Raw genomic sequence first — 72,089 nt, 5'->3', positions numbered from 1 at the left:
GGCCCTAGCGCGTACACGCCGCGTAAGTGACGCTGGACGTGTGGGCCTGCATAAAAGGTACGTGTAGAACACCATTTCCTTGTACGTGCTTTTCGTGGAGAGCGAGTGGGTGAATTCTGTACTTCTTGTCCTTTCACACGCGATTTACTTCACGGCGTTTCAAGTTCGTACTCCCTGTTACCTCTGACAGATATTTCTCTTTTTTCTCTTTTTCTGGTTTTCCTGGGCCTGTTCCCTCAAACAGTGTTCCCTTCTACTGTTGTCCTGTCTCCTCAGACAGCGTACAAATCTTCTTTTGGCGGGGGTGTTGCCAACCAAACGCACTTCTTTTTCACGCTCTTTTTCCTGGCAGACGGTGAGTCACGCACGTATCTAACATCTGTGCTTGCCCCGTGTGTAGCCTACCCCTTCAGAGGTCATTCTAGGCTGCGTGTGACACGCATACGTTCATTCTTGTGTTACTGGGTGCCACAGCGTAGTGCAGGTTTTTTTTCCGCACACGTGGTCTAGGAGGGGTTGCGTGCATGTCATCTCCCTTTTTTGGGCTTCCTGTGCGTTGCGTGACCCGTCATCTTTCCCCAGGGGTCACATTCAGCCTTGCTAGAGCACTAGGGTACAATTACCATCTGGTACCCAACCCCTTTGACCCCCAATTGCCCAGGACAATAGTTTACAGCCACTCCCATACGCACATTAACATCAGTGCCATGGTTGGGAGGCGAGGAATGCGTAAGGGTGGCACAGGTGGACGAGCCACAAGTGGTGGCCGTGGTGGATCCGGTAGGGGACGTGGTCGTTACTTGCAGGGTGACCCTGTCCCCCCATGTGTGGAGGACCAGTCAAGGGCACCCATAATCCCCCCCTCCGCCCCTGGTTGAGGCTGATGTGGCTGACACCATCCATGCTCAGCCCTTGTTGGACCAGCCCATTGTGGCACCAGACCTGGCTGACTCCATGGCTGACTTCCAGGTCAGCAGGCCTATGACACGTGCGCCGGTGCACGTTGATATCATCAGGCCATGTGGATCAGGGGCAGCAAGGTCATCTGCTGCCCCAAGTAGGCAGGGTGGAGAGGCTGAAGGGGCAGCTGCGGCTCCATCCACCCCAGCTCTCACACACCCAGCCAGGACAGTGTCGGTCCTAGTCCATCCTGCTGACATTCCCCCTGACACCATTACACTTGAGCCAATGCCTGCCCCATCTCCCATGCTGAGTGTGCAATCCCACACTCCTGATACAGAGTCCACCAGGGCTCCTGCCCCTAGTGTCCAGAGCGGCGTAGGACACTCAGGATCACCACCACCTTCCAAGCGGAAGAGGAAGAGTGCTCGTCCGGCACAGGCTGATGCCCCAGACACGGCTACACAGTCCGGCCCGTCGAGGAAGCCCAGCTTCACGGATGCCGAACTGAATGCACTTGTCGAGTATGTGTCCGCACATGATAACGAGATGGTCATTGTTGCAGGATCCAAGACCACACCTGCACAACGCCAGGCACACTGGCAGACCGTAAGTGCCCTTGGAATCGTGAGGCGCACAGCCAATGATTGCTATAAGCGCTGGAATGACCTAAAGCGCAGGGCAAAGAATAAGCTGGCCTCAAGTCATGCCGCAACTCTAGTGACTGGAGGTGGGTCTCCAGTAGAAGACATGTAACTCACTCCACACGAGTCAGTCGCTGGGACCTACGTCACGGAGTAACAGATCCAAGGCGTGGGAGATCTGCCTGATTATGAGGCATTGTCCGGTGAGTGCACATGCATGTGTGTGTCATCCATGTGCATGGTGTGTGTGTGAGGGCTTCTGTTTGTGGGCCAGGTGAGGGTGTGTACGCCTGAGTTGTTTGGGTCACCCATGTGCTTCATGCAATACATTCTGCGCAGCAGCATTTGGCTATAGCAGTATCCCTTCTGCCAACAGTAGACATATAGCCCAACAGCACGCCAGTTGACCTTGAAGTGTCACCTTGCACCAACATTGTTGCTTATTTTTCACTGTTCATTCAGGCAGATTGTTTGCATTCCACCACTTTTACTAGGCATTTCTCAGTCCTCTAGTCACATGTCTGACATGGCTATGGTAAAGTGGAGTGACTTTGTTACCTGGATATCATTTGTTTAGACATGTCCCTGTGCAATCGGACCATTTTGGACTGGCAGCTCCAGGTGAAAAATCAGACCTGTTTGAATTAGAAAAGCTATTACATGAGGGAACCGGACTGAATGAATAAGTGCTGCCCTCCTCTCCATCTTCACTCAATAGCAATGGTACATGCCATCTGTGTGATGGCATGTGTATTTCACCTGGCAATCACAGGCCAATGTGTGATGCCACTGCTAGGCAGCATGCAGCAAATGTGTTCATCTTCCATCTTGGTGTCATCAATGTGTGCCATTTGCCTCCCCTTCATACGCAGTGAGGGTGCATGCATGGGAGGGTTTTTGTCATGTGGGACATGTGTCAATCAAGTACTGGTTCTGTTGCTTCTCAGCCCTCATTGTGTGCCATGGTGCTAATGCCTGTTTCCATTTGTTTGCTTTTATGTCTTTGCAGGGGAAGACGCACCTGATACTGCTGGGGTTGTGGAGATGGTGCAGACCCAGGAGGGGTCCGAGGGCCGACCGACCACCAGTGAGGGACGTGGTGTGGTGGTGGGTGAGAACCCACAACTGCTGCAGGTCGTGCTCTCAAGGGGTGTCTCTGGCTGCACCTCCCCCGAGCTGTACTCAGGTGTTGATTCGGATGATGAGACCTAAGTGCCGTCGCAGGTGAGTGTTCCTGGGAGGGATTCTGTTCTGTCCCACCCACCTGCACCAGGGCCAGAACCCTCAATGGGGATGTCAGTGTTGGCAGCTACGCCTTTGGTGGTTACGGATGCAGGGTCACACTCCGCGACATCTGATCCTGTTCCTGGGCCAGCAGATCAGAGGGGGAATGCAGTCCTGCAGCCTCAGGCAGTGCCGGCACAGCAAGGCGCAGTTCACCTTGCCCCAGACAGGTGTGGTGCCTGCCGGCGTGGTGGCCGTACGCCACCTGGCAATACCGCATGGGAGCAATCTATTTACGGTATGGCAGCCCAACAGGCAGCATCATCAGAGATGATGGCTCAGGCCATGGATAGGGTGGCCACTTCCATTGTCCCCCCGAAAGGCTAATGGAGCGACTACAGCAGGCAACCGACTCCATCTGCCAGTCACACAGGGAGGACATGTTGGCGTCCAACAGGGACAGGCGGGCGGCACTGGCGACTCTGCAGGAAGCCATCTCCATAGAGTCCCAGGGCCACAGGGAAGCCCTGAGGCTTGAACTCCTTCACCTCAGGACGACTCTTGTTGAGCTTGAGGCTTCAACAAACCGAAGGACAGAACAGCAGCTGGAGCGTCTCACCCGTACGCTCTCAGCTGAGATGCAGGCAACTAGGGCGGAGGTCCGGGCATCCTGTGAGTTGTTGCATGGGGACCTCCGCACACTCATCCTCCAGAACGAGACCTACCACACCCGCATGCTTGCAGCCATGGAGGAACAGACTAGGGCCTTGCGTGGGCTGCCTCCCATAGTGCAACCACCTCCGGATGCAGCTGCACAGGGTGATAATAGCGACAGCAGTGATACTCCCACAATAGGGTAGCCGTGTGGGCCATGAGCCCATGGAGGTATTTTTTTTTCGCAAGATCCACACAGGTGGGTTTTGGTGTGCACCCAGTCCTCGAACCTCCTGGGTGGCCTCCCCAACCCCCCCGGGCCCATTAATGGCCATTTTTTTTTTTATATATATATTTGGGACAATGTGTTGCCTTGTGTGGCTCCCGTGGGCATACTCTGCATTGTGGCTGGGCACATGCAGGCTTGTCATGTATTTGGTTCAGATGCTTGGGTTTATGTCACACACACCCCTCCTGCTTCCCGTTTCCATGGGCTTGCAAAGGGTGTGCCCAAGTGACATTGACGTACATGGTGACATTGGACTCCCACTACATGTGTGGGCAGTCTAGTCAATACTGTGTATACATTCCTAGTGCATATTGCTGTTGTGTTGTACACTGCATGTTGCATTGATGTGTAACTCATCATCCGTGTCTACCTCCTAATTTGCAGGTCCTTTCCTCATGTCTACACAAGGCCCTCTACATTGGAGATGGGGTCCATGTTCGCAGCAGTGCACCTACTACTCTACATGGCGGCAACACCATACAGTTGGAAGTGGTGGGAGTGCAGGCCTTTCCAGGTGGTGAGATTACTAATTCCTTACATTCGTAATTTCATGTTAATGGTAGTTTTGAGGGTCAGTAGATGATAAGTGTTTTTGCAAAATTCCTGCTCAAGTGTTTTGTTGGTCCTGCATTACTGTGAGCATTTCAGGTGTCGCGAGTTTCAATTAGGGACACTGTACATTGTGACACTTTTGTCATGTTGTGGGGATTACTTTGTTTACCTGCACATAGCATGACATGGCACGGTGTGTCGTGTGGTGGTGCTGGGGATGGGTTGGGTGACATGGCACTGTCCTCATGTTGCATTTTGCAAGTGGGTGTTCATTTTAGCTGCATGAATGTGTTTTTTCACGAAACTGCATTGGTGGTGTCTGTGTAGGTAGGGATGCACACATTGTAACACTTCCAGGTGAACAATCTCAGGCTGATATGGTTTTGACGGTTGATTCTCCAGACATTCAGGATCAGTGTCAGGTTGAGTCATCATTGATTGTCAGATGGTATGTGCCAGGGCAGTGTGCACTCCACAGGGGTGTGATTTCTATGTGAAGTAATTAGCCACTAGCTGTGTACGGGCTGCCTCCCCCCGTGCCCTTTCCACTCCCATGCGCAGCGGGCGTGCATGTGGTTGGGGATGTGGGGGCACCACCATGTCCACAGGCAGGCCCCGGCGTGTTGCAACGTTGTGCAGGACACATGCTGCCACTATGATCCTGCACACTTCTGGGGGAGCGTATAACAGCTGCCTGCCAGAACGGTCAAGGGAGCGAAAGCGTGACTTAAGCACTCCGAATGTGCGCTCCACTATGCCCCGGGTTGCAATGTGGGCTGTGTTATATTTTACCTCGGGTGGCGTGATGGGGTTCCGAATTGGCGTCATCATGTGGCGGCTGAGAGGGTAGGCACTGTCCCCTGTGGAGGTGGTGATTGGTATCATTGGTGGGGTTGTGACCTTGCTCAGTATCTGACATACATGCATGTGCAGTGGCATTCATACTCACCAAGCAGCCATGTATCGCCATGCCGCCCAGCTTCTAGGTCCCGGCTTAGGGTGGACATTCGGTAAATGAAGCTGTCGTGGGTGGACCCGGGATAGTTGGCATATACTGAGGTGATGATTCCCTTGGCATTACATACTACCTGCACGTTGATGGAATGCCAGTGCTTGCGGTTCCTATAGATGTGTTCAGATGCCCTGGGGGGACGTAGAGCCACATGGGTGCAGTCGATGGCACCTAGCACTTTGGGGAATCGTGCCACACCGTAAAAATTCAGGGCGGCAGCATGCCTTTCTGCATGTGTTCTGGGCAGGTATATGTGCCTGCGGACTGATGGGCGTGCAGTGATGATGTTCAAGACCTGGTGTAGGCAGCGTGACTGTGTGGCCTGTGACACCCCACCCACTATGGCACTTGTCCGCTGAAATGATCCAGTGGCTAAGAAGTGCAGTACATTGAGGACCTTCTCCAGGGGGCTGAGTGCTTGGGAGCACAGGGTGGGTGATGTGAGGTCATCCTCCCACTCACTCACCAGGTCCAGTATTATGTGTGGTGGAAACCTGTACCTCCCATACACCTGGTCATCAGGCATCCCGAAAAGGATGGTTCTGGGTGTGAATATTCTGGCCCTGACTATCCTCCTCCTCCTCCTCTGGTAGCCCACGGACACTGCTGCTAGGAACGGTATATTCATCCTGGCGTCTGATTTTTTTTTTTTTTTTGCGTGCAAATTTATGCGTCGCGGGTCGACGTATACCTGCTTCCTACTGGCGTACGTGTTTCTTTGCGCGTGTTGTAGGCGAGCATGTGAAACTTCCCGCGCACCCCGGAATACACGTGCGCTGATGTACTCGCGTGTGAAACTTCCCGCGCACCCCTGAAATCCAGTACCCAGGCCAATAGCGTGTGGAAATTCCCGCGCACCCCGGAATACACGTGCGCTGATGTACTCGCATGTGAAACTTCCCGCGCACCCCTGAAATCCAGTACCCAGGCCAATAGCGTATGGAAATTCCCGCGCACCCCGGAATACACGTGCGCTGATGTACTCACGTGTGTAAGTGCCCGCGCACCCCTGAAATACACGTACATAGGCCAATCGCGTGTACGCGCACATTTGTCCAATTAAACGCGATGACACTCTGACATGCAGTCTTTCCACGTATGCTCCGTCATCACGTGCTATGAGGGAAACAACCGTGCGGGTCACGTCACAGACGCGCTTACGCGCTGAGGGCCTTTAGTCCAATAGAATCGCGTATGCGTGCTGACGCGCTTACGCGCTAAGGGCCTTTCCTCGAATTTCACGCTGACGTGCAGGATTTTCACGTGCCAAATCACTCCGTATCAAGCTGGCCACGCGAAACCACACGGAAGACCACGCTCCTGCCCAGAAGGCTGAATTACTGCCCCCCAGTGCCCCGAGCAGCCTCCCACGTGCCATCTGCTGCTGCCTGCCTGCCTGCCTGCCTGCTGCCTCCGTGCCCTGCCATTTGGTGCCTGCACATCAGCCATCTGCAGGGGTCCAGTTGCTGTGTCCACCCCTGTTGGAACTGTAGACTCCCGACTGGGATAACATCGCTCCACAGCCCAGCCCCAGGACCCAGTTGCCCACCCACTCCTGCCTCTGGGGTTGCCATGTCGGGCACTTCCACATCTGGCACCAGTGGCAACCCCAGGCCAGAGGGGCAGAGGTGCACCAGCTTCACTGCCACCGAAGTTGGTGTCCTGGTGGAGCATGTCCTGGGGCAGTATGATGCCCTCTTTCGATCGTCCCGCGCCAGCAAGGAAGGACGGGAGAGGATCTGGGCCGACTGTGTGGTTGCCATCAATGCGGAGGGGGTGGCAACCCGCGACGTCCAGAAGATCAAGAAGCGCTGGGAGGACTTGAGGTCCAGGACACTCGTGAAGGCCCGGCGCCTCGTGGAGGGGGGCCGGGGCCGCATGAGTTCCATCCAGATGAGGGTCCTGGAACGCGTACGCCCAGCGCTCCACGCCCAGATCCTTGAGAGGGAGACCCGTCTGGAGTTGAGCTGTAAGTGGCCAAGCATTGCTGTGTGAGACAGGGCATGTTGCGGTGTGCTGGTTGTCTGATACTTGCCTGTATGTGTGGCATAGGCCATGTATGCATGTATGTGTGCAGGGACATCATGGTAATGCATGTGCGACCAGTGATGTGTGAACCACATGGTTGTTGCATGTGTTTAAATGCGACATGGGGAGCCCAATGCAGATTTTACACATGAGGGCATGCCAGTCTCTGTTCCTGGACATGGGTGGGGGTGAGGGATGGGTGCTGATGCCAGGTACATATATGGTAGCCATGTCTGTGTGCCTGACCTGCGTGTCTGTGACTTGTGAATGCCATGGATGCATGACACATGTGTCTGACAATGCACAGATTCACTGATGCAGCCTAGTTATCCTTGTATCCGCTGTGTTTGGGGTGTATGAGGCCAGATGGATGTGACTGAGGTGTACTGTGTGCATGTGATAGGCATGACCCATGATGCATGTGAGTTCCATATCATTGTATGTTTCAAGAGTCCATGTATTGGACATGTATGGAAATGTCCATGGCATGCACCATGCCTGTTACTGTGTGTGTTTTGCCTGGACTGACCCATGTGTTGTGGAGGGACATGATGGAAGTGTACTTTGACAGTGGTACTCATCTGCTATTGCTTCCTGTATAGGGGACCATTGAACAGTACCCTGATGCTTGTGTTCTATGTCTCCCTCTACACAGCGGCTAGTGAAGAAGAGGGCGGAGACGGCGCTGTGGAGCAAGGTGGCGGGGATGCCCCCACGGCTGCAGCGGAAGGGGTGGGTGAGCCCCCACAGGGGCCTGCTACGGCAGAAGACGGTGAGGAGCCATCCAGGTTGGTGGTTTCCACAGAGGAGGAGGAGGCCGCTACTGAGGCACACATGGGGCCTGGTGGGGGCATCCCTGCTGGTGCAAGTGGTGCAGTCCAGGGGCAGGGGCAGGAGGCAGCACAGGTCACCGTGGAGGGGCCTGTGCATGTCGCTGTCCCTGACCCTGTGAGTGCACCACCATGCACCAGCAGGGATGCCCCGTCCCAGGCCCGTCCGCAGGTAGAGGGGATGTCCATGTCACCTAACTCCCCTCCACCTGCGGACGAGGGGACCCGTGGCCGTATGGAGAAGGTCCTGATTGGGGTCGCGATGCGCGTGGGTGCAATTCGTGATGACGTGCGTGCTTCTCGGGAGGAGCACGCACGTCATCACGAAGAGCACCATGCAGACGTGGCCCAATTGGAATCTTCCATGTTCGGGGGTTTCCTGCATGTGTCGGCCAATCTGGCGGCCCTCTCCTCCTCTGTGGAGGCTATACGCCGGTCGTTCTCCTTGCCGTCTTCCGGCCCAGATGCCACCAGGGCCCCCTGTGGACCTGCCCTGACCAATGCAGCCAGCTCGGTGGGTATACCATCCCTGCCACAGTCGGGAGTCGGAGGTCCAGCAGGCGTGGACACCACAGCAACTGTACCCCAGCAGATGGAGGATGTGCCGGCATCATCAGGCAGGGCACGTGCACGACAGCGTCAGTGGATTCCATCAGCCTGGATGCCGTTGTGCTGGCAGAGGCAGTTGCGTCGGAGGCAGCAGCAGAGTCAATGTGGGAGGCATCATGGCTCGGGGCCATCAACATCAGAGGGGCAGGCATCGGCCGGAGGGCAGGAGGACCCAGGACAGGAAGTGTCTTCCGTGTGGCTGCGGTTGGGCCAGCAGATAGGTGCGGAGCGGCGGTGGGCGGAAGAGGCGCGGCTCACGATGGTCAGGGTGGAGAACTCCATGCGGAGGGCCCTGAGACGGGCCGAGTGCCTCGAGGCAATCCGCAGGAGGATGGAGGAGCAGATGGTGTCATCCCTGCGGACCCTCGGGGCCATGGAACAGGACCGCCTCCGGGACGTAGACGAGGATTTTGATGATGCCCTGGCCCGGAACTCCACGGAGTGAGCCGCTGGACTTGCCCGCCGCCTTTGTATATAGTTCTTTAGTTTTAGGTTTCCTTTGTTTCTTCTTATGATTTGGAGTCGACGGACACTGATCCACTTTTTGTATATAGTTGCATTTTAGTTAGGGTTTTTTGTAGGTTTCCTTTGTTCAGTTGGGCTCATGGACCCTTGGATGTTTTGTACATAGTTCTTCATTGGATTGTTTGATTATTATTTTTTTTTATTTATTCGCCATGGAGCTATGGTCTTTGCATTTATTTTTCTCTCTCTGATTGATTTTATTTTTAATGTGACTTTGGACAACATTTTTTTGGATTTGGATTTGTATTTTTTATTTTTTTGGACGGACATGCAGCTTATCTTTTTTTCATTGCCATTGTAGTTTGTTTCATTTAATTTGCATTCAATTTTTTTTAATACAAATTTTTGTTTTCATACTTCACTGTGTGGTATCATCTCATTGGTTTCATGCATGTCATGTTGGGTGTTTTCCCATTCAATTGCAACCATTGTGTGTGACGGACATGGGTTCATTTGCTTTATGAACAATGGGGGTGTAACATGTAATTTCCATTTCCATGTGGGTGAATGGGTTACTTGGTAGGGCCTTTGGGCTATGGAGGCTGACCATAACGCACATGATTGGGGATTGTGAGGACCTGGGTTGAGGGGGACATGGGTGGGGGCCTGGTGGAGGGTGCCCCACACTGCTGGGGGGGTAAGGGGTGGTGGGAGACATGAGTGGGGGCCTGATGGAGGCTGCCCCTGCACTGCTGGGGGGTGGGGGTGGTGGGAGACATGAGTGGGGGCCTGGTGGAGGCTGCCCCTGGTGGCTGGGGGGTGGGGGTGGTGGGAGACATGAGTGGGGGCCTGGTGGAGGGTGCCCCTGCACTGCTGGGGGGTGGGGGTGGTGGGAGACATGAGTGGGGGCCTGGTGGAGGCTGCCCCTGCACTGCTGGGGGGTGGGGGTGGTGGGAGACATGAGTGGGGGCCTGGTGGAGGCTGCCCCTGCACTGCTGGGGGGTGGGGGGGTGGGGGTGGTGGAAGACATGAGTTGGACATGAGTGGGGGCCTGGTGGGGGCTGCCCATGGTGGCTGGGGGGTGGGGATGGTGGTAGACATGGGTGGGAGCCTGGTGGAGGCTGCCCCACACTGCTGGGGGGGTGGGGGTGGGTGGGAGACATGAGTGGGGGCCTGGCGGAGGCTGCCCATGGTGGGTGGGGGGTGGGGGTGGTGGGAGACATGAGTGGGGGCCTGGTGGAGGCTGCCCCTGCACTGCTGGGGGGTGGGGGTGGTGGGAGACATGAGTGGGGGCCTGGTGGAGGGTGCCCCTGGATGCTGGGGGGTGGGGGTGGTGGGAGACATGAGTTGGACATGAGTGGGGGCCTTGTGGAGGGTGCCCCTGGATGCTGGGGGGGTGGGGGTGGTGGGAGACATGAGTGGGGGCCTGGTGGAGGGTGCCCCACACTGCTGGGGGGGTGGGGGTGGTGGGAGACATGAGTGGGGGCCTGGTGGAGGCTGCCCATGGTGGGTGGGGGGTGGGGGTGGTGGGAGACATGGGTGGGGGTCTGGTGGAGGCTGCCCCTGGATGCTGGGGGGTGGGGGTGGTGGGAGACATGAGTGGGGGCCTGGTGGAGGCTGCCCCACACTGCTGGGGGGGTGGGGGTGGTGGGAGACATGAGTGGGGGCCTGGTGGAGGGTGCCCCTGCACTGCTGGGGGATGGGGGTGCAGGGGGACATGAGTGGGGGCCTGGTGGAGGGTGCCCCTGCGCTGCTGGGGGGTGGGGGTGGTGGGAGACATGAGTGGGGGACTGGTGGAGGGTGCCCCTGCACTGCTGGGGGGTGGGGGTGGTGGGAGACATGAGTGGGGGCCTGGTGGAGGGTGCCCCTGGATGCTGGGGGGTGGGGGTGGTGGGAGACATGAGTTGGACATGAGTGGGGGCCTGGTGGAGGGTGCCCCTGGATGCTGGGGGGTGGGGGTGGTGGGAGACATGATTGGGTGCCTGGTGGAGGGTGCCCCTGGATGCTGGGGGGTGGGGGTGGTGGGAGACATGAGTGGGTGCCTGGCGGAGGCTGCCCATGGTGGGTGGGGGGTGGGGGTGGTGGGAGACATGGGTGGGGGCCTGGTGGAGGGTGCCCCTGCACTGCTGGGGGGTAGGGGTGGTGGGAGACATGAGTGGAGGCCTGGTGGAGGCTGCTCCTGCACTGCTGGGGGGTGGGGGTGGTGGGAGACATTAGTGGGGGCCTGGTGGAGGCTGCCCCTGCACTGTTGGGGGGTGGGGGTGGTGGAAGACATGAGTTGGACATGAGTGGGGGCCTGGTGGTGGCTGCCCATGGTGGCTGGGGGGTGGGGATGGTGGTAGACATGGGTGGGAGCCTGGTGGAGGCTGCCCCACACTGCTGGGGGGGGTGGGGGTGGGTGGGAGACATGAGTGGGGGCCTGGCAGAGGCTGCCCATGGTGGGTGGGGCATGGGGGTGGTGGGAGACATGAGTGGGGGCCTGGTGGAGGCTGCCCCTGCACTGCTGGGGGGTGGGGGTGGTGGGAGACATGAGTGGGGGCCTGGTGGAGGTTGCCCCTCGATGCTGGGTGGTGGGGGTGGTGGGAGACATGAGTTGGACATGAGTGGGGGCCTGGTGGAGGGTGCCCCTGGATGCTGGGGGGGTGGGGGTAGTGGGAGACATGAGTGGGGGCCTGGTGGAGGAGGGTGCTCCACACTGCTGGGGGGGTAGGGGTGGTGGGAGACATGAGTGGGGGCCTGGTGGAGGCTGCCCATGGTGGGTGGGGGGTGGGGTTGGTGGGAGACATGGGTGGGGGCCTGGTGGAGGCTGCCCCTGCACTGCTGGGGGCGAGGGGTGGTGGGAGACTTGAGTGGGGGCCTGGTGGAGGGTGCCCCTGGATGCTGGGGGGTGGGGGTGGTGGGAGACATGAGTGGGCGCCTGGTGGAGGCTGCCCCTGGTGGCTGGGGGGGTGGGGGTGGTGGGAGACATGAGTTGGACATGAGTGGGGGCCTGGTGGAGGGTGCCCCACACTGCTGGGGGGGTTGGGGTGGTGGGAGACATGAGTGGGGGCCTGGTGGAGGCTGCCCCTGGTGGCTGGGGGGTGGGGGTGGTGGGAGACATGAGTTGGACATGAGAGGGGGCCTGGTGGAGGCTCCCCCTGCACTGCTGGGGGGTGGGGGTGGTGGGAGACATGAGTGGGGGCCTGGTGGAGGGTGCCCCTGGATGCTGGGGTGTGGGGGTGGTGGGAGACATGAGTGGGGGCGTGGCGGAGGCTGCCCATGGTGGGTGGGGGGTGGGGTTGGTGGGAGACATGGGTGGGGGCCTGGTGGAGGCTGCCCCTGGATGCTGGGGGGTGGGGGTGGTGGGAGACATGAGTGGGGTCCTGGTGGAGGGTGCCCCTGGATGCTGGGGGTTGGGGGTGGTGGGAGACATGAGTTGGACATGAGTGGGGGCCTGGTGGAGGGTGCCCCACACTGCTGGGGGGGTGGGGGTGGTGGGAGACATGAGTGGGGGCCTGGTGGAGGGTGCCCCTGGATGCTGGGGGGTGGGGGTGCTGAGTGACATGAGCAGGTGTGCAGGGTAGTCTCCTGTGGTGTTGGCTGCCTGCAGGGGCCGTGGAGGGTGTACAGAGAATACCTGGGAGCACACAGCCAAATCGCGTGTAGAATTTCCCGCGTACCCCTGTCATACACGTACCCAGCCCAATCGCGTGTGGAAATTCATGCGCACGTACCCTGCCAAATCGCGTGTGGGACTTCCCGCGCACCCCTGAGATCCACGTACCCAGCCAAGTCGCGTGTGGAAATTCCCACGCGCGTACCCGGCCAAATCACGTGTGGAACTTCCCGCGCACCCCTGAAATCCACGTACCCTGCCAAATCGCGTGTGAGATTTTCCGCGCACCCCTGAGATCCACGTACCCAGACAAATTGCGTGTGGAAATTCCCGTGCACGTACCCGGCCAAATCGCGTGTGGAACTTCCCGCGCACCCCTGAAATCCACGTACCCTGCCAAATCGCATGTGAGAATTCCCGCGCACCCCTGAGATCCACGTACCCAGACAAATCGCGTGTGGAAATTCCCGCGCACGTACCCGGCCAAATCGCGTGTGGAATTTCCCGCGCACCCCTGAAATCCACGTACCCTGCCAAATCGCGTGTGTGACTTCCCGCGCACCCCTGAGATCCACGTACCCAGACAAATCGCGTGTGGAAATTCCCGCGCACGTACCCGGCCAAATCGCGTGTGGAACTTTCCCCGCACCCCTGAAATCCACGTACCCTGCCAAATCGCGTGTGAAACTTCCCGCGCACACGTTATTTTTCAGTCAGCGGATGTCCGTGTTTGTGGGTACCCCTTTGCACGTCATTTGTCCTGGAGGGCCACAATATAGGACATTCATCATGGCTGTATATAGGTGCTATTTGTTGGCGCACCTTTTGGCGCACATTTATTACAGGCGCAGAGACGCTACCGCCTGCTTTCTTGTGGCGGTCGTGTTTGTGCCTGTGCGCTGGTTTGACCGTGCGCTTTTTTGCCCTATTCGATTCCATGAATACGGGTTGTAGGCGAGCGTGTGGGCGTTCCGCGCACTTGCACCTTGTACTTCCCCCGTGACGCCCACATTTTGGCAAGTTGTTCCCCATTCCGAGTGTTACGCCCCGTGTTCCGCCTACTTTTGTTGTGTGCGCTGCGCTATGTGCGATTTTCGCTGTGGCCTGTGCGATTTTCGCTGTGACCTGGCGCACGCCGTTAGATGGCCTGTGCGCCAACGTGCGCCGCGCACCTTTTTAGCGCACATCCGATGGTTTTCTCGCGCACGGCCTTCCATGAATCGATGTGCGCTGCTTTTCGTGCGATTTTCGCACTTGCACTGCGATTTTCGCTATTCCACTGCGAATCGCACGTTTTTGGCCACTTAAGCCGCGCTAATTATTCCATGAATCGGCCTGATAATGTCTGGTAAAAGTATATATGGGGTAGGAGGGGGAATTAAAAAGGGTGGGGGGTTGGAGGTGGGTAATAATGTTGGTGAAATGGGGCCTGGGCCCCCCCCAAATTAAAAAAGACAAAACAATTCAACCTTTTTTTGTTATATTTATTTCACAGAAAAGGTTTCTTTATTTTTGTATTCGTTATAAAGACATGGATCCAACATACACAAAACGAAAACGATGTAAATGAGCTCTTGATACACTTTGATGAAATACCTCACTCAGCACTGTTTGCTGAAGCCAAGGAAATGGAACAAGATGAACAGGCCAGTGAAAACAATACGGGCAGGCAAATATCATTAGACAATATGGTGGTCCAAGACTTTCCACACAATGAATACCACAAAGGGAGAGGGCCACGTACGTACTACAAGCTCCTTCAATCATTTAAGCGGAGATTCATTTAATGGGAAACCTTGATAGAACCACTGTGCATTCACAAGATGCAACCTTGACAGTGCAATCCCTCCATAGGGACCAAATAAAAGAAAAGGCCCCATTTGCACCAGATGTAAACGCCCAACTACCAATGGTCGTATCCCTTATAATGCAGGATCTAGTACTCGTGCAGGAAACTCAACCCACTGACGTGGGTACTCCCCATACACTAAACGTATCGGGATCCTCAACATTATACCCAGAATCCCTAAATTATGCCTAGAATTCCTCTTCTAATGCTTCCACAATGTTTGTAAACCCTGCCGCACATTGGTCATTTGCTCTGAATCAGGCTGTTAGCCTAATGTTGGAAGTAACACTAACAGCGATGAACAATGGGAAAATGGTATGGAAAACACTATTTGAAACATTAGACAAAACAATCAGAAGCACACTCAGCTCTATTAAATACACATGTTGGGAAATTAACTCAGCTGGAGTAGCATAAAATATGATGGCATCAAAATATGTAACCCAGGGGAGTGACCCACAAGAGGGAAATATATAATGTGGTTCAGGAAATTTAGATCTTGGATTCTACCAGAAATTAAGAGGGTTCAGATTGGTCATGGATCCAGGGGGCCCTAACAGTGGGGATACAAAATTATCAACATTAATAAATAACTAAGAATAAAGGTACAGAGCTGGCATTGGCTTCCTGGAACAATCAGGGCTTCACACATTTGTTGGTACAGGAGAATAATCCTTTAGCCCCTATTGATATTGTAAAACTAAAGGAACATTGGACTACTGCAACGTATTACTACTGGGCACATCCAACACCAACCTAGCCAAAATGCAACTTTTGCAAAACAAAGTCCTGAGGGCAGCACTAGGCATAAAAAAATCAGACCATATATCCAAGACCAGGAAAGATGCCCACTGGCTCCCCATCAAAGTCCGCATCATTTTCAAAACACTATGCATCACCCACAAATGCATTACTAAAAAAGGACCTACCTACCTCAATAACACTCTGCATCCTAAAACTAACATAAGATTATTGAGATCCAACGACAAACTCCTCCTGGACCCCCCTCGATTCAAAACCACTAGAGCAGGGGGCAGCAGCTTCACCACTTTAGCCCCCAAACACTGGAACACCCTACCCATCACCATCAAAACAGCATCCTCCTTCAAGCTCTTTAAGAAACAGCTAAAAACCTGGTTATTCAACCAATATTAGCACCCTAAGATAGGACCCCTCCATCGGACACTGTTGTAAATACTTAGGCCACTGTATATTTTTGTGAATATGTTGTAACCTATATCTTGTATTGAACCCTCTGTAATGTTTTGATTGTGACTAATTCCTAAGCTATCTTATAACCTCGCCGTGACACCTGAGGGTCTGGGCGTGTAACAAATATACAAAATAAATAAATAAATAAAATAAATAAAACATGACTTCTCCATCAACCAGTATGGGAGGGACATGCTATATGTCTGGTACCGTCTATTAGAGGTACAAAGGGGGCCATCGGTTTGATTGTTGACAGCCTGAAAAATAAATACTGGATTACTATTGGAACCTTGTGCTTCACAGAATGTGTTAATTTAGTTACCAAAACGCTCATGTACTCTGGTGAATGATCAACTGATTGGACAGTATGCAATTTTAAATCTATATTGGAATCTGCTAGCTATCACTGATGATGCCTTCCTCGAAGCGGTGGAAGCCATGCTTGATATAAGTTTGGGGGATGCTAATACCATCATAGTATTCATAGTGGGAGACTTGAACATCCAATGCCTAGAAAAAAGGAGAATATGCTAAGTGAAAGAGTAAAGAGATGTTTCAACTTGATGGAGAAGGGGATTTTTCATGCTGAATGGTGCTTTAAAGGGATACGCCTCTCCCCATCCAACATGGAGACGAGCAAACCAGGTTGCAGTCATAGATTACTTCTTTGTCTCCAGAAACATATTTCTAACTTTGTAAGAGTTTCAGATCTCAAGACAGGTCAACAATGAACATGATCCTTTATTGTTGAGCTGGGATTTCCCACACTACCAACAAAAAGTGGAGCTTACAGTGGGGACAAATAGATTCAAGTGGTCGGAATTGAGGCTGGATAGTCTGAATGCCTGCATGAAAGCTGAGAGGCAGAGGTCTAATGTCAGAGATGATGTTAATTATGTGGCTTTCCACTGTTTATTTGTACCAATTGGAATACACAACTCCTGTTTAAACATAAGCATGTCAAAATTAGGAAAAACCAATGTAGGAAAGATATAAGAGCATTGGCTGGCAAAGATCCCTCATGTAGAAGGGTTTTGATAAAATAAATTGAAGTTAAAACTTAAGAACTCGACAAGAGGTCATAAAGCCAGGATGTATCAACAAGACGGGGAAGCAATGTTACAAGCCATAGCACAAAGACGTGTGCCCTGGTTTGGTCACTCCTAAAAAGTGGGAGTAATTACCTACAATGGCCATTAATGATAAATCCAATACAAGAGTCGCATTGGGCATTTTACTGTACACATTTATATGGTTCCACGAACATGACTGATTGCCTGGAGGGGGATGATTGGGATAAGCATAATTCTATGATTTTTGACAAAGAAGATATAGTATTCCAAATAAAAACGTAAGTAGCCCTAGAGCACTGGTGCCAGATGGCCTAACAAACTGTTAAAAGCTCATCCAGAAGCATGGGCCAAGATACTTTTCACCATCTTTAACCAGGTATTAGATGCAAAAAATATACCTATAACCTGGAAAAAATATCAGTGATTATCCCGATATTCAAGAAAGGAGATAGCGGCCACAGAACTATCGACTGATAGCCCTCTTGGACGCGCCAGGAAATCATTTTGCTTGTCTATTTCTGAAAGATTTGTTGATTTGTGATAAAGAGAAAGCCTATATTGATATCCATCCATCAGGGTTCGTTCCGGAAATGGGGACAGGGACACATTTGCTAACATTATCCTTAATTTAAAAAAGGGTTATACAATCTGGCCAGCCAATATACATGGCTTTTATAGATTTTAAGTTGGTGTTCGATTCAGTCCCAAGAGACTGATTATTGAAAAAGATGAGGGAGGCGGGATGCCGAAGTATATCCTGGGATTAATTTTACAGCTCTGCTCGGGCACATCAATACAGGTTAATTTAAATCAAGAGGGTCTTTTAACTAAACCAATGTATACACATCGAGGCCTGAAGCAGGGCTGTGTTTTGGCCCTAGCACTTTCCAACATATTTATAGCAGATATTGGGTCACCATTTGAACAAGATGAATTCTTTCCCTCCGAAACCTGGGGAAACCACAATATAGTGGCTTCTATATGCAGATGACCTAGTCCTACTAGATAAGGCTCCTGTAACTCTGCAAAGAAACCTAGCCACACTTGGACAGTACGCAACTAAAAATGGTTTCATCATCAATGAGGATAAGTCAAATGTCTTGATTTTAACCCAAAATAAGGTTTTTTAAGAAAGTTGCGATACATGTGTTTATATATGAACAACTTATTGTGTTTCTTAAGGAATACAGATAGTTGGGAATGAATACGAACTCTAGCACCCATGAATCCTTTATACATTGGACATAAGGCATAAAATGGAAATAGCTGCGGCACAGGCTTCTAGTATACATAGGAAATATGGGAAATGTTCCTGTTTGAGCGCCATTGCAATGTACAAGCAAAAAAGTTGTCCCAATGATCGATTATGGAGCAGAGACACAAATGCTGGAATGTAGACCGGAATGGAATAGTCTGGAAGACTTATATTGGAAGAGGGGTTTGTCCCTCCCCCCAAGCATACTGATCCATATCATTCCGTTTGAGTTGGGTTTGTCATCTTTAAAAGACATGGTTAACTGGCGTGATCTGTTATTTCTCAGGAAATATATCTTAATGCAGCACTCTACAGACTCAATACTACCACTAATTGCGCAACTATTGCGAGAGCAAACGGACAGGTCATTGGATTCATGGAAGGATGATTGCCTGGGTGTCATGTCAGCAGGTGACGTTACATTCGAGTTACTGCTGACAGAACCAGACCAAGCAAAAAATAAGCTATGGCACTATGATTGACATGGGAGGAATGCAATAGATATACAATGTTTAAAACTGGGCAATTTGTAATTAGATCAATGAATCAAATCCCATTTTACCTGCAAAAATGTTCCTGTGAGAAGTATCGAATGTGGTTTTTAAGGTTTTGTTTTAACCTATGACCAACCAGGGAAGTTCTAGGTACTTTTTTAAAAGGGACACAGGAGCAGAGCTTGTGTAGATTGTGTCAGCAGCATAACGAAACTTAGACATTAAGGCATATTGTAGCATTTTGCCCGCAGTTTTTAACTCAAGGAAAACAATTTTTGTATAAATAGTTTAAGGATTTTAGATTATTAACAGAGGATGAATTATGGTTGAGGATTTTTAATGGACAGTATATTTCCCTGATTTTGGAAGTGGTACCTTTTTTACTGTCTTTAAAGCTTTTAGGAACTAATTTTAAATAACTACTAAAATGTGCAATTATGAAATGTATCTGTAATACTGAATTCTGACAAATGAATTTAACAACTGCTTGTAAATGTAAATGTTTTTCAGCCATAACAAAGGCACTTAGCCGAAACACGTGTAATCAGAAGGGCACGCACACGGGAAAATAATAAAAATGGTGTATTTGTACAACTAAATATTGGCTCCTGCCTTTAATGAGTATACGTACGTAGGTCTGTTTTGTTTTTTTGTTTTTTACCGACTTTAGGGGTATTTACGTGTATGCTTTTGCTAAGCACAAAAATGAAAACAAATTGTATTGGTGACCACAGAGACTGGTTTGTAATGTGTCATTGATTAAACATTACTAGCCTTTAGAACGGGATCTAATGATGTTAGATTTTGAAACAATGAATTGCTAAAATGTATTCTGTGATATATATATACCAAAAGAATAAAACAATTGTTACATATAGTATACCATGTATGTCTCGGGTGATTGGGATTCCTTCTTTAATGGCTAGACTGTACATGTGATAGGTGCTGCCATGCATGTCGGTATGGGCAATGCAGAGCGGGCCACGTTATGGTTGTGTATATTTGGTTTTTAGATTTTGTTTTGCAACCCTAACATCTTTTTAACACAGTGTTTAAGTGAATTTCACAGGTGAAACATGTGCAGCTATGGATAGACCACTGACATCATGAAAGAACCATGGATTGGCCCATGGCTCATGATGTCTTTCGACTGACATGGACAATTAGGTCTTGAAACCAGCCATTACATTTCACTTGGAAATGTGTTTGTATGACCCTAAAATCAATTCAAATGTGAACTTAACTAGTGTCAGGTAGTACTTGTTTCCCTTAGATTGTGTATTCCTTCTATTCTGTAAGATATATGGGTACATGTAGAACGCATGTGTCGTCATGTGGTGCAATGAGCTGTGAATGGCGGTGTATAATTAAATATTCTTTTTTGATGTTGGTGGTATCTTTAGGACAGAACATAACTAGGACCATCTGACCATAATTTCATTCACAGGTATAATTATGAGCAGTAGATAAAATAAGTTGTTGCTGCAGCTATTATCCCAGTCCAGATGGAAAGACAGACATTAACGAAATAGTCACCAAGCTATAGGTTGTAGTTCTGTAACTTCACTCGTGTTTTCAATCTCAACTCCAATCACATGTCCTCTCACACCCCATTCGAGTCCAAATCACTCCACTCATGTCTCCAAATGCCCCTCAAATCGGAGCTACAGCACCACACAGTCCCTTAAGCTCTGCTCAGTCTCCTAAGACACTTCCCCAATCACATCCAAACCTGTGTATAGGCCCTAGCACAACTCGCATCTGTGGCCGAACTCATTTTGCTTTGGAATTTGCATTCTTCAATTCCAGGCGTAAATCTCATGGACATTCATGACTTCTCTTTTGACTTCCACACATTTCACCATTCCATGTCTCCTCTCAGATCCAAACCGCCTCACAGGACATCCAGATTACGGACACAGTTGCCACCCACAGAACTTCTACTAATTCCCATATGCAACTCCCCCAGGTCAAACAAACACATATAGCAGCACCACCAATGTCACCTTTGGATTGCTGATCACAAGGGATATAAAACTCAACAATTATTTTGAAACAACTGTGTAACACATGCTTTTCTATTGATTTTCTTTTTTCACTACCACTCACAGCCACACTTAAATGCCTCTCAAAGCAACAGCATAGAACACCATCACTATTCAGAAGCCCACCCATCTCAACTCATGCCTTCCACCCATACCTCTACTGGTCCCAATTCCACACACTGGGCATATTACCCTTGCATCAAACTCTCCACCCACTGATATGGTCACTTTCCATTTTGCTTGCAGTTCCTGAAAGTTCCATGTACATGTTCGCCACTGTCTTCACTCAAATCAGCACTCACAATGCAACCTACTCAAGCCACACTTGCACTCTTAGGGTGCCCAATTTACATGTCCATCCTGTGTTCCGTTCGTCTATACTCATGCGAGTGCACTTATATCACCTCCCTCATCTCTCTACTTCTTGTTCTCACTTACATCTGCAAGTATGATGATCCAACTCACAACTTTACTCACAGATCCCCTCAATCTAATTTAAATTCCACACATGAACACCAATCAATTCTTGCACATACCCTCTCATATAGCGACCATCCAAACATACAAAAAGTTGCTCTTCTGGTTCATCACCTTCCCTTGCTTTCATTAGCTCAACTTAGTTTGAACAAAGATGGCTATTGAATAACATTTTATTAACTATAAGCTTTGTGATAATGGTGGTTTCCTGTCATTTCCTAATCATGATGTGTCGTTTGTTGTCAGCATTATCACTTTTCTGAGAGCAGCTTTATCCCAGCACTATTTGAATTCTATTTTAATTTTCCAACGTGATGCATTCTTCTTAGGATGTTATAAATAATGAAAACGCGCATTATGGAGAGAAGTAGCAATGAGGGGCTCACCTCCTCCTAGTAATGATAGTATCTGCCCAGGAAAAACAATGCTGGAGCAATTTACCAATCCTTAAACCAAATAGTCGCTGAAAGTTAGTGAATGATATGGAAGTTAACCATAAAACAGCTGTTCCACCATCAGGTCATCAGTAGTATACCAAATTTGGTACATTAGCATTTTGCCAAAATTTTGGAAAGATCTTTATGCTTCTGGAAGGCTTGACAAATACTTTAATCAGTGGCAGTAAAAAAATATTTATATGTTTGAATCTGTCAAATCGGAAAGGCATACTATGTATCAGACTAGTCTTCTGCAAAGGAAGTGGGACACTAATCAGTTTCAAGACACCTGATGCAGGAGTTTAACCCTGCTCATAGCAGAATTGCTTGTGGATAACTGTGACAGGTGTAGTTTAAAATCATAGGATCATATCCCCCCTGAGGTCTAGGCAGTTTAGGTTTGGACAATAATATGTGAAAGCATTTTCCATTCCACAGAACCCATTCCACAAATCCCTGGCCAATTGTAAGTCAACTGCTTTAAAGAAGGAGGTCTAATATTGCACAGAGTCGCAGTGCATAGACACATGATCAATAGCTATTGGCTTAAAATCAAGCTTGTCCCGTAGAGGCATAGGGAAGGCCATCACCCTACATCCTATGTTAGCTGATTTACAACATCCTCATTATTACATATTAAGATGTCCTCCAAATAGTTTGAGAAGTTGATGCCCATTTACTTAGATTTATCATGTGATGGCGCAAGAGTACAGGCCAGAATTTCCTCTCTCCATCAGTGAATTGTAAGTGCAACAAATTCTGTTTCAACCTTCTTAAGGAATTTAGCAAGAAACTGGCCCTCGTTACAAGTTTGCCAGTCCGGTACTAACGGTGGGGGCAAGCTCCCGGCGCCGTTACTACCAGACCGGCAAACTACGGGTTGCGCTCACGGGTGCCTGTGTGCTCGTCAGGTCTGACCTGGCAGGCGGACCGGCACCCACGAGCACAGCATGTCGGATGCACCGGCACCATTCATAAATGTAACTTTCACTTTCACTTACAAACTGTATTTCTCCTCTAAACCAATCACTGTCCCCTGGGTCATACTGCCCCTAAAGTGGCAGTAAGACCAAGGGCCTCATTACACATTGTGCGGTAAAAACTGCAAATTAGCGGCATGGCGCTATTAACGTGTCCGCCCTCGCAAGAGGGTGCTAATAGCGCACGATCACGAGTACGCGGACACGAGCATAGCGCCATGCCGTTAATGACCCTACCGCCATGCCTGTAAAGTCCCCTAAAAGTCCCTTACCGGCTTCCACGAAAGTGCAGATAGCACCTCCGCCCTCGCGCTACATGCAAATAGCGGTCACCGCTATTAGCGGTGACCGTTAAATTGCGAACCGGAAATAGCGTCATCGCACAGGAACGGGAAAGAGCACGGCGGCCATCTTTAAAAACACAATCCATTGCCATCCTCTGCCCCCAGGACCTGTTTCGAGTTGTGAGCAGTGCAAAATCATCTGGGACGCCTGCATCATCCCCAAGGCACTAAAAAAAAACCTCCGACAGGCAGCACAAGGAGAAATATACGCCAGAGGAACTGAACATGCTAACACAGACCCTGGCTGAGAATGCCGAGGTAGTGTTTGCTAATGACAGGCGCCGGCCAACCTTATTGAAAAAAAAAGCCATCTGGGAGGAGGTAGCTGTCAAAGTCAGTGCTGTGGGCACCAGCACGCGCACTGTGCGCGAATGCAGGAAGAGGTGGGACGACCTCAGACTGCGGGTGAGAGGCATCCTGGCTGAAAACCATCGCATTGCCAGTGCCAGTGGAGATGGTTCACCTATCCGAATGATGGAATGGGAGGAGACATGTTCCAACCTGATTGCCGTTGAATCCATTGAAGGAGTGGGCAGCATGGAGTTCGGCGTGGGTACCACTTCAGATGGAGGTGAGTGTACACATGACAGGATGCGATGTGAATGTACTGTCCCCCCATATGTGAGCACAGACTCCTCTCATGCATGGACACACATCCACACATGCATCCATCCCTCACCATGTCAGTGTCAGACCCAAACACGCACACATGCACACATCACCAGAGACAAGTTCCAAACACAACCATGCATGGATGAGGCACTGAACTGGCACATCACCTGCATCCACAACTACTAAGTCCCAATGGCCACAACTGCATCATTTATGTAATCTGCATTAAGTATATTGAAACGCAACCAATGCCATCCCCCTTCTCGTCCCTGACAGGCTCACATACAGATTGTGAGGATGCCACTGATGCATACCAAGCACGAGCTACGTGTCAGAGGCCAAGGGCACAGGAGCCGGAGGACACCTCAACAACATCCAGGGGCAAGGGGGGAAGGCCACACCTGACGAGCAGAAAACATCGCCACAGTGCCACTGCCAGGGCAGTAGTAGCTGCACCAGAAACTGCAGCCCCACCACCGGTGGAGAACCCACTTGCACCAATGCCAGCCACCGGGGGCCCACCATCAGCTGCAGCTAGCTCCGCTGGTGAGGCAGCCGCCACTGCCCCCCTATCCGATCCGGAGGACACCATAGTGGGGCCTATGGTGATGCACACCCCAAGCCCCCCTAGAACCCCAGAGCCAGCCCCAACCCAGAACCCTGGGTCTGATGTGACTGTTGAGGACAACTACCCAGCAATTATGTCCCCCATGTTACCTTCACCTGCTGCAGTGGGTGCATCAGAGGGCACAGCAACCAGTGCACGGTCACCCAGCACTGCCCCCCAACTGACCACCATCCTGGAGCGAAAACATGAGCTGATTGGCCAGCATGTCGAGGAGGCTGCCCGACTCAGGGAGAACATTGTGGAGACGGTGAGGCACTCCACTGAGAGAATGGATGCAAACACCGACAGGCTATGCAACGAGATAGCGATGTTCAGGGAGGTCCTTGTTCGCATGGCCGACACCATGGACCGCCACTTTTCACAGCCAGCCCAGTCTGCCCCATCATCATCTTTGGGGTCGAGACAGACAAGCCCCCTCCGGCGTTCTACACGCACCACCAGGTGCACGACTGACCGTCCCCAAGATGCTGGCAAAGACAATGGCAAATAGGTTGCTAATGGAGATTCCTCTGTGTGCATTGGCCAGGGCAAACATGCCAGACACATGAGGGACTGTTGGTGGGGGTGGAGGGTAGGGTGTTATGGGTCTGTTGTGGGGGGTGGGGGGTAGGGTGTTATGGGTCTGTTGTGGGGGTGGGGGGTAGGGTGTTATGGGTCTGTTGTGGGGGGTGGGGGGTAGGGTGTTATGGGTCTGTTGTGGGGGTGGGGGGTAGGGTGTTATGGGTCTGTTGTGGGGGTGGGGGGTAGGGTGTTATGGGTCTGTTGTCGGGGGTGGGGGGTAGGGTGGTGGGATGTTTTGTTACTTGCACTTCTACACCTTTCTGTTTCTCAATACACTGGTTTATGATCAAAACACAGGCTTGGACATCTTCATTGTGTATGTGTACTTTATTGGCGACAGGGTCCATTGCGTGCTCACAAACATACACCGGTGCATTGATACCCATATCCATGTGACAGTACGTAAACATGTTCCTCAGAATATTTGGTTGATCAGATGCTGTCTCACAGCACGTCCCTCCTGCCCATCCCCTCTTGCAAGACCTGCATCCCCTTCACCTCCGTCCTCATCACCATCATCATCCTCATCAGGTGCTTCCATTTCAACCTCAGGAGGCAATGGCACATTCCGTCTGATACACATATTGTGCAGCATGACACATACCGTGGTGATCTTGCCCACCTTCTCATGTCCATACAGGAGAGCACCGCCAGACCTGCTAATGCACCTAAACCGTGACTTCAAAAGGCCAAAAGTCTGCTCGATCACGATGCGGGTACGGGTATGTGCACGATTGTATTCCTCCTCGTGCCTGTTCTGTGGGTTCCGTACAGGTGTGAGGAGGCAGGTCTTCAGGGGATAGCCCGCATCACCTATGTGGGGGAAGGAACGGGGTCCTTTTACTGTTCACCTCAAGAGCGGCCTGTTCATATCACACAAATTGATATTGCATTGTGATTCAAATACACAATTGACAGCATACATGCAGATGGTCTGGGTGACAGCAACGTGCAAGGAGGAGGTTGACCCTGCAAGTAGACATGCCACATTGATGCCTCAAACAGTAATTGACATGTCCTGGGTGATGTAAGGTCTTCGGTGTCCCTGGGTCCAGGCAGATATGTTTCCACACTGCTGGTGTACTGCCATTCCAACATTGATGTTGCCATGCAGAGAGGCATCTCTTCAGTGGTGGAATAGGTGCGTGGGGAAATGCTATGGCTAGTGGTGATCCCTTTGCATGCATTATAGGGCACATTGCATTATTGATGTTGTGATGGACGAATTCAGGATGCAATCTTGACGGCATGTGTGGAATTTTTGTATTTTGTGGCGTGGAATGTTGTGCAATTTGTATGTGGATGGATGTTTAATGTTACTAGACCTGGAATGTCATCTGTGTTGTTTAGCCTATACTTGCATGTCGGTTCATCTCAAGTACGTTGCCGCCTTCCCAGATGGACATTGCCGTACATCTGTATGTGCATTTTGCCCACATACGACAGGCTACACCCAGTTGGAGTACGTATCTCTCCCCCCTCTTCACACCCAGTTGGAGTACGTATCTCTCCCCCCTTCACACCCAGTTGGAGTACGTATCTCCCCCCCCCTTCACACCCAGTTGGAGTACGTATCTCTCCACACCCCCAGTCACATTGCCATGTGCTTGCCCTGCTACTCACCAAGTAGCCACGAACGTTGTCCGATGTGTTGCTCCATGTAGCGTGAGTTAGTTGAGTTCCGCAGGACCATGGAATCATGGGTTGATCTGGGAAATCGTGCACAGCAATGTGTGATTATCTTGTGGGCGTCACACAGCATTTGGACATTGATAGAGTGGAATTGCTTCTTGCTTCGGTAGACTACTTCATTGTGATGTGGGACCACCAATTCCACATGGTTACAGTCGATGGCCCCGATGCAACTTGGAAGGCTGGCCAGTGAATAGAAGCCAACTTTTGTGTTTGCAATCTCCTGGGCAGTCCGTGGCCTGGATATGTGTTCAGGTGCATGCTTCAGGAGGGCATCGAGTACCTGGTTCAGCGTGCGGGAGAATACTGGTTGTGAGATGCCATGCATCTGTCCCACTGTATGCTGGTAGGTGCCTGTGGCCAGGAAGTGCAGCACACTCACCACCTTCAGTAGCGGGGGGATGGCAGTTCTAATGTCTATGAGGCTCACAATGTCGTCGTGGATCATGTCCACGATGCTGGTGATGGTAGCCCTGTCCAAACGGTACAGGGTGTGTATCTGCTCAGGGGTTAGGTTAAATGGACTGGCTCTGATCCTGGGGATTGGTGGGTGCCTCTGTGGTATGATTGGGTGCCGTGGCGGTGCTTGCTGTGCCTGTCTTGCCCTCCTCCTCCTCCTCCTCCTCCTGCGTCTCCTTTGTGCTGCCTGTTGTTGTTGCAGCTGCACTACAATGAGGTCCTCCAGGCCATGTAATGCTGCCAATATTGGAACCATCTTGGTGTGGGAAGGGGTGTGGGAAGGGGTGTGGTGTGCTCCTTTTGAGCTGCCACAGTCTCCATTGCCTCCACCTGTGCTGATTTTGTCCACCTGTGGCAGGTAGGAACACTGCTCAGTTCTCTTAACGGGTGGTTCGCGATGGCGGTATTAGCGCCATGGCGGTAAGGGGTTTTAGGTGCTTTACCATGCCGCTATTAGCATGACCGCTTGACTCGTGATAGTGTGCTAGTGGCGGCATGGCGCTATTTACGGGATGGTGGGTCGCGCGCACGCGGACTGGCCGCTATTAGTGGCAGCCTACTTAGCGGTGCCGCTAATATCGGTGAGCCGGGTCGTGATCCACATGGGGATTTAACGTTACCCGTATTCCATTACCGGTAACGTTAAATCCCTACCCCCTACCGTGTAATGAGGCCCCAAGAAGAGCTGCAGATGTCACAGAGGGAGGGTTTGCATGTGAATCCACGCCAGACCCACGCTGGAGAAGAATAGTTACAGTAACTTGTTCCTTCTCCAGCATGGGGTCTGGCATGGATTCACATGCTCATGAATAACAAATACACAGGGTACAACTTTACACAATCACAGAAGGTGGCAAGGCTCAACAGAAGCAACAACTCTTACCTCTGGAACAGACTCACCTCAAGCAAACAGGTTGCGTAGCACTGCTTGTACGACTCTGGACTCCTTTCTGAATCTCTGTCGATGCAGTAGTACTTCATGAAGGTGTGCATGGACGTCCACGTAGCAGCCCTACAGATGTCCAGCAGGGACACACCAGCTAGAAACGCTGCCATTGCCGGTACCGCTCTGGTGGAGTGGGCTCTCGGACGGCCTGGCAGCGGTCAGTTCGCAACCGATGACAGTGCAAGATGCAGCCAGAGAACCACCTTGAGATGGAAGCCTTGGACAAGGCCTTCCCATGGTTCACAGCACTAAAGTTCAAAAACAACTTTGAAATCTTTCAAAATCTCTTTTTGCGTGCCATGTAGAACTTCAAAGCATGAGCACTGTCCAGCGATCGCAAGGCCCTTTCAGCCGGTGAAAAAGGATTTAGGAAAAAAACAGGTAACATCAAATGCTCATTGAGGTGGTATTCCAACTGAACCTTCGGCATGAAAGATGGGTGCGTTTGCAGCACCACCCTCGATTCATGGAAAGTCAGGTTGGCTGTTTGCAGGACAGTGCCTGTATTCACCGACCGTCCTGGCAGAGGTGATTGCCACCAGGAAAGCCGTTTTCCATGAGAGGAACTTGAGGGGGCCTGATGCATAGGCAAAAAGGGGGCCCAAATGAGCCTCATCGGATTCACGTTGAGTTAGCACGCCGGGGCAGGAGCCTTCACCGGCGGGGAAGAACAAAAAAGTTCTTTGAGGAATTTCTTGACAATTTGATGAGACCAAAGTGAAGACCTTCCTGGAGAACTAGTGTACCACGAGATAGCCGCCAGATGTACCTTGATCGAGGCGTGTGCCAGTCCAGCCTTGGCCAAGGAGAGTAAATATGGAAGAAACTGCGGGGCCGTGACCCTGAGAGGGATAATATTCTGTGACCGGCACCACTTGGCAACACACTTCCACTTGTGACCATAGCACTTCAAAGCCGACAACACCCTGGTCTTGGCGAGGAACACCCTGCAGTCCGCAGGTAACTCATATTCTCCAAACTCTAGGGCTGCTAAGCCCTCAGTTTGAGCGATCCTGGGTCATGAGGCAGGATTATTGATGCGGGATCGCTGGTAGCTTAATTGTAGGCGAAGCTGACAGGCTGAGAAGGTCCGGACACCAAATCTGCAGGCAAAGTGAAAAGCAGCCACAAAAATATATCACGGCAAAATAAAACAGGCTACATGGTGGACTACATTGATGAGGGGTCCTGCAAGCCTCCAAGGCACCCCAAATCCATAAAAAGCAGTACGGAATGCACAGAAGGCTTCCCAAAAACTGAAATCCATACGCGATACTTCTAAAGTTTCACAAAAACAAACAAAAAATACCTGTTGTGCTCCCCAACCCCCAAAAATGCAGCACACGATACAGATATGCAACTGTAAAACAAAAAAATCCAGTATGCGATGTGTAGAGGCACCCCCAAAACAAAAATACACTAAACGATGCGTAGAGGAACCGCAGAACAAAAAATACTGTATGCAATGCGTGGAGGCATCCTCAAAACAGAAATATAGTACATGAAGTGTAGAACAACCGCCAGACCGAAAAATACAGTACGTGATGCGTAGGGATTCCCCAAAGCAATATATATAGTACGTGTTAAGTGAAGGCAATGGCTTGCAAAGTACCCCCAAATGCGTGTCTGCGCTAAGGCCCCTTTCTCTGTTTTATATGCTGCTACTTGAACGGATGCAACATAGCCTTGATTCTGCCTCCATGCCATTGTCTTTCCCTCCTCCTGCCCTATACTGCCTCTCACCTCACCATCTTCTACTGACTGGTCAAGTGCAAGAGCCTGATTTGCACCAGCACTCTTTTGGAGTGCCAGTTGCTTTACCATTGCCTGTTCTCCTGTGTCGGCCTTGGTGCCACCTCATGTGGCAACTTGGAACTTGCACATCTCTGTACCGCCACCACCACAGCTTCGCAGCAGGTTTCCAAGACCCAACTAGTCCACACCTGCCTTGGGGGTTGCCATGTCCGCACCATCATCCTCGTCTGCATCAAGCAGAGCCCCCATGTCAATGAGACAGAGGGCTGCCAACTTCGCCATCACCAAAGTTGACATCCTGGTGAATTGGGTCCTGGAGAATTATGACGCCCTCTTCAACCCAGCGACACAGCTGCGACAAGAAGGACATCACCAGATTTGGGAATTGATCACATCTGCCATCAACACAGGAGGGTGGCATTCCATTCACAGAAGACTGTCAAGAAGCACTGGGAGGACCACAGGGCCAAGAACCATACCAAGGCGGTGGCAGCCCTTGAGGCGAATTCCCACCATGGAGGTGCACTGTGCGGGCTCCCACAGGATTTCATCTAACTAGCTGCGTTTCCTCAAGAGGTTCTAACTAGCACTCTACACCCATATATGTGAGTGGGAAGGATATCTGGAAGCTGCTGGTGAGTACCCATGTGGCGCACTGCTCCACGTTATATTTGGGTTTTGCCTGGAATGCATGATTGCAGGTACCCCATTCTGTATACAGCATGGGTGTCGCAGTGATCCATGCAGCCTCCTGCCAATGATGGGTGTATGTGATGGCAGCCATCTGTTGATTGGACATGCGTTGGTATTTGTTCTTGGTGACTTAGTGCACTCGTGCACAAGCAATGTGAGTTTATGAGTACAAGTGCTCTGCCAGTATGGATGCTAGATTACGATGTGGTGGTCATGTGAGGGACACGCATGCAGAGCACCTGTGTGGGTTGCACATTTTCAAGTAAAGCCATCCACACTCATCGGCTAAGAGTGACACATGTGCATGGATGTCTGTAAAATTTCATGTTGGTCCACTGACCTCTCAGGGACAGGGATGTGATCTGTCATTCCACTGCATGTGAAGTCAGAGTTTACGTGTGATCATGCCATATGTTTCTGCTAGGTCCAATAGCATGTGTGCTTGTACCTCAGAAATGTGTGCCTGTACGTGATACATGCTTATAAGTCAAGCTGTCAGGGATGCATGTTGCTACATGTAATTGAGTTGACAGGTGGAAAGGCAGGTGTCGTGAGACCTCTCCGTCCGCTTGCATGGCTATGCTGTGCATAGTCAAATCATGACAGGCTTGTGAGATACGGCATACGACCGGGTGTCTTGACACCAATGTGTTCCCAGCATTACCACAGACCAGCTATGCTTCCATGAATTCAGTGGCTTGCCACCCTACCAAGGGACTCACTGCCCACCCCGTGCCCCTGTGTTCTTCCTCCTGGGGCCACCCTCTAAGGGGTTTGGGCTTTGACAGGCTGCCCGGTCCATGGACTGCATTTGCCTATCGTGATTGCTCAGAATGTTGGGTTATGTGATGGTGGACCTTCGGTATGCATGATTGGCCCAGTTGGTGTACCAGCTACGGATGTTCAAATGGACTAGAATCTGGTATGTACTCCTGTTGTATATAAGAGGAGGCATGATACTTTTGGACAGTCCTCCTCCTCTGTCACCCAGGGTACACAGTTTACAAGTCTGCATAGTAGCATTACTCTGGTCCACTGATAACATTGTGTAACAGTTGTCTGCCCACCACTTAGTATTCACTGACACACCCAGGCTAATTACATCCCCAGGACGGGCAATGGTCATACACCATGCAATGTGCCCACATAGCTTTGGTGGCTGGTGCCACTCCTCAGAGTGGGTGAGTACTTTTGCGGCCAAGCAGCGTGTCTGGCCATCAAATGAGCCTCAGTGACTTGCACTGCAACTGCAGGGCAGGCTGTCTTTCTGGTTCCTTGCATTCCACAGGTGAATCTTGCACACTTGGTTCATCTCGGGTTAGACTGCTTGGCCAGCCATTGCCATTGAGACAGGCATACCTGTCATCTGCATAGGGATGATGTTGACCCAAGGGCATGCATCCTCTGGGAGTGCACCCTTACATGGGTGTCTCTCACATCCAAGCAGTGCAGAGGCAGAGCAGGCCAGCAGTTCACCAATGTTCATGTGAGAGTACAAGAATGGTGTTCTGAGCACATGGCCTGACAACCATTGAGTGGGGTTGGGCCCACGTGAGGCTTCCCAATGAACTTCTTCACTGGGCCAAGTTTCAGAAAGTTGTCCAGGGCCAAAACAGTTCTGCAAGTGCCAACCCACCATTCCCATCACTAGTGATGTGTGCATGGGCAGCAGCCACACCCTTCTTGCAAAATTAATGCCTGTGCCTGGGCTCGTCAAACCGGCATCTAGTTGGCCATTAGGGCATGCATGACCAAGAAGGCACACCACCCTGCAGCATTGGGCCATCCACTGACAGTGAGGTTACATGGACAGGCCTGAGGCGGTGATGCTCATCCCAACCCACACACCTAGGCTCCTGTCACCTGGCTACATACTCATATCAGAGGTGGTGGAATTCTATATTAGGCCATGTTATGCAGGGAAGTGCAAGTGGTGCTCCATAAGCAGTTAGGGCCCACAGGCCTCTCGGAAGGGTACTGCTCTAGTGCATCAATGGCATGGACCCAGTTGTGCACATTGTGGGCACACACTTGTCTGCCACTGTGTAGGCCAATGCTGTCAAGTTTCCCTGTCCCTTGCAAGACTCCTCATGGCCATTCTGTATTTTAGCCTTTCCCACGGTGCATGTCTCTGTGAGCAAACAAGATGATTATGGGAGACATGCAATGGTGTTGGTGAGACATGTGCCCAGGTGCACTTACCATGGCCCTGTCTGCATGTCACACTTGTGTCAGTTTGGCATTGTGCCATGGCATGATTTGTTGAAATGTGTTTGTGGCCACACAAAAATGTGCTGGATTGACATGTGCATGTGTCATGACTGTGAGCCATTGTAGGGGAGGATAGGACATCAGGACCCCCCTCACATACATCTCCGAACCCAGTGGAGACTCATGACTCGTCGGCGGCCCCCTCGCCCTAAGGGCCCAGGAGGCGGGGCGGCTGCGGATTGACACGTGAGGCTGCACGACTACAGTATAAGACATAGCATAGACCCAATTTTGTGTTAAGACAACTCCATTTTGTGTAAAAAGGCGCTAAAATACAGTCCATGCAAAGTTGCTCGCACACTCGCACACACAGAAAGATGCAGCCTGACCCCTGCTTGACTGCGCTCACAGGAGCATACACTCCCCCCCAGCCTCCACCTCATGGTAGATCCACTGAAGGCCTGGTCTCACGAGCAACCAGACATGAACAAACAACAATATAAACACTGTATCACTCGGCCTTCCACAGTACATCATTTGCCCCAGCCGTGACCGGGCTTGTTAGAAGGTAACTGAAACCAGCCCAATCCTGCATGCCCTGACCCTGTACCAAGCCCTCTAAGTTGGACTGTGTGGCGCCCCTCACCCCCACCAACCCCCGAGGCACCTTGCATAATGAAATAAGCATTTGTGTAATATATGTTGTGTTGACTAACGTTTGCTGCTATTCTGGAGACGTGTGATTTAAGAGTAATATGTGATCACTCCTGTACATGATGTACCAAAGCACATTTGTAATGCACGATGATCAGCCAAGGCAGTGGAGCCAGATTGTACTGTGATGTAATATGCAGTGCTCTTTCTTACACACAAACCAACCTAATGCTACCTCATGTTTGTATGTCAACTACTGATGTGAAATACTGTGTTAAATGGCAAAACCCTCTCCAGCCTATGTTCCCATATTAATGTAAACATATGTGTATAATACCAGGAGCTCCAAGTGTTGCCACCCACCCTTGCCAATAGTACGAGGAGTTGCCCTGTGTAGGGAAACAGACCCAGAGCTGCAAGGTCGTCTTCCCCCTCCTCCCCTCCCAGGCCCTCCAGGGATAGCTGGTGTTCGAACAGCACAGCCTCGCCTCCCCTCCCAATCTTGCTGGACCCGCTTCAAGCATCCACCTACCCCATGTGAAGAGGCTGCCACAGCCTGACTCTATGAATTACGAGCTAACTGGTCCTAAATCCCACCATCTCCTGGGCACCGGTTACATGCCCCCCACGGCCCATTGGTATCCCTCTTCACCCCAAGTTAATGGCCCTCAAAGGGGGGCGCCCACACTTGTACTAACAGATCGTACGCCCGTCCTTCATTATAGCCACCAGGGCAGGGCGATCGAATAACCCCCCCCTCTGTATCCCTTGCCCTGCACATGGACTTGTGGGACTACCATACCTGAACCCAAATGTCACTACAACAGATGGATAGGGATACCCCCTATCACATATCCATGTCCCTATCTCCTCCTTGAGCTAAGGTCAATGTGTCACAGGATTTACCAGACACCTGACATTGTAGAATGTGATGAATGATTGTGAATGTGTGGCCATAAGGGCAAGTGTTAGAGCAGCCACCAATCATCAATACAAGTTATGTCCGGCCGGCAGCTCCACCCCAAAGAGCCCCGCTGACCCGTCTACCCTGCATGGCACCGCACGGACTTCCGCCAAGTGGGAATTTCAATTCCTAAGACTTTCTCTTTCTTTGCATATGGCCATTAGGACATAAAAGTGAAAAAGGGAAAAGAGGACATGGACCTAACTCTGCAAGGGGGTAGAAGGCGGCGCCGCGTAGTGCTATCTCGACTAGTGCTGGGAATAAGTAAAAATATTGGAAAAATAAATTGAGGGTGTCTAAGTGAAGAGACACTGCAAATACGTTAGAACTAGCTGTTCTTTCTCTTATTCTTCTTATTTGGGGTAAAACAAGGTCCGCATAAGAAAATTTTAAAAAAAGATATATATAAACAAAAGAAGCTGTGTGAGGGTTAGAGGGTGTCACCGTAGAGAAAGGCGAAGGGCCGGGCAGGGAGGGTAAATGCTATGTGTGTATGCTGAGGTATGGTGAATGTCTGTCATGTGTTGTGGCCATTGTGTGTTTATAGTTTTTTGCAATTGATTGTCTCTATATATTAATACTGATTTAAGTGATTTTCAGGTGGTGTGGTCAATGTAAGTGTGACCCGGTAAGATTTGACAACAAAATGTCTTTGGTTGAGTAAAAGTATAAGTTGATCATTAGAAACTGACAGTGAGTAGAGTCCCACATACACAGCTACAAACGTATAGTGATAGAGGAGATTGACTCAAGAGAACAGAGTAACACAGGTCTAAAAATGGGGAAATGGGGGCGGAGACACCCTTAGCACACATTTGTAAAAGTTTACTGGGACATGCAGAAAGAATAACTAAGTACCATGACCAGTGGGTCACGGAACTGAAGGGGGAGGGACTCCCCCAGGTTTGGCCACAATGAGGGTCCTTTGATAAGAGCGTTCTGGATATGGTAGCCACCTGCATATTCCTAAAATACAAAGGAAAACATTTTCATAACAGGAGAGAAATACTAGATCTGTGGCGATTATTCGAGGAAATACCCCCACTGAAGAAAATAGACACCACACTCGAGCAACCTGCCCTCACTGCCACCCCATAAGCAAGAGCAGAAGGTGGTAAGGAGGACGGAGAAAAGGAGGGTTCGGTGGAGGTAACCCGATTGTACCCACTCTTGAATAAACCCCCACATGCTGAAGGGTATAGTGATCCCACATACGTGCCTACCAGCACCCCTGCCCCCATCGCACGACCAACAGCACCACCACCATATGATTGCCCCCGAACAAGTGGGCAGGCGAGTACACCATCAGTGAATATATGTAAACTAACAGAAGACTTAGATACATGACTCTCAATAGCTAGAGAAGAGCTATCAAGGATACAAAGCATATGTGAACAAAGTGAGCCAGGCACGACAAGATCAGAGCGATTGTCCCGATCACACACCCTAGATAAATCAAATGAGGAGGGGTGGAAAAAGGGGGAGATCCTATTCAGGATACAGGAGGAGCTCACAAGGATAGCAGAACTGGGAACAAACAACCTTGGAGGGAGTGCAGAGAGGGAAGAAGAGGCGGACGAAGGGAAAGAAGAGCTATGGTGTGGTGTGTAGAAGAGGACGAGCAAGAAGCTGGGCGAATAGGGATGGCCACAGGAGGTGATTTAGTGGAGTTTGGGGAGACACCATTAGGAAGAACAATGGAACAAGAATGGACAGGGAGAATAAGGAACAGGATGGGAAGGATGGCCCTGGTGGGAAAGAAAGGGGCAAAGGTGAGTATTGGGAGATGAAGCAATGGACGCCTGCAACTCCCACTGATACACTGGGTGGCGGGAAGACCAAATTACATACCCTGGGCACAAATGGATAAGACTAATTTACTAAAATCATTACCCCTGCTATCCGGATGAGCCAGTAAGTGGATATATGCCTTCGAGAAGCAAACCGTGGGAGTACCCCTGGCCATAGGAGATGTCAAGTGTTTACTTGTGACAGCAGTAGGTGACCAATCAGACCGGGTATGGGCAAAAGCAGGTTTCCCGGGAATAACATTGGACAGTGACAGACATGACAGCTCTGCTTTCAATACAGTGCGAGCGCGAGCTTGGGACGCATTGAGGGAAACCTTCCCAGAGACGCCAGTTTTACAGTCAGTGATGCAATGCACCATGAATGATGGGGAAGAGGCTATGGATTACATTTTCAGAGTGCAGGAGATGTGGAGAGCTGAAACGGGTATACCGTATGACCAATCAACATCCTTATTTTACTTAATAATAAAGAGGGGACTCCCGAAAGAAGTCCAAAAAGCGCTTGATAAAATAGCAGGGATTGAGGGGAAGGGATGGCCAGAAATACAGAGCATAATAGTTCACCATTGCAAAAGAATCAAAGAACGGGAGAAGGAGGTGGTACAAAAAAGGCTGGCAGTTGAAGCTAAACTAATACAAACGAAACTAGTGAAGGTCGCTGCAGCTGTAGCAGCACTCCCCCACGACAGGGACGCAGAGGAGGAGGAGGGATTGGTAGCGATACAGGGGAGGATGGCTGCAAATTTGGCAGGCAACGGGCAAAGACAGTGGAATGGACAGGAGGAATACGGAGGGCAGCAGTGGCAAGTGTGGCACCCCAGCAACAGGAGAGGTGGGTACAGGGGGCGCCGGGGAGGTGGACAGGGATATGGAGGTAATGGCGGAAATGGGGGACCAGGTCCCAGAGGAGGCCAAGGAAATTGTTGGAATTGTGGGAGGTGGGGACATTTCTCATGCGAGTGTAGAAGCACACTGAACACAGTTTACCAAGATGATCAGTTTTGCGGACACCCCCATCCAGGGAGCCCCTACGGATTGTCCCGGGACGGGGGAAGAGAACAACCAGAATACAGAGGGCAAGAGCAAAATAGGGAACGACCACATAATGTTCAGCAACACCCACAAAGTAGCGAACACCACCCCTACACACAAAATAGCCCCTTCACCACGACACCAAATGGCGCACCTGGCCCATATGGAGGAGTAGCGGTAGTGTCAGGTAATGTTTTCTGTCAAGGGGGAACAACGAGACACCCAGCATAGGACAGCCCACAGGGAGCACTTACGTGTCCAATCCTATCAACAACCTTCAATGGAACCATTGATAGGGGCAAAGATAGGGAATAAGCAGTTCATCTTTATGGTGGATTCCGGAGCGAGAAGTCATGTATACGTGAAGGCCGTTTTCCACTATCTAATCGTAAATTAGAGACGCAAGGGTTCTCTGGGGCGGTGGTCGAATTTCCTTACACAGAAGATTTGGATGTAACAGTAAGGGGAAAACAGTAAGGGCACTCCTATTGTATTATGAGCAATCCCTTGTCAACCTACTGGGGAGGGATCACCTCAGCAAGCTTAACATGACTATTTCATTTACCAGGAGAGGAGGGATTGTTTGCTCAACTCCAGGGATGTGCTCTATGCGTGTAATGCTAGTGATATATTTGCAAGCAACATGCCCAGAGGTGCACGGCATACCGGTGGACCCAGATATGTTCATCCATGGGTTAAAAACATTGGCCCGGGTGGTCCAAGAGTTAAAAAAACTGGAGTGGAGGATGCCAGCAGAATTTGTTTTTCGTCCAATAGCCCGCCCAAAGATAGTGCCAGGGACAGTCATGTCACTGGACATACATGCAGTACAAATCTCAGCCAAAAGAATAGCTGTAATTGCAATGGACATACACGGGTGCGAGTGGCGTACAGTGTTATGCATAAACGCCAACATTGCACTCCAAGATCTGTCAGATGAGGAACTTTTTTCAGATTCAGAGAGTGATGGAGAAATCATAATGGAGATAGCGACCCCTTGGGAAATAATGATACAGCAAAGACAGGTGCAGGTACAACTCATGGCGGTAGTGGGGGCCCCACCGTCATTTTTTAATGATGACATGCAATCAGTACCCTGGCAGTTATGGACATCAGGACCCAATGATGTAGGGCTACTACACGGGGTCACTCCAGTGAAAATTAACCTTAAGCATGGAGCCATACTGGTGTCCAGTCATTATCTCGAAAACAAAATGTCGAATTACAATAATGTCGAAACAATAATGTCGAAAACAAAAATGTCGAATTGTTTTTTTTTTAATTTACATGTTTTTTTGGGGTTCCGGTGGTAAAAAAAAGGGGTAAAACATAAAAAAAAATTAAAAAAGGGGGGTTGGGGGGGAACCCCCCCATTTCGAATAAAAATCAACAAAAAAAAGAAATTCAACATTTTTGTTTTCGACTTTATTTTTTCGACATTATGACTTTCGACATATTTGTATTCGAGATTATGACTATAAACCAGCCATACTGCCCCGAGTAAAACAATACCCTCTGTCCTGGGAAGCAGAAGAAGGGATAAAAGAAACGATCAACGCACTATTGACACAGGGGATAAAAGTACCTTCAAACTCCCCATGTAACACATGCATTTACCCCATCAAAAAAGCCAAAGGAGGGTCATGGAGGATGATCCAAGATCTACGGCCACTTAATGACGTCATTCAGAAAGAGTTCCCTTTGGTCCCAAATCCTGCATCTATTTTATGCAGTATCCCAAAAGATGCATCTCACTTCACTGTGGTGGATTTGAAGAATGCATTCTTTTCCATAACACTCGCAGAAGAGTGTAGATACCTGACAGCATTCACCCTAGGGGGGAGGAGGTACGAACACTGCAGATTGCCCCAGGGTTACTGTAAGAGCCCCAGCATATTCAACAGAATATTGCATGAAGACCTTGGAAACATGACGCAGACAGCACGATAATTCAGTACGTGGATGATCTACTGATCTGCAGTAAAAATTAAGCCGAATGTAGAAAAGACTCCATTGCCCTCTTGACATTGCTGGCCCAAAAGAGGTACAAGGTAGACAGAGAAAAATTGCAATACTGTCAACGTGAAGTGCTGTACCTAGGGCAACTGATTTTGAAAGACGGCAAGAAAATAATACCAGACCGGGTGGCAGCCATTTCATCTGTAGGTAGACCAAAAACAGTGAAGGATATGCAAAAATTCCTAGACATGTGCAACTACTGTCGTGCATGGATATTAGACTATGATGCATACACACGCCCATTGCTTCAAGCACTCAAAGAAGCGCAGAAGGAAAATACTGAGATACAGTGGGACTCAGAATTATGTGATGCATTCACCTCACTCAAAGCATTTCAAGCACACCAGTGCTTGTGAACCCAGATTATGAACGCAAGTTCTACCTGTTCTCGCACTGCAAGGGAACACTCATGACAACAGTCCTAACACAAAAGACATCACTAGGTCACAAGCCTCTGGCATACTACAGCGGGACACTAGATGCAGTAATGCAGGGACACTTCGCGTGCCAACAGGCCCTCGCAGCCGCCGCATTCGCCATTGAGAAAAGCGCCATAATAGTAATGGGATGTTCAGTGATGCTATACGTGGAACATTCCTTGTTCGCCATATTAGAACGATCGAAAAGCACACTGATCACACAGAGAGCCACTGCATACGAGGTAATTCTATCAAGCGGCAACATACATGTAGTAAGGTGTAAGGTAGTAAACCCCGCAAGATTCATTTCAGAACCATGCACTTTGGAGGATGTACAAGCACATGACTGTGCAACATATCAAGGAGAGGAACAGGGAGCAACAATAGTGAGTGAAAACGCACTAGCTGAAGGTGCAATATTTTTCATAGACGGGTCAGCCTCCATAAATTCAGAAACAGGAGAAAAACATGTAGGGGTGGCTGTCGTGCGATTGAAAGAAGGTGAGTACGAAGTACTAATACAGCAGCGCCTGCCCGCCCACTTCTCAGCACAAGCGGCAGTGCTCATAGCATTGATTGAAGTGCTGCGTGCTGCAAGAGGGTGTGCAGTCACAATCTAAACGGACTCAGCATACATGACCACAACAGTACATGGTGGACTTGCAAGGTGGGGGAGAAGGGGATTTAACAGGGCTGATGGGTCCCCGGTGCAACATGCAGAACTCTTGAAAGAGCTTATAGAAGCCTTGAAAGACCCCACTGCAGTAGCAATAGTCAAATGACAGGCCCATACTACCAACACCGATTTCGTCTCTTTGGGAAACGCGGCAGTGGACGCTGCTGTGAAAAAAGCATCTTATTTTGTGAAAGAAAGGACGGGTGAGTACTTAGTGAGGAAGGAAACAGTGGAGGACCTCCCAGACGGTTATAACACTATGCCCATATCACCATATCACAAATATTAGAGCTACAAGACAGAGCAACAGAAGAAGAAAAATAACTGTGGGAAAAGAGGGGATGCAGCAAGTCAGCAACTGATTTATTGTGGCGACAAAACAACACACGGAAGGTGGTCATGCCCACTAGATTATTAGAAGTGGCCTTCCAGAAATTGCATCTTCCTGCACATAATGCAAAACAACACATTGCTGCAGAAATGCAGGAACACTGGTTCGTACCTGGGTTGCAAGAACAACTTTCAAAATTGGCAATGGAATGTACAACGTGCCAGATATACAATTCAGGCATGACTCTAAGAACATTAAGAGGGACCATACCCAAGCCAATAGGCCCATTCAGAGAGCTGCATATTGACTATGCAGACATGGGGGAAAGGTGCAATAGAGCTAGGTACATGATAGTGGTAGTGTGCCCATTCTCAAGGTGGGTAGAGGCAGGACCATGTGCACGTCCTGATGCGAAGTGCACTGAAAAGTTTCTGGTGAGAGAGGTATTCCCCCGCTGGAGAATTTGCGAAGTAATTCGCTCAGACAACAGCACTCACTTTGTTAATGACCTCTTTAAGGAAGTGACATCGATGTTGGGCATTAAGCACAAACTGTGCTTGATTTATCACCCGCAAAGCAACAGCGTGGTCGAAAAAATAAATAGCCTTCTTAAGGAAGACTCTCAAAGCTTTGCTTCACTCTTAAAAAAATTGAGTGTGCTGTCTCCCCTTGGTGCCACCATGCTGGGAGAGGAATTCAATGAGTATCTGACAAAACTCACTAAAGCAGCCCGCATGATAGCAAGGCAGCTCGCACCGCCATTCACAAGCGAGGGAGAAGCAGACACATCACATACAGAAAAAGAAACACCAACAGGGCAGCTAGAGCCCAGAGAAATGGTGTATGTCAGAAGCTTTGTACGTAGGTGGAATGCCCCAAGATTTCATGGCCCATCTGAGGTAATTTATTGCACGCCCACGGCAGTAAAAGTGAAGGGCATGAGATATTGGATACATTTAACAGACGTAAGGAAAGCTTATGACAGTGTGAATACAACTAACAGCACTGAAACAGATCAGAATCAGGACACACAAGAGTAGGAGGGCAAAGGCATAGCTGCACTAAAGTTCACATAACTGTGCACATGAAAATGAATGCCGATACACGATGAGGAAAGTACAAGTAAAAAAAAAAATCGGTGAAAAGAAAATCATAGATAAATGTGATGTATAAATATTCTATATGTGCAAATCATTAAAAAGAAAGTATAAATAAGTGAAATCTCTCTCTTTCTCTCTCTCTCTCTCTCTCTCTCTCTCTCTCTCTCTCTCTCTCTCGCTCTCTCTCTCTCTCTACCTATCGTTCACTTCCTACTCACACTGTTGAAAAAGTTGAGAAATGTAAGTTTTTTTTATGACAAAATGCTTAATACCCCTTTATGTTTCAATATGTAGGAGAATCGATGGCAACGAACAGGCAGCCTGCAACGACTAGAGATAGGGAATTTAGGAATGGACATGTAACATTCAATCTGCGTACTTATTCATACGAGTGTGGCTTGACTGTTTGTGCAATTATATTCTTCACATTAATGTTCGGGCTTGTCATTTACTGGCCCGTTGCATTTATCTCCATTGAGATAAATGAGGGGGAGGCAATGGAACCATTATGGAGAATGCAACAAAACCATTTAAGGAGGGTAATTATTTGATATGGGATGGTTTCCAGCTGGTATGGGGGTACGGCCCTCACCCCGACCAGGCTAAGAAGCAAAAAGCAAAATGTTACCAGTAACAGCCCAACTACGCTCCCAAAGCCCCAACTCAATGCAAACTGCTAAAAAGGATGTTTTTTTTTCAGAAGCGGCCTCTGTGTGCAGTGGAAAGCGAGGTGCTGCTTGACACATTGACCTGGAGCACATAGGATCGCGCTCGTAGGTGCTTTGCTCTAATCCTCGGCTTGGATCGGCTGGCGAGATTGCGAGATTGCGAGTGAGCGAGTGTGGAGGAACGCGAGGAACGCCGATCGCGAGGAACGCGAGGAACGCGTCTGCGGGTAAGTAAGCTAGCAGGGAGGCAAGGAGGCTCCCTGCACCTTGCACTCAGTTCAGCTGCCCAGCAATACAGCTACTCGGTGGCCCTCGGTGGCCCTCCGTACTGGCCTCCGGTATTCCATACCCTCCCATACCTTCCTTCTGACTTGCCCGCTCAACACTGGGCTGCCGTGGTACCTGCCGGGAGAGGACACTCCCTGGAGGACAGGTGGGTCAGCGCGGGAGTGACCGCGAGGAGTGGGGATCGGGAGTTTGGAGGTCGGGTTAGCTGGGCCCAGTATCCCTTGGTATCCGCTCCCCTAGGGAACAGGAATACTTGTAGAAGGGGAGTGTGGGAAGTTGGAGGGGTTCAGCGTGGCTGGAATAGGAACTATATTGTCTGCTTGCACACCCGGCATTGGTCCTGGAAGCGGCCGCTTTGGGGTGGTAGTAACCTCGCAGGCGACTACTGATACTAAGGATTACATCGAGGGTCCCACTCCCCCACACCTGGGCGCCTTCAGCTCTTTGCACGCAGGGGTTACCTGCGGAGTACCAGTACAGTGTTCTGGCTGCCCCGAGACTGTGGGCTTTAGACCTTGGATCCGGGTAGAGAAGAAAACAAACTCTGTCTAAGTAACAACAGGACATATCACTCAATTAACCTTCAAGTGAGAGATTGCAGGGATTAACTTCTTTGTGCCCTCATATTTTGCCCCGAGTAGCACTTCTCCCACTGAGGCAGGATTCTGACAAAGGAACCTCCTACGGTTTGTGTTGTCACTTTGCAGACATGCAGCGGGGGAAAAGAGCTCCCCAGTCGAATTACAACCTGCGGAAAAGCAAGGCACAACCTTTGAAGGAAGGCAAGGAGAATAATAAGAAAGGTAAAAAATGCAAGAAGAATATAATAGACCCCGTGCCTGTGGCGCAAGGAGCTATCACAGACTTTTTTGGTGTGAACCCACCACCGGAAATAAATTCTACAATTAATGAGGAAACAGCTGTACCAGGCTTAAATGGCAGCATCTCATTAAATTCCACGAACTTTGATGATATTGATAATAATTCATTAGTTGACCTCTATTTGAGTATTCAGAGAGGAATGGCATCACAGAATCCACAGAGGGCAGCTAACAATTTAACTCTCCAGAAAGAAAACATCAGCACAACATTGGAGGTATTTGATTCCGAGGGTAGCAGTGGTCGCCTGCCTGCCTCTCCAAATCTAGCGATGGCTTCCATGGAGGATGGCCCTGAAAATGAGGTTGAGGAGGAAAATAGTCTGCACACCAGTATTACGGCGATAGCTGAGCTTCAATCGTCGGTAGTCTCTCTACAATTTGCACTCAAAATACTTCTGCAAATGTCAGGGCGCATATTGACAAACACTGATACCATCAAGATGGCACTGGAGCTTAAGGACTTCCCTCGAGACAAGGTGGAAGTGGATCTTTCGGATGCAGTGCATATTGTGGAAGAGATGGAAGAGCCAGAAAAGATTCTTGAGGAAGCCGCTGAGTATCCTGTACCTAGTGGTAATGCCCTAGATGAGGAACCTCCAGTAGCGAATGTAGAAGATCCAGAGACAGCACAAAGTCCTGGGACCTTTCCCACACGGAAACAACGTAGACTAGCCAAGAGGGCACTCAAAAACAAGAAAGCGTCAACGAGTGCCCCACTTCCTATCACGGGACCCCAGTCTGCCCCTGAGGCTCGCTCCAAAAAAGCCAGAAAAAGACTGGCACGAGCGGCGGCTCGAGCTACAAAGGCAAAGGGGCCTCTGTCAGACTGGCTAGTACCGGGAGAGAAGTCTAGTGTGGTGGATCTAGAAGAAGTCTGAGTGGTGGACTCTGAGCAAGGCCTAGACTACAGTGCTACTCTATATCCTGAGGATCCCTTAGGGTCGGGGGTAGTAGGAGAATTACCTGAGCCTACGCGGCCCATACAAAGAAGCTCAGATGAGGAATGTAATTTGAATCGCATCTGTTTCATTAAGAATCTCTATCCTAGTGGAAAAAATCCCTGGTTGTCACGTTCAGAGTTCTTAACCAGGCTCCACTATATTCCTCAACTTCGAGTTATGAAATCTGATGACTTCTTGTTTATTGAACCCCTACAGGTGCCTAATTCCCATGTCTCTGCCATACACTGCACTTTTTTGGCTTCTGCACAAATGATTAGAAAATTTAAAGAAGAACTGACAGCGGTAGATATTGCCATTGACGTTGATCCGCAGGAGAGGGACTCAAATGAGGAACCAGAGGCTATTGATACACAAGCCCCCACTGCCAAAGAACCCAAATCGGTGGCACTGGAAAATTCTGCATTGACTGAAATACAACAAGCTCTTAAAACACTATTGGAAGCTCTCCCGCGAATCACACAGAACCATTGAAGTTTTTCTCTTATTTCGTGGAACTGTCGAGGCTTTGTTCATCTTTTGAGGCCAGATGGATCAGTGGATTTGCTGTCTAAGCACAGTTGCATATGTCTCCAGGAAACACGGACATTGAATCCACTACTGCTTGATGGTTTTGTAGTATACCAGTCACTTGCCAAAAGGGGGGAAAAGGGTCGCCCATTTGGGGGTTTACTCACAGGGGTGGTTAACACGGTCAACTCTCGGAAGATACAGTGTAAAGCTGCTGATTATCTTCTGGCGGTAGAGGTGGATTATCCAAATGAATATGGACAAAGTAGATTCCTATTGTTTAACCTCTATAACCCCAGCATTGTCAAGAGAACCACTACAAGATGCTATACAGGAGTTATTGTCATCTTGGACACAGAGGTCTGGCAACATAGCGGTAGTGGCTATGGGGGACTTTAATTGTCATATGATGGGCGATCACCTGGTATCTCCTAACACCGTCCTGAGTGAAAAATGCTTGATGACCCATGGGAGAAGGGAGAGTGAAGGGTTGGGGTGGTTGCAACTGTTCGATACATGGGAATTAACCATGATTAATGGTCGAACATTGGGTGATCGGCCTGGGAAAAATACATGGACTAATGGCACATCGTTCAGCACTCTGGACTACATATTTATGTGCCCTGAAATGCAGTCCAGAGTCACTGACATGAGTGTAATGCCCAATAAATGGAGCGACCATGCGTTGCTTCTTTGCTCACTCCGCCTCCCTCTCCCCTCCGCCTCTTATTTGAACATTGGCAGTATCCAAACCAATTGCTCAGGATCCAGAATAGTCTGGTCGGAGAGGAGCATTAGAGCGGCCACAGAAGCACTTAAACCTGCTGCTCATTGGACTCTTCCTCACTTTGAACAGATGACTGCTAATGATATAGAAGAATGGATCCTGGGATTCTCGGGTTTACATGCCACTAAAAAAAAGAGGCATATGTTAAAATTGGGAGGTACAATACTCCCTTACAATAAGGGTATACGTGATGCCAAGAGAGGGCTAAGAGCAGAGATTCGGGGTCTCAAGCAGTTGTACATAGTGGGAGCCACTTATTATGATAAAGTCAGAAAAGCCAAAAATAGATATATAGCCTGTATTAGGAACATCAAAACAACAGAGAGGAATAATAGAAATCAAAGGCTTGTCAAAACCATCTGCTCTAGAAACTCGCGTAATATATGGCTACTTTTAAATGAGAATAGAGAGAAGGTTAAGGGCCATTTAATCAATCCAATTGGTGCGGAAGTATGGGTTACATTTTTATTAGGTCGTAATTCTGGAGAGGCGGGTGATCCTAATATACCTGTAGTGAAGGCTCCCTTTCCCCCGCCTCTTGATGTCTTAGAGGAGGCCATATATAATAAAATAGCCACACTGAAAGCTTCCAGAGCCCCTGGCCCTAATGGGCTGGCCAATGTAGTAATTAAGAACCACCCTGCTTTTTGGGCACACCTCTTCTCTATTCTTTTTTAAAAAGTCCTAGCCCAGGGGACGACTCCCCGCTCATGGCAAAAAGCTATTTTGGTGCCGGTGTTCAAAAAGGGTAGCCGCATAGATCCAAATAACTACTGGCTCCTCTCCATGCTTGACACCACGGGAAAACTTTTTGCAGCATTACTGCTTATTGAACTGCAGAAGTGGGTAGAACAGACCAACATTCTTAGCAAATTCCAATGTGGTTTTCGCCGAGACTTCTCAACCACTCATAATCTTTGGGTGATTGATACGCTCCGAATGCGGGCGCTTAGCAAGGGGCAGCCCCCGCTTTATGCGCTATACATTGATTTCAAGGCTGCCTTTGATTCCATCCCAAGAGTAAGGTTGTGGACTAAGCTGGAAACCATGGGCTGTCCGCCAGGTCTCCTATATTATCTAAGACAGTTGCATCACAACACCACGGTGTGCCTCAGATTAAACCAAGAGGGCAGCATGACTAGACAGGTGAGACAGAACAGGGGGGTTAAGCAAGGATGCGTAACGGCACCCCTGGTTTACAATTTATACGTTTATGATATCCCAGCAGTACTTGCCGAGGTGAACAACTGCCCACCTAAAATTGGGGAAGCACTGTGCACTGTCTTAGCATACGCAGACGACCTGGTCGTTTTTGATAACACCATAGCTGGTATTGGGCGCTCTGCGATTACTTTATGGGAATACGCCAAGATCAATGGCTTGACCATTAACCTAGACAAGACAAAGGTGCTCAGATTTACAAGGAAAAGAGTATCCCGAGTCGAGCTGTGGGTGTATGATAACAATATACTCTATTCTCCATCTTATCAGTATCTAGGTGTTGAAATTGAACCGCTGGGCGACTATTCCCTGTGCAGACAAGGACGTATAACCAGGGCGCAGCAAGTAACAGCATTAATAACGTCATTTACCTGCAAGCAGGCCGGTTTTACCCTATTGGGGACGAGACACTTATACATCCAAGTGTTTGCGCCCATGATTACGTATGGGCTTGAGGCCCTTACTTCATTCGATCTGGCCTGGCTATAAGTGATGGAGAGTAAATTATGGCGACGGATACTGGGATTACCTCCGAGTGTCCCAGTGGCCCTGATTAGGCTTGAGTTGGGCCTTCTCTCACTTAAAGCACTGGTACTTAAAAAGAGGGCGGGTTTCTAAATTAAAATGAAGAGCAGTTCTCCCAACCCGTTATTGGCTGTGATACATCAAGAAGTGAGTAAAAAACATACCACTTCCCCCCTCCAGAAAGATATGACCACATTTCTTAGAGACATAGGTTGGACTCATAGAGGGGTAACTGTCTCCCAGGACGTTTTAAAAGCGCTTAGTAAAAAGGTAGACCTTTGGGATTGGTTAGAGAACTTCTCACACTTGAGCAGCTTAAAGTCTTTTTCCTTTGTTAAATATAGACTTTATAATTTTATGAAACCCCAAGCATATTTGTACCTCTGCCCTACCATAAGGCTCAGACGTTTTATTGCTCTGTTCCGTCTGGAGCAATTACCCACTCTGTATAATTTAGGAGCCAGGAAAAAGATCCCTGCTATTGAGCGAGTATGTCGTTTATGCAAATTCCCTGAATGCCTGGAGACCTCTAAGCATCTATTGACCGAGTGCTCTATATTGGGTTCCTCAATCTCTAAATATCTTGGGGAATTTGTGCATGATCCTCAAACTATATGTGAAAGATCATTCTGGCTCTACTGCACTTATACTTCCAACATGCATTTGTTTATTGCGCTGTATAATGTGTGGCTGCAGACTGAAAAAGTTATGGGCGCCTTTATTTGAAACGTCTTAATAGGGTGGGTCAACTATTAATTGAGTTATTCTGATTAGGAAGAGGTCCTACATCTCTTACACAGTTAATGGGTTTTGAGGCACGGCGTCTCTTGTAGAGGTGTATAACTCTTGCATAAGTCACCACTACGCATGTGCTAATTTGTAGGCAAGGATAATTTGCCATATATCATTGTTTATTTCACTTTTTTTCTTTTTCTCCTGAGTATTTTGATGTATGTAAAGGAATTATGTATTGATGTATATTTATGCCTTATTTTAAAGAGTATATTTTAACCTATGTAATTTTTAATATGTGTAAAGTTTGAATTATTTTCAATCTGTATCACATTAAAGTATTATTATTAATGCAAAAGTTTTTAGTGTATATGATTTAAATGATCGCAATCCTTCTGCTATATCATGGCTATATGACACCACTGCTACCCTGCTCACCCCAGCAACCCGTCAACCAACAGAAAATGTTTACATCACAGATAGAATGAAAGAAAATGCAGAAATGACTAATAACTTCATGACCCTGTACGACGAGTGGAAAAAGGGGGGCCAGGGGAAAGGGATACACTACTATGTGCAGCCAGGAATGTGAACACAATTCTTAAAAGCACTAGAAGGAGGAGAGAAGCGGGGAGGACAAGGTATGATGAATATTCCGGCCTAGGGCTAAATACAATAGAGGACCCCAGACACCCACACCAGTCTAATAAATGGTATGCAGACATGAGCTCCACAGCAAAGCAAACAACAAATGAGAGTTGCTATGTGTGCTCATTGATCCCCCATGCCTCAAGTACACCTAAGGTCTTGCTACCACAAGAATTGCCTCTCACAGATGCCCAATGTCTCCTTCATCTTACCCTGTGCAGAATTAATGATGCAAAATGAGAAACATACTACTCTAGAGCAAAAGGAGTGGTGTGCATGAAAGAACCTTTTTTCGTCATAAAAGGAACATCGTTTTCTGAAAACAAATGGAAGGATGACGTGATAACATGCAAAGCAGAAGCGCTGCAAGAATTTCCAACAGAAAAATTACAGTGGATCGAGAAAACATGCACCCCGGTCTGGACCGAACATATCTCTAAGCTAACATGGGTGAGCGCAATCAAAAAACCATTCAAACTGCAAAAAGAATTGGACTATGAACTGTGCTTTCAAGGGGAAGGAAAAATGGACATGTGAAGAAACAAAAACTGCAGTAAAACGCTCACGATTCCTGATATGAGGAAGGGAACGGCAGCACTCATAGACATTTACTGGGTGTGCGGCAAACAAGCATACCTGCACCTCCCGCCATCTTGGAGGGGCACATGCTCTCTTGCGATGCTGCACTCTGCTCTAATGGTAATACCAGAAAGCCACATCGGAGAAGTGCGAACACCAGCATCTCGAGACACGGAGAGTGTACGACCAACTGAAGAGCCACCACTGTATGCCCTGTAGAAGGACAACATCCAAGGGGTCGTATCCAGGAAACGAAGGTCGTCTAACTACATATCCAAGGCTTCAACCGAGCTACTGGCATAAATTCCAGACCGGTACAGACCGTTCAGCTCTGCCGAAACTTTCTTTGCATCCCTTGTCCCAAGCATCCAGGCACGAACAAATGCAAAGTGGCTTCAAATCACATGTTGGGAGCTGATCCAACTAGCCAACGACACTGAAGAAGGGTTCAACGTGATCAAGGTGGAATTAAGGGCTCTGAGGCTAATGATGATGCAGAACAGGTATGTCCTAGACCTGTTGACGGGGTGGATGGAGGTGTTTGCCGAATAATCGGGAGCGCGTGTTGCACATTCGTGCCTTCTAAAGACGCAGATAATGGGACACTATCGCACATTATCACTGCAGTGCACAACTTGGGGGAAAGCATGAAGAAAGAAGGTGGCGCGGAGGCTAGCAGATGGTTCGACAACATCTTTTCATGGGTGCCTTCCTGGATGGGACTCACCCTCAAAATGCTGATGCCCCTGTGTTTTTTCTCTTGATTTTTTGTGTGTGCCAGCTGGGTCTTTGCAGTCCCCAATGGAGCAATGATGATGGTGACAATGGGCAATGCAGGAGGAGTGGCACGACCGCAATGGGAGGCACACATGCAGACTGGCAAGAAAGTATAGAATGGCCCTGATGTATTATGATGGGGATAAAGTGGATACGTTATATCACACTACGATAAAGGAGCCTTTGGAACTAGAATGGTACACGGAGGTATGGGTAGACCTGGAGGGAACGGGGGACTGTATATATATATCACCTGCACGCCAGATGAATACGCTAGAAGGGGGGAAAGCCTCCGGGGAGTCTGCAGAGCCTGGATGCCTATAAAAGGAACACCAGCATGGGAGGAGGCAGTGTTAAATGAGAAGGAACATGAAAGGTTGGGGGAGCTGCGTTATTCGTTACTTAAGTAACAAAAGGGGGGAGATGTAGGGGAGGATAGGTCATCAAGACCCCCCTCACATACATCACCAACCCCGGTGGAGACTCATGACTCGTCAGCGGCCCCCTCGCCCTAAGGACCCAGGAGGCGGGGGGGCTGCAGATCGACACGTGAGGCTGCACAACTACAGTATAAGACATAGCATAGACCCCATTTTGTATTAAGACAACTCCATTTTGTGTAAAAAGGCTCTAAAATCCAGTCCATGCAAAGTTGCTTGCACACTCACACACACAGAAAGATGCAGCCTGACCCCTGCTTGACTGCGCTCACAGGAGCATACACTCCCCCCCAGCCTCCACCTCATGGTAGATCTGCTGAAGGCCTGTTCTCACGAGCAAGCAGACATGAACAATCAACAAAATAAACACTGTATCACTCGGCCTTCCGCAGTACATCATTTGCCCCAGCCGTGACCGGGCTTGTTAGAAGGTAACTGAAACCAGCCCAATCCTGCATGCCCTGACCCTGTACCAAGCCCTCTAAGTTGGACTGTGTGTCGCCCCTCACCCCCACCAACCCCCGAGGCACCTTGCATAATGAAATAAGCATTTGTGTAATATATGTCGTGTTGACTAACGTTTGCTGCTATTCTGGAGACGTGTGATTTAAGAGTAATATGTGATCACTCCTGTACATGATTTAACAAAGCGCATTTGTAATGCACGATGATCAGCCGAGGCAGGGGAGCCAGATTGTACTGTGATGTAATATGCATTGCTCTTTCTTACACACAACCCAACCTAATGCTACCTCACAACTACTGATGTGAAATACTGTGGTGAATGGCAAAACCCTCTCCAGCCTGTGTTCCCATATTAATGTAAACATATGTGTATAATACCAGGAGCTCCAAGTGTTGCCACCCACCCTTGCCAATAGTACGGGGAGCTGCCCTGTGCAGGGAAACAGGCCCAGAGCTGCAAGGTCGTCTCCCCCCTCCTCCCCTCCCAGGCCTGCCAGGGATAGCTGGTGTTCAAACAGCACAGCCTCGCCTCCCCTCCCAATCTTGCTGGACCCGCTTCAAGCATCCACCTCCCCCATGTCAAGAGGCCGCCACAGCCTGACTCTATGAATTACGAGCTACCTGGTCCTAAATCCCACCATCTCCCGGGCACCGGTTACATGCCCCCCATGGCCCATTGGTATCCCCGTTCACCCCAAGTTAATGGCCCTCGAAGGGGGGCACCCACCCTTGTACTAACAGATCATAATACCGTCCTTCATTATAGCCACCAGGGCAGGGCGATTGAATAACCCCCCCCGTACCCCTGGCCCTGCACATGGACTCGTGGGACTACCATACCTGAACCCAAATGTCTCTACAACAGATGGATAGGGATACCCCCTATCACATATCCATGCCCCTGTCTCCTCATTGAGCTAAGGTCAATGTGTAATAGGATTTACCAGACACCTGACATTGTAGAATGTGACGAATAATTGTGAATGTGTGGCCACAAGGGCAAGTGTTAGAGCAGCCACCAATCATCAATACAAGATATGTCCGGCCGGCAGCTCCACCCCGAAGAGCCCAACTGACCTGTCTACCCTGCATGGCACCGCACGGGCGTCCGCCAATCCTGGGACAGCAACTGTATACAATGTATACCACCTAGCCTTCACCACCCAATCCCTACGACTATGTGCCCCCTATAGCTTGTGTCATGCGTGACGTTAGTTCTGTAATAAGTAGGACTGTCTTTACTATTGTCAGACAGAGCGCTTCCGGAGTTTGCTGAGTTCTTTGCATGCACTATATTGATTTAGATAAACTCTTTTTTGATCTCACCCGCACTTGGTCCTGGTCTCATTCCCCTCCTGGGGTGTGTCCTTTATTGCCTTTCACTAAGGGGTGTGCATTTTTGGGGATGCTCACACCATCATTGTTCCTACACTTGTGTGTCAGTATTCATGCTGATTGCATGGCCGTCCATGTGTGTCTATGTGTTTGTATTTTTGTATCAGTTACTGGTTTACCCATGCTGACTTAATATTACTGTTTATGTTGTGTATGCCACAGATGCATTGTCACTGATTACTGATGTCAATGTTATTTTTCCCCATTTCCACAGATGCTGCAGCTGGTGAAGGGGGCTGAAGCGTTACTGTTTAGCAGAGGAGCAGTGACTGTACCATCAGACCCAGGAGCAGACCCCAGCCAGTCACCATTGCCACCTCCTCTACTGAGAATGAATTTTCTTGGGGAGCGCCAGTACCATCTGCCAGCAGCTGGTGGCAGAGAGGCAGTGGGCTAGGCAGGCTTCTTTAATGGTGGCCAGGGCTGAGGTGGTGCCGAGGTGGACGATGGGGAGGGTTGCAACAACAGAGGCCGGCAAGAAGCGGAGGACCTAGATTGTGACTCAACCCTGGTTGAGGCATTCTCTGAGATTGAGCAGCCCACTGCAAATGTATAGAGTTATTTAGGATTATGTTTCATTTTTGACTTTTTATTGATTTATCCCTGGAAAGTTTTACCCTTCCCTTCATTTTCTTGTACATAGTTAATTTTCAATACAAGTGTTGATTTAGTTCATTCGGCGCTTGCAGTCTCTTTGTGTGTACATTTACTTTTGTCATGTGCATATGTTTTTTTGTCAGTCTGGGGCCTCACTGTGTGTGTTCTGTTGTTACTGTGATGTTTAGTGGTGGATGTGTGTGCATGCCACATGTGTGTGGTAGAGTTGGCATCCATTCTCGATGACCATGGGTGGAGACTTGTAGGTGTGGGGAGGTAAGTTTTTGGATTCACATTATTTCATGCTTAGTCATGCACATGTGTTGATTGCCTACATGTGTGATTTGCAATACAGGCATGTTGTTGATTTGTGTACGTGTGTGAGAGTTGTTTGCTGTGGTTGAGTCTATACTCCATTGCTGGATGTGTTATTGTGTGTTTGTTAATGTTCTGTGTTGTTGTTGTTTTACATGGTGCCATTCTTTGGATTGACTTTGACATATGTCCATTTGTTTCACATGTGGGTGTGGGACCATCAGACAAATGCAGTGGGTTATGGTTGTTTCTCCGATGTCATGACTTTTGTAGGGGCACTGCATGTTTGTTGTCAGTGGGTTGTTGTTGGTGAAGTGACATGTTCAGTGAGTGTGTAATAGTGTGTTGGCATGCATGGTAGGGGTGATGTGTGAGATGTGTGATGATTGTGTTTGGTGTCTTTCATTGTTGATGAGTACTCCCTCATTTGTGTGTATTTCAAGATGCTCATCATGTTTTACTTGCTTGTTGTATGTGATGGGAGCTCATTCACCTCTGGTCATTTGCTACTGGGTGTTGACTTTATTGTATTCTGAGTTCCTTATTGCTCTACTGATGTTTGCAAATTCGTTTGGTACTTGCTTGTCAAAGTGTGTGTGCCCGTGCTACATTCACTGGTATGGGTGTTTGGTATTGTGTGTGTTGTAGTGAGATGCAGCCTCACTGTGGAGGGGTGGGCTAAACCCATCCCTTGCACAGTAGGTGGTAGATTGCTGTATCACTCCAATGTTGCAGCCACCCACCTGCGCACATCCGCCATCCCCCACTACCTGCTCTCATTTCATGCATCTCCTCTGCCACTGGAATTCAGCTGAGGCCTGTGATTAATGGTTACATCTAGCAGCACACATTTTATGTCTCCCTGAGTCACACACTCTATGACAGGCGTCACTTCACCAATACACAGGCACGTTCTGCTCTGATCACTGGCAGGGACTTTGCCACCCCTACATACCTGCCTACTTTTGGAGAGGCTTAAATGTACCGAGGCATTCGTTATGATAAGACCCAATCTGTGATTCCTTGGACTTCTATCCTTCATGGGCAATCACTCACAGTGCTTTGAGGCCATTGCAATGGCACAAAACACTAGACATATGACACATTGCATTGCATTACCATGCCACATGAACTTGGGGTGGTCAGAGTGTAGGTGGTGTAACAGTGTGCTGTCCTGTTGATGTGCAGCTGAGTGTGGTCTACCAGGAAGTAACGGAAGATGCTCCAGGCATGGATTCAACAGCACTGCCCCCAGTTGATTGTGTTGGAGGAGAATATGTGGCTGGTATACTTCATGCTGGAGGCAGTCCATTGGAGATGAGGTACGTACTAGCTCCACATTAAACTGGTAAAGGGTCAGACTAGCAGGGGGCTGCCAGGGGTGATGGGTAGAGGTGATTGTATGTGGTGGGTGATTTCATGACCTGAGCGGGCTGCCTCGGGTTGTGGTGGAGGTGATTGGTGGTGGTGTCAGGACATTAAGGGGCTACCTGGGATTGTGGCAGAGGTGAGTGGGTGTGGTGTCAGGACTTGAGGGGGCTGCCTGGGGATGTAGTGGAGGTGAATGGGGGTGATGTTGGGGCCTGATGGGGCTGTCTTGAGGTTGGGATGGTGGTAAGTGGGGGTGATGTCAGGACTTGAGGGGGCTGCCTGAGTGTTGGGGCAGAGGTAAGGTGGGGTGATGAGTGGTGTCAGGACTTGTGAGGTCTGCCTGGGGCTGTGGTGAAAGTGAGTGGGGGTGGTGTCAGGACTTGAGGGGGATGCCTGGGGGTTGTGGAAAGGTGCATGTGGTGGTATCAGAAATTGAGGGGGCTGCTTGGGGATTGTGGCAGGGGTGAGTGGCGTGGGGTCAGGATTTGCAGGGGCATCCTGGGGTTTGGAGCAGGGGTGAGTGGGGGTGGTGGGTGGTGTCAGGACTGGAGGGGGCTGTCTGGGGGCTGCAGAGGTGGTGAGTGGTAGTGTTGTCAGGACTTGAGGGACTGCTGGGGTTGTGGCGGAGGTGAGTGGGGATGGTTTCAGGACTTGAGTGAGCTGCTTGCGGTTAGTGGCAGATGTGAGTGGGGGTGGTGTCAGGACTTGAGGGGGCCGCTATGACTTAGGTATGGAGGCCCAGAGTTTAGGTGCCTTGAAACTCAGACGGTTATAGTTTACTTGGAGTTCTGGTTTGAGTTACGGGGGACAGTACACAGTATTGCCAGGGTGCCACTTGGAGTTAGGGTTGGTGGTCTGTTGTTTCACCGGGGTGATTCTTTGAGTTACGGGAGGTAGTATGCAGCATTGACAGAGTGCTGCTTTGAGCTATGGGTTGACCGCCTGTAGTTTCGCTGGGGTGCATACCTTCAGTTACGGGGCAGAGTAAGACGTTTCATTGGGGTGCTGGATGGTGGTGCAAAGGTGGTTTTATTTGCGTGGGGGGCATGTCATGGGTGTTCCAGGTGCAACTCATTCTTCTTTGCACAGCAGGTTATTTTGCAATTTAGAATCCATGAATCCAAGCACTGTGCAAAATCTTTTGCACGCGCAAAGTAGGTGCAATGTTGTTTATGGTGTAAAGTACATGGTGCAGGGACCTATGACTTTTTCTATGAATTGGGCCCATTGTATCTACATATAGTCATGCCCATCTATTGGCCATCATTACAAGTTTAGAGGTCTACAACAAAATATTGGTAAGAATAGTTATCGGCATCTTTTCCGGACCGCCAAACTACAAGTCTGCTGGTAGGGTCTGTGAACTACCAACAGGCCTTACCTGCCGGCAGGTGAGTCCCCTAACGGAAGATTTTTCAGTGAAGCACCGGCAATGTTACTAAGTATGCCGGTGCTTCAGGGTTCCCATTTCCGTGGAGTCCTATGAGACTCCAAGGGAATGGGAACTTGCCGTTTCTCCGCCACCCCTAATATCCCAGTAGCACCGGGATATCAGGTGGTGGGAACAGTAAGACGAGTCTGCAGGTAGCACTGGCGGGCTACTGTCAAACTGATAATGATGCCCATTGTCTCTTGATAAAAATGATATATTTTTGGTTGTCTAACTATGACGTGGAAATGTTATGAATTGTATTTCTCAGTTAGTGTTGTGGAGATGCAAACCTTTGCTGTGGAATATGTTTTGTATCCATGCAGGCGATGACTGCGGGGTATTGCCCACGTACCCCCTGGTAACATTTCTATGGCCAACTCACTGTTTTTGGTTCACCAAACCAGATTTTTCAAAAATAGGTTTTCTAAGACATATAGTTGCAATCTTTTTTGTTTCTGGATCTTTTTGCTTGGGTCGTTTTCCTTTACATCTTGTGCTTAGATCTTATATGACAGATTTAAAAATAAGAATGTGGTGTTGATGCATTTGACCTTTTATTTTGATGTACATAAACTTAATAAATGCAATTAAAAAAAATGTAAAAAAAGAATAAAAAAAGAAATAAGAATGTGGTTCTACAATACATTAGCATCGGTGTCCACATCTCTGGGTAAGACGAAAAACAAATGCATCGCTGTGAGTAGACAGTTAAATAGTATTTCAATTAATCAGAAATTCCCGCATTGAAAACATTTTTGAAAATTCATCTCTTACCAAGGTAACACTATTTTGAAAATTTAAAGCATGATTTGTAAGATCTGCCAGTAGCGTTTTGCAACGTGTGTAGCACAATGTGCAGTGATTTCAGTTAATTCACACTTCTTACAAGAACCTTCTGTTTTGTAATGTCCGCAGGACCTTGTCTTTAATTACCTGAGATAATAAGGTCCTGGCCAGAATTCTGCCACTTCATGTTAAGAACGATGTTACCCGTCTAATGAAAGCAGACGGATGCAGCAAGATGGCCTTATTTCATGCTGGAGACGCCTGCATTCGTCAGACCTGACCAGAGTGCTTAACATGAGTTATAAGGTCCAGTGTGTCAGCGATTACATGTTCTAAAATTGAGAACGTACAATAAACTGGGAGCCAATTAAAGACAAATTTGGCAATGGAAAACAAAGAAAGTTTCCTATTTGGTTGTTATTGATATCAACATTATTTCTATTTATCATTAATTTATTGTTAAGTATATGTTGTTGTCAATGGGTAAATGGTATATACACCAAAAAAACTAATACAAAAATAAAAAATGTATTGATTTTAGTAATGTAGTAGCACATTTCTAATGGAAAACTCCACTGTAGACGGCAGGAAAATGACACATTTCAGTGAATACGAGTATTTGTAAATGAAAGCAAAGCACAATGCAGTGACAGATATTGACAGATATTGCAAACAGGCAATCTTCATTACTCCAAGCCCTACTTCTCCTCGTCACAGTTCATACACTGTGAAGACGATCTGTCCTCCTGAAGGTGGGTGTTTGTGAATAGATAAAAACTGAAAGGGAATGGGGGTTGAGGGGAACCCTCGCAAAAATACAGTAAAACAAAGTTAATGTTTTTTTCATTAAAAAATGTGCAGTAAAAAACACGCAAATAAACATCCCGCAATGAAATTACATGGAACCGAATAGATGACCTTGGACCTAAAAGAAAGATCAGATTGAGCAGCGATGGTGTCAGGCTTCATTAGCAGGAAAGCGGACAAACAAAGCAGTGCCCCCATTAACCATAGCTAATCTGATGGTGGCCAGCACAAAGGGATTTTATGGTAAAAAAGAGTTTGTTTGAGTAATGAGAATGGGTTGAAAAGAGGCCCTTCTAGAGCTCTGAGAGTCCCTGTGGAATGCTTGATCTAATAAGTGTACCCTGAGCCCTCAGTGAGGAGAACCTCCTGCACTAATTTTGTGATGGGGGACTATCACATTCTAATGTAATGCCATTGTTTCTGAAGAGATCATTGTTCTATAATAAAAAAAAAGAAAACACTATGGCTGTAAACACAATCTCAGTTTGAACAGGCACATATGTTTGCCTTTTCTCTATGTGACATTTATGGATTGGATTGGTTGACAGAAAGAGAATTGTCATCTCTGCTATCACACTGATTTTTGAACAGTGACAAAACAGATACGTGTGCAGTTTGCATATCTCTGAAGTCTTGGTATTTATTGAAAAGATATGGATTAGATTTATGGTGCCCCATAGAGTTTTGTTTTCTCAGGCAATTACGTGACATGAGTTACAAAGCACAGATACAAGGCCTGCATGCTGGATACAATTAAAACATAATAAGGATTAGTCAAAATATGTGTTCACAATGAGTAAAGACAACTGCCGCTGCTTTCTAACGCAAATTGGATCTGCTTGTTTTCTAAATATTTTATTTATTGGTTCCTGAGGAACAAATGGTTCTTACATTATTGAGTGAACATGTCGAAACTAGTGATCATGGTTCTATTTAATTGGGAACTGCTTGAGCTCAGATATTATGAAGACAGCATGATTTTTCTCCTATTTCCACTAGTCAACCACAACAATCATAATTATCTGTTATATGATGTTTTTAGACATATTGGCCTTTCACGAATTACGACGATAACCATCAGTTGTATGATGTCTATGACACTATTGGTTCTTTTATGAATAATTACAGTGAGTATGTGCTTCATATTTTCATATCTTCGTGTTGATCAATACGTTGTTACCAATTTGATGAAAGATGACTATCAGAATAAATGAATGTTTTTACTTTAATATAAAACTATAATATATAGTAGACTAGCACTTTAGCACTTCATGCTTCATTCGTTGTATATATGAAGCTGTACAATTTGATGAATGTTTCCTACATACAAATATTATGCTATTAAAAACATATTGACATAAACTTTACATTTTGGTTTTGGTGTCCTCACGCACGGTATTTAGATTTGTTTTGACATTGATTATCGTGTTCTTTGACATTATCATTGAACTAGATTTGACACATTTCCTGTTCTTTAATCATTGTTCCTGATGCACCAAGCAACAAAGATTTGATGGAACACGGAATTGCCCTAATCTTGGGATAGTAAAAGCCTTGTTGTTATAGACCTACCTTCTCAAGAGCAATCCAGTCAATTGCCATTTATTGTTCAGTTCGAGGGCATCAGTACATTGGTTTAGAGGGTGTGTTTTGGGAAGCTAAATGTGTGGGTCAATTGCCAGGTTGACTAGATGGCAGAGCCAAGTTATCTTTACCCAGTAATGGGTGACCATGATGACCTGTACAAAACTGTGTGTGTTCTTTCTCAGAACTTAAAGGCGGAGGAGAGTTCAGGGTGAAGCCATATAGGAATTTCTCCAGCCAGTTCAAAGTGCATTGGTGCCCAAGAACCACGGATCATATTCCGTGTGCAGTAGAGGCAACATAGGTCGTTCCTTGTAGTGGTAAACCTTTCAATGTAGGGATGCCAAACGTCGTCATGATCAGCCTGACAATTTCTTGGAAAGCGGGTCATGTCCAGAGGTATGACAAGTATTGGCTGAGAAAATCTGGCTCTCAGTCTCTATTCCATTGAAGTGGCTTGCTGAAAGGGATAACAGCTGCCTCAGAACCAGCAGTCCCACAGCAAAGGTAATTTGTTTACAGGGAAAGCAATCTAGTGCATCCATGGCATTTAACATGTGCTAGAGCTTTGTTATTGTCTGTCTTGATACTTGGCAGTTCTGGATGTCTGGGTGAAGAAGTTAATTGCTCTGGTGGTGGCCTCCAACTCTCTGCAGTTGTATGACAGATGGCTCTACTGTGCAGCCCAAAGACACTGGGTCATTTGTTTCATCGTACAGATCTTCTCCTCAAGTCACAGTGTTGCTGTCTGTTACAATAAGTTATGATACTGGTGGGTTGAGAGAGAACCACCTCAAGAGGTTTTCCTAGTTCATTAACCATTTGATAAGTATTCTCAGTGTTGAGGACATTAATATATTAGTCTCAAATTCCTCCGACATCTGAGACCAGCAGTGCTGCAGATCCTGTATGTGGCTGTAGGTGGATTCTGGATCATGAGGCACAGAAACAGACACAGTCAAAAAACTTGGATTCTCATTCACTGACAAGCAGGGCTTCTGGGAGGCTGCATAGGTATGTGACCCTGTTTCACAAGGTGATTGCTCCTTTTTGGTGGTATATCTGTCCAAAATTGACCTCCTAGTGTAAGGGATTTCAGCCCACCACTTCACCTAAGTCAATACCTAGCAAGGGATGCACAATTGAAACCCTTAATTATATATTTTTGTCTATAAGTTCTTTTATTTCTGAGTGTGTACCCTTGTTTCACGCCCCTCTCTTTGAATCCCCCCGGTCTCACTGAACCAGGAAGCAGGCAATGTTAAAGGGATTTATTTATGGATTTGCACAATATATATATCACACTATTTAATATTTATACAATGATCACCAATGGGGTGATGTTACAATCAACAATCTCTTTAATCAGAAGGAGTATGGATAGGAAAAATAATGCAGCATGGAATAATACTTTGTGTGGGTTCAGTCAAATGCAATGTCACTCTTTCCCCCTGCACACTACTCAATCCCCCCAATATGCAGGATAAAAAGATGGAAGGAGAGAAAACAGGTTTCAGGAATACACACTCAACAAATACAGTTTGAATCCCAATTTCCCCCAGCAACTCCGAGAGAAACAGGAATGATTGCAAACGGGTCAAATGCTTTTGAATGTGGCTTTTAATGAATGGTTAAAAACACTGAAAAATTGATTTAATTCACTAAATTGGATTCAAAACTAGTTGGAGCCACTTTCTATGGTTTCAGATAAACACTAGCAATGATTATTGAGTCACTAGCGATTGAACAGTTAATTCTGAGGTTGGATGCAAAGAACAGCTGTTTTACACGTGATGAAATTTAGTCAAATGACAAATTCGTGGCAAACTTTTCCACGAGCTGGAAGCGCGATTGTGGATAAACTAGCAGGAGATGGAATGCGGTTTTGGATTTGTTGGAAAGCTGAGGATGTAAGCTTCGATTTGACACTTACATTTCGTTTCTAGCATACACATACGGAAGTTACAGAGGTTTTTGTAGAGGTCGTTTTTTCTCAGAAAGAGTCAAAATTTGCAAATAAAAGATGCGCTTTTGAACATTACAAACAATATTTCTTTACACTAGGGAGTCTATGAAGCCACAAGCTACAAGACAGGACAGCCACCAATCCAGCGACATCTCTGGATGGTTTCTACCTGCTGAGACGCTTGTCTTTCTTCAGCAAATATATTAGCGCAAAGATGATATTATCACTACCATTACCAAAGGTCTATAGGGATGAGAGAAAGATTCAGGTAAGACAAAAGATGTTCTACAATGCAGTTCTGGATATGATAGAAGTGTTGGGATAGGATTACTTATGAATAAGATACTTGCTATGGACAATTCTATGCTATAGATAGTCACTACTACTGTTTGGAATAGACCCATCAGAGATCTGATCAGGGATATTTTCTGGACTGGAATTCTGCTAGCACCCCGGACTGGACTCAAAGCGCTCTGGTTCTGCAATCAGCACGGCACTCTGGACACTGCACGGCACTCTGGAGAATAAACAGCACTCTGGACTGGATCTGAGGGGTTGGTTCTGGGTTGCAGCTATCTGGTTACAACTCTGCTCTGTTTAGATCTCTGGATTCTAGCAAGAATTCTTAGCAAGAAAGCAGAAACAGCACAGCCAGGCTATTCTTTTTGTTGTTCCCACTGGAGGTCTGGGATAGAATCTGGTTTCAGGATTGTGAAAGGCCAAGCTGTGAAGGGTTCAGCTTTGGAAATGGCCCTTTCTGCTTTCAGAGTTCTGGAGTCTTGGATATGGATTTCTTCCAAATATATGGATCTTTTCTGATGTTTGGGAGCCATGATTTTTCAATTTCAACAGCCAAGGAAAAACGGATTTTAGAGCACTTCTGAGTTTCTTTGCAATGAAGCACTGCCTTTTCAGGTAGTTCCATTTCCCTCTGTGGGCAGCCCAATGACAGGTTTTGGCAGTGTGGTCTCCTGTTCTACCACTGACACAGGCAAAGTAGATTGGCATCCAATTTTTCCGGTTTCACTGCGCAATTCTTCAGCGGTTTTAACGCGCACAGGGCTTTTTGCAGCCATTTTGTTGGTTCTGGTGAAAGCAGCACACACTGATGTCGCAGGGCAGAGCCTAGTGAGTCAATGCATCCCACACTGGGAATAGGAGATTCTGGGCGAGTCCGATGGGATTTATTCTGGTTCAGAAGACAACAATGTTTTATTGGTAGATTGCATGTTCTTATATTCCTTATTCAGCTTTATCTCTGGCAACCCTCTGGATTACCCACTCATCAAGGTAGGTATTGCCAGTGATTCCCTGGAACCACAAAAGAGGAGCCAGGTTTTTGTTGAAAACTTTTAGTCCAGAATTGAAGCCACACGAGTGTACAGCACGTTTGAAAAGTGAAACCCAAATGCTGAATCATGGGAATCTGCAATCTCTAGAACTCACTGCAATTCTAGCTGGCAGAATAATTATTTGCATACCATCATCTTCTCTGCACACAACAAAAATAACACTTGCTACCCAGTCTTCCTGTATACCACACCTATGAAAACTGATTAGCTAATCTCCTGATGTCCACAGACATCCACGACTGTCTGTGGTCTCCGCACTCCCCTTTCCATGCCTGGCATTCTTAAAGGACACAGATGGCATATGCGATGTCTGCAGACTACTGCCATTTCCACAAATAAACTCAACGTAAATTATTTATTCTCCAATGGTGGCTCTTAAAAGAGTCTTTTCGTGGAGATCATTTAAAAACACCCTTTTTTCCTTTTTTTGCTTTTATCTACTATAGTAACACATGCTAAACTGTACTCATGTGTTTTTATAACTACTACAGAAACTTCTTCAACTTGTTTTTTTCTCATGTTTATATCCTACACCTAATAATAAATTCTTTACTATACACTCCACATCTTCCCTTTTAATTTGTTCAAGAAACCTTTTCAATGTATTTTGAACATTCAGAAGAAAAATCTGATTCCCATCATCAGTCAATTGCATCACTTTACAAAATGTGTATGCCATCCATTCGATTTGATATTTTCATTGTCAAAAGATGCTGTTCTTAAACCATATAGAATAGCACATACACCTTTATTGATATGCTGCCTATCTTTTTCCATTTGTGGAGCAAACAATTTTGAATGTCTCCATATTTGCCTTTCAAAAATTTCAGAAAAAAATATCTTTGCAGCTGGAAACAGTTCAATTAGTCTCTTCCACATATCCTTCATGGCAAACATCAAAGATACTGCAGTCACATAGCCCAAACCACTGTTTCCAAAATGCACAATAAAAATGTTTGGATGTTCAAAGTGAGCCATACACTCACAGAATAGTAATAAGGTTGTGCAATTCAACCCACAAACTGCATACCAGGAAACTTCCACTCCTTCCAATCCAACTTTGGCACAGATGCTACAAGATTCAGTATAAAGCATCAATGAATGTATCCAAGAATCTTCCACCATCCACACACTCTGCTTCCTCAAGGCCAAAGCCACAGCCATATCCATCTTCACTGCACACAACAAAGAAAGCACTTGCTGCCCTGTTTTCTTGTACACCACAACCACAACCACAAAACCTGATTGGCTAATCCCCCAATGTGTGAGGATGCCTATGACTGTCCGCGGTCTCTGCAGTCTCCTTTCCATGCTTCTATGGTGCATACTGATTCCTGTATTAAGAAAAACACTCCAATGTAATGTTTTTCTTAGATAAGTACATTTGTTAATACATTCAGTAGTTTATGAGAGGTCTCCTGATCAACCCTGACATCTTGCTAACAACATACTACACACAACCCCTTGTAGGGAATTTTCATCAACATTAATTGTCTATGTGATGTCATCAGTGATGTAATCAATGACATTTGTGATGTCATCATTGATGTCCTGGGTATTAGTGTTAGCAGTACACTGTGGTGGTGTGAGTTATGGCTGCTTAGTTTACCATAACTGGTGCATTTCTGGGGTTTTTCATTTTTGCTTGTTACCATAACGTCACTTTAGCAATGTGTTTTACTGAATTCGACAGATTTCTGTTAGTGCAACTTAACCATAATGTCCCTTTAACAAAGTTTTTTCACTGAATATACACAGATGTATGATTAAGTAATACATTTGCATATTTTAGAAACACTGTTGTGCATGAGATGACAGGAACTACATGCAGTATAGTCTTAGGAATATTAAAACATAATGCAGATGAATACCACATGTACATACAGTGAATTATGAGAAAAATAAAATCTTAAATCCAATTTGACCCCTCATTCCTAAGTGGAGGGATTATTCAGAGCGAATGCATTCCCTTCCACCACAACAATATAAAATATAGAGACCAGCAGGGGGCCACTGTAGATGTGAGAAAAAGAAGGGATCCAAACACCAACTCTGGGAAATATGGACATTCTTCATTAAATGATGTTGGATGAGATGGGAATATTTAAATTCAAACGCATAGGGAAAAGAGAGAGCTTTGTTGAAGCAGATAATTCATGGAGCCCATCCAACAGAAGGAAATCAGATTATGATTCCAACTGGAAGTAGCTGTTAGGTAAGCTCATTGTAGGACTGAATGCAGAGGTATTTTTCAAAACAGAACCAAATTACAAGAAAGGGATTTGGGAGCAGGTGGATAGATTGAATAGAAACCCTTACCTGGTGGTGTTGTCCGAAACCAATTGATGCCCATACCTGCCTGGACATTTAAAGGACAAACCAAGAGTTAGCACAGTGACCCCAGAGTATTTAAGCAAGTGTTACAATTAAATCACAGAGAGTAATATTAAGTATTTTGGGGGAACCTTGTTTGCAAACTATGCCACTGAAAGGGGGGAGTATATATAAGTTGTATTTCAAGAGCTAACTATGCAAGACCTCACTGCCACTTTAGCATCCCTCAAGATCACATTGTATGCTGACGGCATCCTCCCTGCTCTTTACTCAAGACCCATCCGACCGAAGCACTCCTCCCTTACGTGACAATCATCAACAGCTCCATAACAAAAGGTCCCTTCCCCTCGAACCTCTGAACCGGACAAATCATTCCTCTTCTTAACAAACCAACATTGGACCCTGACAATTTCAGCAACTGCCACCCTATCACTCATCTTCCCCTCCTAGGTAAGATCCATGAGAAAGCATTAGCCATGCAACTCTTCCACATCAAAGCCAATAACCTCCTTCAGTCCTATCAATATGGCTTCAGACCTGATGCAGCACAGAAATGGCTACCATCAAGCTAATCGTTGATGCCCCTAAAATCCTTGATGATTGCTATCCTTACCTTCAACACCATCTTGACCTCTCAGCAGCATTTGACACAGTAGATTACCAGACATTCACTGATAATCTACATTGCTGCATGGACATCAGCAAGGTCACCTGCAACTCACCTGCGCTGGTTCAAATCCTACCTTGCTAATTGCCAACCGTTCACCCAAATGGATTCTTCCAGATCACTAAATCTACCCATCACATGTGAAGTCCTGCAAGCATCCTTTCTGTCCCCCCTGATCATCAATCTTCCCATGGAACTAGTCAGAACCCTCCTCGCTCCACACAACATCTATATCCACCAATATGCAGATGACATGCAGCTCTACCTCAAGATATACACCATCAAATACATCCTCAGGCTCAAGACCTGCCTCACATTGATACAGTCCTGGATGTTCAGTGCTTACCTGAAGCTCAACCCCTTGAAGACTGAATTCCCACTGCTGAACAACCACACTGAATATTCTGACATGCAGACATGGCTCTCTGTCATTAACCTTGAGGGCTTTACACCCCATCTGGTCACCTGCGTTCCATGGGTTAATCATTGACAAACACCTAACAGTAAAAGAGCATATAGCACAGAAGACACAAACAGCTTGGTACCAACTTTCTCCTGCAGAAAATCAAGCCCTTCATCCCAGAATAATACTTCATATCCGCTGTCCAAGCCTTGATCCTGTAAGGTGGAAATCCAGAAAACCAGACAGTAAAAAATACTCCTCTAAGGAAAAAAGCTTGGTGTACCTCTTTGCATGGAAAATAAGATATGTTTTGGATACAGAAAGGAAACAGGTGGTAAAGGGGCCCGTAGAACCAAACTAACATGGAGATCCCAGTGCGTTCAAAGCAGTCACAATGTTTTAAGGAAAGAAATCGACAGTTGTGATGCAAGCAACATACATTGTTAACCCGCACCCTCATTGGCTACCACCTATATACATAATATCAGTCTGCTATATTCCCTCAACCGAATGGCCACTCTCTAACCTACCCCTAACCCCTAACACATGACTCTACTTCTCCGTCACCTTGGTTCAGCGCTACCAGATTGGTGGGTTACTTGACATGTTATCCTTCCCATGAGCTTAGTCATGTGGGGTGCACCTGGTCACTAACATGAACTTAGAGGATACATTTGAGTTCAAATAGGCCCTTCAGAATAAAGGAGTGCTTCTCTTGATTCCAGACATGCAGGTGGCCCCACCATGTCTCCCTGCCACAGAACTACCCTTGTTGGCATCACCTCTTGCTTCTTGTATTACAAATAATGGGATGTTTCACTCTTTGCTCCCCCCTTATCAGCTGCCCCTCATCAAAACTTCTCCCAGTGCTCTCGCGTATCACACTAATCAACCAAATTCGGATTGAGTCAAGACTTCTATTTGATATTTGTCTGACAGTTCAAACAGGATGGTCGTTCTTCTGGGGGGCACTAGACTACTAAATCTATGCCGGGTGTGTTAGCAGATTCAGACCTCTGCCCTGACTCCCATGAATTCGTCATTCGGGACTGGCACAGCCCTGCATGTGTTTGGTCATTCACATTCCTTCATGTTTTTTAAGCCCTACCGCTTGATACAATTGAACCACTATCTGTCCAATCTGTCCAATGAGCAATATTCTCATACTAAGACATGGGAAAAGGGAAAATGATTCAAACTCTTCAATGTGTTTTACTGTTATGCTTCTGACAGGCAATGAACATTTCTAGGCCTTACTATTAACATTTGCCATGTGCAAAACATCAGCATCAGGACCACCATGATAGGAATCATCATCTTCACTGCTATTCCCAACCAGGCTGAAGCCCAAGAAAATATTGTATCGAACCAATTGACAGCTTCCACTCCTGCTTCTGTTTCCATGCATGTCTTCAGTTTATGTAGGGCCCCTATTATTTGCATCAGCGACACATTTTCTGCACTGTTTTGAGGGGATGTATGTTCAACAGGGCAGTCCAATACTTTTGCACATGCCCCCTTCCACAGCCTTCAGGAGGTCCAAAAAGTACCCATCTTGAAGTGTAATCAGCCGTAGAGCATACATCTTGCTTTTGATAGCATTTAACCTTTGCTCTGTTATTTGCCGACTGGATCATTTCCCTCTGCTGTGGCCTAGACACCTGACAGTAGAAGTGAGGAAAAGAATACTTCTGCTGTGGTATCCGGGATCGCTTTCAGTAGTTCTGAGGAGTCTTCAGATAGATAAAAGAATCTCTTTTGTCAACTTCTTTCTGGGTGACCGCTTCTTTCTTTTAACTTGTGGGGGTTGGGATGACTGTGCTTTTATGGAGGGCTCCTGCGTTAATGCCAGGTGGGCATCAGGAACCACTGGAATGGCTGAGTGAAGAGTGGTTAACAAGCAGGTTCCTCTTCATGATGGTAGGAGATGCATGCACACCCACTGGCTGCACACCCAGATGATGTCCATGAGTGCTACTGTGCCTTTTCTGAGATTGGGAATTAATAATGTCTTGTTGCACTTGTTGGGCCCACAGTAACAGTGTTGTGCCCTCAGAAACAAAATTCAAATTCATTAGCTCTTTACACCGTTATTGGGGTTTCTTTGGCTTCAATCCATGTTAACTTTGGAACATACTTAGCCCAGACGGTGAAACAATTCTTGTCCATGTTCCATATGACCCCTTCTCCAAAGTCTGCTGTGCATTTTATCACTGTCTAATCCCATCTGCTGGATGCAAACAGCACTCCATCCATCTTCAGCAGTGGACTTGTCTTGTACCCAAGATCTTTCTCATCTTTAGAGCACCTTTCTTCATCTTTGTTCATCAGTACAACTTGTAAACCCATCAGTACAACTTGTAAACCGTGCTCTTGAAACATTCTCTGAACCCGACAAAGTGCCAAGTGTACCAAACACTGGGCTTCCAGAAGTAGCATTTCTTAGGGTACTAATATTTTAGGTGCTCCTGATGCATGAGGAATCAGAGAGCAAACATAGCAACTCTCATTTGACCTCTGCTTCCCCACTGAGTGCATGTGACTGTACCACAAATTAGTACATTCTGGATGGTGTAAATCAGTCATTGTATCGAATACTGCCACTTTATATTGACCGTACTTATCTTCTCCTTCAACCCCTCTCTTAACCTGCAGCTTCCATTCCCACGTTGCGGTACCAATTACATGTGTCCTTCTCATATCCATTAGGTCATTTTGAATAACTTAGTCACGTGCAGTACCATACTCAAAAATGTTGTGCTGTATACACCCCCTTACATTACACATCCCTTTAAATGCCCCAACCATATCAACTAGCTGACCTAGTATATACACAATCCTGAAACAAAACCTCTACACATATATATATAACACAGATGTTATTACACAATGCTTGTGATGAGCAATCTTCAGGGGGCAAGAAGAATGTGTTAAATGGGTTAAGGATGCATTATTTAGAGAATTTCTCATATTGTTCAATGCTAAATCTATCATTCTATAACAACGGAGGAATAATATTGTAAAAGGAATGCACATATTTAAATAAAAATGTTTTTTACTAAGCAGAAATCACTTTCTCAATGAACCATTTAATGCATTCTTGAAAGCACGAGGGAGATAAGTTGTTAAGGTAGCGGGTATCTTTGCGGAAAAGAAACATATTGATACTTTACTCAGAAGGACACAAATAATTTGGCAAAGTGGGTGCTGTATGGGGGCCCTTTGGACATCAGAAAGGTGCACCCAATACCACAATTCATAGTCCTTTACTGCAAATGGAGTGGCATGTACTACCCAATAGGGGGTGTTAAAACGCGTCTCACTCAATCTGCCGACAATGTTCCTAATAAACTCTAAGGGCCCGATTCATGGATTTATTGCATGATTCAAGTCATTTTTGCAGTACAAAATGAAATCTGCACTGACTTCACTCTGACTTTGCATCGGGCAAAACATTCCATGAATTGGGCCCATAATCTCTGGGTTGTAGCTGTAGAGGTGGCAAGCTAGAAGTTTGTGCAGTGCTGTAGTCTTCTCGGTGCTATCTGGCAAGAAAGACACTTAATGCATTTTGGTAACTGTCGCAAAAATAAAGTAAATTCTTCTCCAAGAATAACCACGGCCCTTTGAGCATCAGATACAGTACGCATAGATGAAAGTGGCATGTGCATCCTAAATCCTGTCACAATCTTGTGGGAAGTGAGGTACTGGTGCATAAAGGGCTGTTTCCACAAACTGAATAAGGCCAGGGGCAAACAGTGGACCCAATTATTTTTGAGGGTGACACATCATTTTGACAATTTTCCTTTCAAGAGGCCATTTATGTTTTCGACAATCTGTTGGCTTGAGGGTGGTAAATTGAGCAAATCCTATGGAGAATACCTAATCATGCAGCTATTTCTTTAAACAGATCATAGAAGGAGTGCATGTTGTTATCTTATTAAAGAATTTCACACACACCCCATCTGGGGAAACCTTCTCTCCCTAAAAATATGGCCACTGATTTAGCAACTGGATGTGCAGAAAGGTCAACCTCACTCCAATTGGAGAACGGGCACACAACAACAATTAAGTATCTGTACGTGTTGCACCTTTCTCCCAAGTTGACAAAGCCGAAATGTAGTTCTCAGAATGGACCACTGGGGTGAGTTAAAGTGCCACTCTGTGTTCTCAGTGTTTGCCCAGTGTTGTATGTATGAAAACTGATATAATCTGCTACAAAGTTATTGAGCAAATCTTGGCGGTTCAGTATGAACCAATCCGCCTGAATATCTGCAGCTATTTGTTGTTTGGAGACATGTGCTCAATTATGCAACTGCTCAAAAGCCACTAGTGACAATTCCTGGGGCATCACTACCTTGCCAGTGAGAGTCTCCATATTAAATCAGTAGTGGACTGTTGGAACCCTCTTTTTTGCCATAACCATTGTTCATCTTGGCGCGCTTGTGCTTGCATCTCGATTAACTGGGTAATTGGAACTGCAGTGTATATGGGATGTCTAGGTGTACATGCACCTTTTTTTTATTTTGTGGGTATGCATACATTTCTGGCGCAGGGAGTTATGGTGCTAATTTGGCAGAAGCATCTGCTGCCTCGTTTTGAAGGGAAATTATGTCAGTGTTATTCAGTGGGCTGCACACTTGACAACAGCGACAAGGATGGGCCGCAAAAGTACATATATCTATGTTTCTAGCAGTGCTGCATGTTGCACTGGGGAGCTGTCTGCCCTTATAAACCCCTGTCTCTTCAAGTGTGATAGCCCAGAGAGCACTGTGGTGGTGGCATTAGCTGAGTCAGAATATAGTCCCTCGGCACCCCTTGGGTGCTTCACGTGTCTCATTGAGGGCTTTGCGTTCTGCTGCTTGGGCTGAATAATGCATGGGCAACCTCTTTTGGACTAGTACTCATATTATCCATCTACCAGGTGGACCACTTCGGCACCGAAGTGCCTCTTACCTCTTTCCTGGTCAATAGTCACTTCCCCGTCCTCTAGGGTACAGTCCCTTGCCTTGGGTATATCATGGTCTAGACCTTCATACATGACACAGTCATGTACGCCATCATCCGCAGTGATTCGTTCAGCAATGAATGTTACAGGGTTGACTGTTTTACACCTAACAATGTGAATGGGAGGACTAGATAATGTTACCTCATATGGAGAAGCCTCTGTTTTCTGAGTGTGGATTTGGAACTTTCCAATATGGCAAACACTGGGTGTTCCACATATAATGTTACTAATCACCCCATTAGTCGGTGATTTTTCATTGGCGAAGGGTGCTGCTGCCAGAGCTTGTTTACAGGGGAACTGACCCAGCATGCCGCTGTAACGGGCCAGGGGTTTGTGGCCCATGGTGCTTTTCTGTGTGAGCACTGCTGTCATCATCTGTCTGTCTGAATGTGAAAACAAGAACACATTCTTGTGTATAGACAGGGGTTGCCAGAACAGGTGCCATACTAATGATGTCCTTGAACTTCTTGATGCTCGTGAGCATCTCTTCTGTTGTTTGATGGTGCTTTTCACTTTTTATTTTATTTTGTTTTATTGATTCATTAAACCTTTGACACATTTTCCACAATTCTCCTCACTCCTTCTTCGTTATCTGTTCTTTACATACATGGTGCATGCTACGACAAACAAATATTGCTGGAAATACAAAACAAGACCTCCATTCCCAATAAAAGATTGTCGGTGATCATCCCAACTAGGGCTGGTTTTTCTCCCGGACGCACCAATTTCCACCATTCGTTGGTCGTCAAGGAATCTGCTTCTCCAAGCAACTTCCCCAAATTGATTGATCTCTGGTTTTTCAGCCCCAGACAGTAAACTACTAAATGTTTCAAAGAATGGGTCTCTTTTTCTACAGAATCTACATGCAGAGTCTGTTTCGTCGATCATTTTCCATGCTCTCAATACATCCTTAGTTGGCAATAGGTTAGAACACACTCTCATAAATTGTTCTCTGTATTTCCTGTACGGAAACTTAATCAGATATTGTGGTAATGTTCCCAGGGCTCTACTTTCCGCATCATATTCATGCATCAGTGTGTAAGAGCTCCTTTTTGATTGGG

The sequence above is a fragment of the Ambystoma mexicanum genome, chromosome 2q (genome assembly GCF_040938575.1).
Source record: "Ambystoma mexicanum isolate Mex_15411 chromosome 2q, UKY_AmexF1_1, whole genome shotgun sequence".
NCBI lineage: Eukaryota > Metazoa > Chordata > Amphibia > Caudata > Ambystomatidae > Ambystoma > Ambystoma mexicanum.
Note: the sequence above shows the minus strand (reverse complement) of the source record.